This window comes from Lepeophtheirus salmonis, chromosome 9, assembly GCF_016086655.4.
Source record: "Lepeophtheirus salmonis chromosome 9, UVic_Lsal_1.4, whole genome shotgun sequence".
Classification (NCBI taxonomy): domain Eukaryota; kingdom Metazoa; phylum Arthropoda; class Copepoda; order Siphonostomatoida; family Caligidae; genus Lepeophtheirus; species Lepeophtheirus salmonis.
Genome location: NC_052139.2, coordinates 24,136,391 through 24,208,479, shown reverse-complemented (window position 1 = coordinate 24,208,479; position 72,089 = coordinate 24,136,391). Strand labels below are relative to the sequence as shown.

The 72,089-nt window shown below is 32.7% G+C and overlaps 6 protein-coding genes and 3 long non-coding RNA genes across 11 annotated transcripts in view; 4 read left to right on the top strand and 5 right to left on the bottom strand.

Moving 5' to 3' along the window:
• Window positions 1–13,388: 13,388 nt before the first annotated feature.
• LOC121123987 (uncharacterized) lies at window positions 13,389–19,579 on the bottom strand. Of its 2 annotated transcripts, XM_040719075.2 has the most exons (4): window positions 19,332–19,577; window positions 16,672–17,026; window positions 13,853–16,620; window positions 13,389–13,792 (listed from the first exon to the last, which is right to left on the bottom strand). In XM_040719075.2, the coding sequence occupies exons 1-4, from the start codon at window positions 19,446–19,448 to the stop codon at window positions 13,709–13,711; spliced, it is 3,324 nt and encodes a 1,107-aa protein (XP_040575009.1). In that variant the 5' UTR covers window positions 19,449–19,577; the 3' UTR covers window positions 13,389–13,708. The 2 variants fall into 2 exon arrangements, with proteins under 2 accessions (XP_040575009.1, XP_040575008.1); XM_040719074.2 differs by having other exon boundaries at window positions 13,853–17,026; window positions 19,332–19,579.
• An 89-nt stretch (window positions 19,580–19,668) lies between these two features.
• On the bottom strand, window positions 19,669–21,122 carry Orc4 (origin recognition complex subunit 4). The gene is made up of 4 exons (XM_040719077.2): window positions 20,982–21,122; window positions 20,588–20,922; window positions 20,159–20,525; window positions 19,669–20,103 (listed from the first exon to the last, which is right to left on the bottom strand). The coding sequence occupies exons 1-4, from the start codon at window positions 21,058–21,060 to the stop codon at window positions 19,703–19,705; spliced, it is 1,182 nt and encodes a 393-aa protein (XP_040575011.1). The 5' UTR covers window positions 21,061–21,122; the 3' UTR covers window positions 19,669–19,702.
• Window positions 21,123–21,205: 83 nt separating this feature from the next.
• Window positions 21,206–28,695, top strand: pns (DENN domain containing pinstripe). The gene is given in 10 exon segments (XM_040719073.2): window positions 21,206–21,355; window positions 21,669–24,335; window positions 24,404–25,701; window positions 25,821–25,865; window positions 25,867–26,058; window positions 26,191–26,619; window positions 26,689–26,822; window positions 26,879–27,130; window positions 27,179–27,347; window positions 27,408–28,695. Coding segments are annotated over 9 exon segments (3,894 nt in total). The 5' UTR covers window positions 21,206–21,355; window positions 21,669–23,101; the 3' UTR covers window positions 27,549–28,695.
• A 1,201-nt stretch (window positions 28,696–29,896) lies between these two features.
• LOC121124748 (adhesion G protein-coupled receptor L2) lies at window positions 29,897–31,786 on the top strand. Its single transcript, XM_040719930.2, has 4 exons — window positions 29,897–30,191; window positions 30,284–30,537; window positions 30,624–30,996; window positions 31,050–31,786. The coding sequence occupies exons 1-4, from the start codon at window positions 29,997–29,999 to the stop codon at window positions 31,641–31,643; spliced, it is 1,416 nt and encodes a 471-aa protein (XP_040575864.1). The 5' UTR covers window positions 29,897–29,996; the 3' UTR covers window positions 31,644–31,786.
• Window positions 31,787–36,087: 4,301 nt separating this feature from the next.
• On the bottom strand, window positions 36,088–36,915 carry LOC121124858 (uncharacterized). Its single transcript, XM_040720059.1, has 3 exons — window positions 36,903–36,915; window positions 36,760–36,811; window positions 36,088–36,685 (listed from the first exon to the last, which is right to left on the bottom strand). The coding sequence occupies exons 1-3, from the start codon at window positions 36,913–36,915 to the stop codon at window positions 36,088–36,090; spliced, it is 663 nt and encodes a 220-aa protein (XP_040575993.1).
• A 2,951-nt stretch (window positions 36,916–39,866) lies between these two features.
• On the top strand, window positions 39,867–44,574 carry LOC121124121 (uncharacterized). Its single transcript, XM_040719235.2, has 6 exons — window positions 39,867–40,088; window positions 40,192–40,542; window positions 40,605–40,778; window positions 40,868–41,067; window positions 41,129–41,261; window positions 43,966–44,574. Exons 1-6 carry the CDS (start codon window positions 39,960–39,962, stop codon window positions 44,362–44,364), a joined length of 1,386 nt encoding a protein of 461 aa, XP_040575169.1. The 5' UTR covers window positions 39,867–39,959; the 3' UTR covers window positions 44,365–44,574.
• On the bottom strand, window positions 44,060–45,755 carry LOC139906290 (uncharacterized). Its single transcript, XR_011781697.1, has 3 exons — window positions 45,293–45,755; window positions 45,186–45,215; window positions 44,060–45,103 (listed from the first exon to the last, which is right to left on the bottom strand). It is a non-coding gene; the product is annotated as an uncharacterized lncRNA (long non-coding RNA).
• An 11,989-nt stretch (window positions 45,756–57,744) lies between these two features.
• Window positions 57,745–59,547, top strand: LOC139906325 (uncharacterized). Its single transcript, XR_011781773.1, has 2 exons — window positions 57,745–58,583; window positions 58,635–59,547. It is a non-coding gene; the product is annotated as an uncharacterized lncRNA (long non-coding RNA).
• A 2,174-nt stretch (window positions 59,548–61,721) lies between these two features.
• Window positions 61,722–72,089, bottom strand: part of LOC121124529 (uncharacterized) — a 14,367-nt gene continuing 3,999 nt past the window's right edge. Inside the window, exons 2-3 of one of the 2 annotated variants that reach the window (XR_011781775.1) lie at window positions 61,906–61,976; window positions 61,722–61,818 (exon numbers count right to left, since the gene is read on the bottom strand). This is a non-coding gene — a long non-coding RNA (uncharacterized lncRNA). Of the gene's footprint in view, window positions 61,819–61,905; window positions 61,977–66,622; window positions 67,305–67,391; window positions 67,463–72,089 lie in introns of those variants that run through there. The other variant, XR_011781774.1, reaches the window with a different exon arrangement.

Sequence of the window (72,089 nt, the reverse complement as noted above, 5' to 3'; positions counted from 1 at the left end):
TTTATTCTTCATTTTGATAATAATATATCAAATTACAATTTGTGCATTGATTCTTCCTAAAGTGAGATTCTCATATTCTGTTAAATGTGTGTAAAGGCCTGGTAGTGGTTCCTACTTTCTATGAACGAGCCTACCTATTTTTACTTTTTTTTTATCTAATTTTATACCTAAGTATTCATTTTCAAAATTTTGGATTTATAGTATTGCATTTTCTTTCTGTAGAAACAATGTGTAATTAGTTGTATTAGGTGTCACTTTTTATTTGGATACAAAAACGTTCATTGGATGTAAAAACCAGGTTCTTGGTCTTTAAATTAATGAATGATAAGTCATCAATCAACCCATGGTGAATAAATCAAACCCACGCGCCATCTTTGAAATTTATTATCATTTGTTGTAAAAATATTTAAGAGATTTTTATTTTTTTCCAAGAAAGAGAATTTTATATGTTATATATAGGTATATTTCATGTATAAAACTGCATTTAACTACAGTCAGCTTCTCTGAAAATGTAAAGAGTTTATATTTTTCCTCATGTGATCTTTATTGTAGATGATTTTCAACTTTTTCCTTAAAAAAAGTAAGAAAATAATCCCAAGTTGACAAATTAAAATTCATAACAATATCAAAGATTCCAAAATACACCCTAAATAACGCATCTTGTATCCATAGTTGTTGATATATATATACATCACTAACATAAGTTCTACACTGTATTTTATTGTCAGCTGTCGATTCCCTCGTCTAACTTTTTTACACGTTGTCAACTTCTACATATGTTGACTCACACCATTTCCAACAAAAAAAAAAGCAACAGATAAAAGACCCAAAATAAATTCTTCCCGACTATCAATCAATAATCGTTGATAATATTTCACATATAGCAAGAGATCATTCTAATTAACAGCTGACAACAAAATAGTGAGGTAACGGCTTGAGCTGTCGCTCAACTTTTTCCATCAATCAAACTAAGAAAAAAGGCCCAAAGTTATCTGGGCTAATTACCTCACTCTCTACGACTATTGGACTCTACTTCAATTTTTTTATTATTTATGATATTCTATTAAAAAAAAAAATATTTACTACTTCACAAAATTTAATTTGACTTTAACAAATCAAATTCTATAACAATATCAAAGCCTTCACACTGACATCACAGATTGTAGAGTAAACCAAAAGTAACACCATGTTGGATAGACAGTTGTTGATATACATTATACGTCACGACGTTACGTACCACACTAACATTAACCTATTTTCCCTTTGTTAATGTTCTGAACGTTGAATTGGTTGAGTTCGAATTAACACCTCTTAAGTTGTGAACAATTCTCCACAGTTGGTGAATAATAATTCTATGGCTGGGTAGGGTTGGCTAACTACGTTACGAAGTTTTTGTCAATTTTCGAGTTCTTTTTTGTGAAAAGGTTACGATATAAAGGGTGGGATATTTTAAGTCTGAAACAAGTTTAGACTTGTTTATCTTAGTAATCTTGAGATTTATGTGTATGAAATCGTGCTCACCAGATTCAACTGACAAAACTGTAATAGAAAAAATACATAATCCTGGAGATGTCCCCCGAATATGAATTCCGTGGTCCCATTATTGTGTGATTCCGTGCCAAACGCACGGCCGGGGAGATTGTTGAGTTTACGAAGCTGCCAAAATAAACTGTTTACAATATTGCCAAGGCTTTCAAGGAATCAAGGGAATAGATACAAGGAAGACTCATGATCGTTTGGAGAGCACAAAAAAAGCTCTCCAGACTTCCTAAAGCAAAAGGACAAAAGAAATGCAGACTCCTCGCTCAGGGGATCTGAACCCCTTCGCTACAATGTCTTGTAGAGAGAGTTCAATAAACGTGCACATAATGCTGTTGACTCCTTGTGAGCTACCATTCTCGAGGCAGTGGGCAATATGGACAAATGCCTGTATCAGGTTCGAGGCCGTGTTGGAGGCTATGAATCAAGCTGGAGATGTTTGATTTGATTGATTGTCTTCACTACGGGCACCTACATGAAAGAGAAAAAGATTTTTGAATTGCTGAGATAATTTTGGGAAATAAATTGTAATATAAATTGTTCTTAAATTCAAATCCGAGCCTAGGAACAGATAACTCATTCTACAGATTAAAAAAATGGGCGACCTAAAAAAAATTACTGGATAGCATAACTGTTAATAAATCCTCAGGGCTACTCTATGTCATTCATAAGTACACACGCTCGGGAGTATACTTTATACTTTGGTGTTTTCTCTCAATAATGAAAAAATAATTATATTAGCTCTAAAAAAAACTAACAAGAACAAACTCGGTGTCCATAAGAATGACTCTCATCCCTACTAAAACGAAATAAATTTGACCTTTTCTCTTCAATCATTTATTTATGAATGGTTGAGTGACGGACGAGGATGTGTATGTGTTATGAGACACGGACTAAAGTTATAGTGGCATCTGCAGGATTTTGTTTGTTTTGTGTTTTTAGGGGGGTTTTTTGGAATTTTTGAGAAAAAAAAACTCAAAATCCAATTTTTTTGAAAATAATTTCCACAAAATGTTTCAAAATTTAATTTTCAATTTTGAAATTTTTTGGAAAAAATTTCAAATATTACATTTTTTGGAAAAAAATTAAAAAAATTTAATTTAATTTCAAGAAAATAATAATAATTTTAAGTATTAAATTTCTTGGAAAAATAAATTTTACCCCGAATTTCCGTTAAATGTTTTCATTCTGAGCAAAAAAGACTCCAAGTAAAAATAAAAAAATCCTTAATTTGGGAGGTTAGAGCCTCTTCAGCATACACGGTGCGGACGCCCTGAAATACCATGCCAATGTTTATTTCAGCGGGATGAGACCCTATTGGATCCCTCACTTCTGGTGGACTAAACAACAACTACCCATACTACTACTACAAACCGTTCAATTTAAAGATCCTACCTACGAAGTATACAAGATCTTATTTATGTACTTCCACTCTAAAGGGCAAATAAAAGATATTGATTTAAATTGTTGGTGAGGGTTAAAGTTCAAATGCAGAGTTTTATTTATTATTTTTTTCATTAAAAATAGAAGAAGAAAAAGCATTGAACAGTTTAGCTATGCATATTTCCATTTTGGGTCCATTTTTAAATGTCTTGTACATATATACATTATATAGATTTGTAGGGGGTATGTATTAAAGTAACTCTTAAATACGTACTTGACATTCCTTCTTAAAAATATTGATGATACTAATAATAAGAAAAACAAGAAATAAAGCTAAATAATGAGACCGTCTTGGCTTTTTTGTATTATTTCTTTTGATTCATATCTAAATATACAATTAATGACTTTTATAAATTGTTATCTTAATTATATAAAAGGATCAATATCAGAATACAAAAGAATTCAAAGGAATCTTAATTAATCTACCATAAATATGTACAATATACATTGAAGCCAGCCAATATATGTATACAAATGTACCACCAAGGTCCGTGCCATAAAAAGAAAAGGATAATAAAGAAGCTCAGATTATTATAAAAGAACCACACAGGTAATGGATATGCAGCATTGCGTAAGCAAGGTGTACTTATATACATACTGAAAGAGACAAACTTGCCATCCTAACTTTGCCCAAACACCACTCACCCACATATTTACAGAGTATTTTATTGTCAGCGTTGGGTTTTATGAGTGTTCTGAGTGTTGATTGGTTCAATTCCAATTAGTTTTTATTGGATTGCTGTGAACAAATTATTATTCTCAAATATGAGGCTTGCATGTTGTTCACCGAGAAGAGTGTATTAATAGTTTTTACAAGTTTCTATAGTTATCGGTTTATTACGGCAACTTACTACACTTTCGCCCCCTTTTGGATATAATAAAACAAAGGAAAGGTTGAGTGATGCAATGAGGATTTGTATGAGATATGAGACACACACTAAATATGTAGGGGAATCTGCAGATTTATTTATAAGGGGTGGGAGCCTTTGTTTTTGTAGATTTTTCGAAAAATAATTTCAAAAATGAAAAAAAATCAAAATTCCAAAGCTGTTCACAAAAAAATTATTTTTTTGGAAAAAAAAATTCAATATTTTTTTTTTAGTTTTCTCATGCCCAGTTGTGTATAAATTATGTACTAAATAGTAGGAGGGGCTTAATCTACTTGGCAATTTGAAGAGGTTTTTTTTTTTTTTAATTTTCATAGCTGTTATGATTATTATATAATGATATTGAAGACAGAACATCTATGTATAAAGTAATAACAGGTGCTCATGCTAATGAAAGACGAAGAGTTTTCTCGGGAGCTATAAGTGTAAGTCCTTGTTGGACTTGGAGTAGAATTGAAGATCGACATCGGACTCATTCCAGACTATACCCATGTCCTTTCTATACAAGGAGTGTGATTTGTTTCTTATTCCTTACTTTTAGAACTGCTTGCAGCTGATCTAATTAAAAACCATGACGGCTAATACTGTAAAAGCCAATCATGCACCATTTTGGTTATTTTGATTCCGTTACGGTTATTTTGATGTCAAAGATGCACGACGCTCTGGAAGACCTATTATCGAAAACATTGATAAAATTATGGAAATTGTCCAAGCCGACTCTTATTTAAGCATTATTTCAATTGCCTAAGAGCTAAGCTTTGCACAAAAAAACCGTTTGGAACCACTTATATAAGGCTGGATTCTAAATGAATCTCGATGTATTGGTCCCATATGAGTTAACTCAAAAAAACATCATAGACCGAATTTCCATCTGCGAATCCCTGTTTAATCGCAACAAAGTCGATCCCTTTCCGAAGCAGATGGTTACCGGTGATGTAAAATGAAAAGTGGGTCACTTACGATTACATCAAGCGAAAACGGTCGTGGTATAATCTCGGTAAGTCGACGCAAATCATCGACTGTGAGCTGTTCCCCTTTGGCCAATAGAAGAGAAGTTGTGACCCATCAGGACAACACCAGGCCATACACATCGACATTGATTCACCCAAAGCTCTGAGAGCTTGGTTAGGAGGTTCTTATGCATCCATTTTATAGTCCGGACCTGGCACCAAGTGATTATTATCTGTTCCTCTCTATCGTAAATGATTTTGTTTTTTTTAAATTCCCCTCAAAAGAAGCTTGTGAAAATCGACTTTCCCCGTTTTTTGCCAATAGGGATTGCCAATAGTTTCTATGACCGAGCCAATATGAAATTACCTTCAAAATGGAAAACAAGTTATAGAACAAAACGGCGCATATTTTACCTATGTCGGAAAATTCTTACTATGCTAAATAATACACTGAAATTAAAGAAAAAATAATGGATTTATTATTACTAGACCTAATATTTTCGGAAGAAAGTAAGATTTAATGAGAGTAACAACGTATTTCATAAATCTTATTTATTTTTTGTCATCATATGATTTACTAGCTAAAGATTACCCGGCGTTGCTCGGGCTAAGGAGGGAGGGGGAAATCACATTGAAAATGGTCAAATTAAAAAAATATACAGAATATACTTCTATATACAAATAATTTGTTGTTGAAAAAAATCCTGATAACTCTAATTCTATTTCTCTTGGCTTCTTCAGACAATATTAATCCGGTTAAGTCAGGTAATTTACAACGTCTCATCATAGAAAAAAATAAAAATTACTCTTATTATCGCCTCTTATAACCTTAGTATTATTAATATGAATATAAAAAAAATAATGTGTTATAAACTTCAAATAACATACCAACATATATTGGAATTGTAAAAGAAATACAAACCTACCAATATTTTTTCGTACTTGTAAAAACCAAAAAGTTACGAGGAATAATGTTTTCGAAAAAATAACCCTCGATAACTGGTTCATTTTTGCAAATATTGCAGAAAATATGTAACAAAATGTTCCGGAAGTTGAAAATATTTCTTTGAGCAGTTAGACTCAAATTTTAGTTCCAAAATGTATCGTTTCGTGGCATTTCTTTTAAAAATATAGAAAATTGAGGTTTGATGAAAAAATGGGGGAAAAAAGAGATAAAAATTGTTATTGGGCAAATTGATATACAAACCAATCTCCAGACAAATTTCTACAAGCTTTATTCTATTTACTAATCCCATATTCCATTGGAAGTTCATTTATTGCACCTGAAATAAACGAAATTGCAATTTTCACCGATTTCTTTTTTTTTCCCATAACTTTTTTGATTTTGATTACATTTAAAAAAGGTAGTTATTCATATAGTTGTTGTTTGAAACGCAAATCTCTTTTTGATAAATAACTCAAACCCCTATCTAGTCTCCATGAGCTGCAAAAAACGGTTTTTGTGTTTTGGGCATAACATATACCACCGTTATATGATCCCTCACAAAATCAATAACCCCCTTTTTGCACGTCCGAGCTCAAAAGAAGGGCCATGGAAAATTTCAGCCCCCTAAATTCAACGGTGTGGGAACGTATAAAGGACATCTACACACACACACACAATCTCTCTTTTATATATAGATTAACGAATTCCTATTATAAGCGTTCGGAACGTTGATATATTGAACACAAATTAAGTCTGTCTACTATTAAATATGAAATAGTTTTGGGAAGAGTAACATAATTGGCTAGCTCGAGAGTTCCCAACTCGTGGGATGCGTGAGTATACACTTTCAGGATTAACGTTGTGGGCTGCAAAAGATTAGGAAACACTGGACTAACAACTACAAAAACGTTTTTGAGGGATTTATTCTTTTCGAAGGAAAGGTTTAGCGATGTCATGTTGGTTGGTTTGTTGTGTTATAAACAATTTGTGTTTATCAACCTTTGCATCAATAAAAGTATGGAAAATGACTTCAAAATCAGTCTGTAATTATCAACTGATTAACTAACTACATCATTTTCTTTAACTAACAAGGGTGTTTACAGAATAATATATATATATATATATAGTATGTCCAAAAATTGATGGTGGTATCAGAAAAATTCAATATTGCCTAATGATTGATCAGGCAAATTTAATTTTATACCAACCAAAAGTTTTTTTTACTATAAAACGGATATTTTTAATACCACCATCAATATTTGGAAATACTATATTTTTTTTTTTTTTGGGGGAATTTATTGAAGAAAAAAAAGAAAAATTAAATTTTTCTAGAACAAAATTTCAAATAATAAATGTTTGGGGAAAAAAAATTCTGAAATCGACAGTTATTTATAAAAAGTTATACTTTTTGGGAAAAAAAAAATCAAATTTTAAAATTTTTTGGAATAAATTTTCTAAAACTTTCAGATATTTATAAAATATTAAACATTTCGGGAAAAAATTTCAAAATTTACATCTATTTCTATAAAATAAACTTTTTTTCAAAAATCCATACCTATTCTCAAAAAATTAATTTTTTGGAAAATACAGTAGAAACAGAACGATAAACTTTCCTTTATTAATATAGATAAAAACATTCTATCAAATTCTCAAAGAATTGAGGATCGACATCCAAGTAATTTATGTCAAAGACCTTGGCAAGATACGAGACTCTAGTTATAAGTATAACACTTCGAGTTGTGACGATATATAAATACATAAATAGAGTTTATAGTGAATTTGAAAATCAAGGTTGCGTGAATAATCACTTTAATGTATGTTTTCCTTAACTTCCGATTATATATAAACCTCAAATTGCCTTCTATATGTTATGTATACCAACATGTACCTATTTAGTGATGTTATTGTAAATTTCTTAATGGATGTATACTATAAATGGAATAATAACTAGTATCTCTCTCGTACGTGTGAATGATCGACCCATAAAACTTTTATCTAGTAGGTAGGTATTTATTTTGTTCCATACGTCGCGTAGGATATGCATCTTCAAGGTCAGTTATTTGATTATTCTAAATCTTTCTTTCTTTTCAATAAATCCAATTAGTACTCTACATATATGTAATGAGATATAAGGAAATAATAATATAGGCATAATGTTCTTGTTAAATTTGAATGTAGTCATTTAAAATGAAAATAAAGGGAGGGCATCACGCAACCTTTTCTCCAAAAAGAAAAAGAAAAGACCGAAATCATCTGGTAGTTAGCTCAATAAGTCAATCATACCAACTGATATTTATTTTTAAGTAAGCCCACCAGACTATCATTGTCAAATTATTTATCAACAATTTTAAAATGAACTATACATAGATATACATATAACTCACTAAATTAAATCCCACATCTTCCCATTATCCTATACTCATAAGTAATATTACTCAGTAAATTTTTTAAAGCGTAGTTGCATATTTTTCTATTCATAGAAATAATAAAATAATCCTACTCTTTATACAGAGAACGCCTGGAATCACTACAATGTCGTTCCTCAATTTTACTTCGAGTCCAGCTATGAATTTGAGTAATTGATACTCATTTATTTTGATAAAGTTATCTATTCAATGTGTAAAATAATTAAATAACTATTATTTACATAATAATAAAAATTGGTTTCAAGCTAAATACAGAAATCAAGTTAGCATATGCTTTTGTTTTGCTTTTTTTTTCAAAAAAAAAAAATCTTTTGACAGTTGAGGTTGCAAATGTGGATAAAAAAGCTAATTATGATCAGTGACATCAGACTCGGGTAAGGACTCAATGCGGAAAGCAGAGACATCCGTAGGGGTTTGGATGTAAAGGTTGTAGCCCCCTCCCCAAATTAAGGATTTTTTTCTTTTTACAAGAAAATTTAATGTAGCTTTTCAAATTTTTTCACGAAAAATTTAATTTTCTAGATTTTTTTACAAAAAAATCCAAAAAACCAATTTTTCTCCTAAAGAAATAAGATATATATTTATAATCCTGCAGACACCCCTAGAATAACTATCGAATTTAATTGTACTTGACTTGAACTCGTAAAAATTGCACGCAAATGGCTCTGGCTGTGGCAAAACAGAAGGCTCATTAAAGAGGTCAAAGGAATATGGATTAGGAAGTAATTGCTCTTGTTTCATTAAAGTTCTTAATCAAACTCTTTTACAACTTGAATCAATCACAAAAAAAAATTAAATACATGCCACAAACTTTTATAAGGGTATGAATACTATGTATGCAAAAAATTAATAGGATAATTAACATATCCATAGTTGAAAGCAGGGAAAGTTTAATTAAAACTATTGATTAAATTTTCGTTCATAGGGATGTTAAAAACGTAGAGGGTGCCACCTATATATTGTTCATATGCGGATTAAGTAGTTTGAACATATGATTCATTTTCAAACTAGTTCTTCCATGAATGTTTCTATTATTGAATAAATGATTACTTATTATCATATTTGATACTTTAAAAATCATTAAATTGAATACTCTATTTTCTTAAAGTCAGAGGAAAGTTGCTTTAGTTTAACGTAGACTTTAAGTTCTTAGCTACGTCTTTGCACAAAAAAGTAAACAAATGCAACTAAAACTACTTATTTGGTCATTAATATTATGTTTTCAAATTATTGTCCCGATTACTTTGATACTTTTCGACTTCCAGGTCTCTATCCTTAATCTGAAGAATATTTGATTACATATAAAGTAAATTTCAGTCTTTTATTAATTAACTGATATAATTTATCATCCAAACCAGAAAACTCAAGTGCAAAATTTATTAGTATATTTAGTATTAAAAAATATGGGTTGTAATATTGATTATGACGATATTTTCAAATTTGCTGCGTCATATAGTGTTCAAATGGACTAAACAATCTGATAATCATAGAAAGTGTGACAATTTCATGTGATAAAAACAGAGTGATGATGTGAAAAAGAAGTTGACGAAATTTTAGTAGTGATAAATAGGTATGTCAATAGCATAGAGGGCGCTTCAAATATTCTGATGTTCGATCCTCACTGTATTTTACATTTGATTATATTTTTCTTTATAGAGTTTTTCAGGTTTGATAGAAGCATATAGGATGATTCCATAAAATTTATATAATTATGTTTTTTAAATCTTTTATTAACATACCTAGACTACATACTATTTGCATGAAAGATGCAACAAAAAGGGAGGCTCTGATCCCAGAGACTCAATTCCTTACATTATACGAAGTCTAATGTATCCGACGCATTTACGAGATTATCTCCTCAAATTACATAGCACCATCGTTATAAAAAAATATGAAAATTTAGTTTACTAATTACTCTATCTAATGATTAAGATAATTAGAATATCCATATTTATTTAGATAAAGTCGTTATGGTTTATACTATGTACTATAACTAGCTTTAATATAAAGTTCCTTTATATTTTCTCAAATTACATAGATTAAAATTATGATGAAATCACGTCGTTACCTCACTAACATTAAAAATGTAAGCCGCACTTTTTCATCACCTGTATAATTTTCTGCTAGAATTTTCCATATAAGTGTTCTGAAAGTTGATTGGTTGAACTCGAATAAGTTTTTGTTAATATGTGAACAATTCCCAATACTTATTGAACATTAATTACAATGTTAGTAAGAATTGGCTCAGAATTGAAAAACTACAAACTAATTTCGGTCCTTTATTCTTTTTTGTTTTGGAGGAAAGGTTGCGAGATACAATGAGGCATGAGTATTGTTTACTTATATTATTTTATTAACAAAGCAAAAGAGAGTTTCACCGTCTGGTGGTAAAATAATACAACTCCCTGAAAGATAATACTAATGGGGTGTGAGATCGTGATTCAAAATAATTCAAGAGATGGCGCGTCATACTAAGGCCTAGAAAACTGAATCCATACATCATAAATATAATATATTTATCAAGAAAATACTATTATATTATTGATTGCTTTACAGTAGAATTGTAATTAATTTTATTATACATTTAATCTTTTAATAGTTTTTACTTTTTAAAAGTTGTTTCTAGGTATAAAAAAACATGCTCTGCAATGTTTCAGTACCATTAAAAAAATATTTGCACAGTTTCAGAAGCATAAACACTCATATGATATTCTTCTTGATAATATGATTTGTAGCGTAAGAATTCAAATGCTGTTTTTGAATACCTTGTCTACTAAACAGAGTTTTTTGAAATGTGGAACCTCTAAAAATAAATATTTAGTCAAGAAAAATAATTTGAATAATTTTATGATCTAGTAAATCGGTAAAACATTAAATTCTTTAACCATAAAATGCACTGCATCATTGCTAATTTCGATGCAAATGACAATTTAAAGTAAAAATTAATTGTTTTTGAGAATAATTAAACCTTTTAATACATAAAATTTGCTATAAGTCCTGTTAATAATCACATATGAAGTGTTATGTATCACTCTAGTTTTTATTTTGAATCATTAATGTACCTTTTACCTTTTAGTCCCGTAGAAATATATTTAGATAGTGTATGTCAATATTTTCATTTTCAACTCTTTCGAAAAACGCTGCCATAAATGAGCATTTCTACTTTTCAACCCACTTCAGAAGTAAATAGTAACCACTTAAATAAGTATTACTATTAGAAATAAAACAAATGTTATCCATAATTTGCTATATTATAGATAAAAATCATTCTGGTTGGACAATAATGGAACTCAAACAAGAACTTGTAAAACGAGGCGCTAGGACTCATGGGTGAAAATTACTTCTGATTGAGCGTTTCCAATCATATGATAGAAATGGTGATTTTGGAGACTCAGTAGTCCATATTCCTGATCTGATTCTGATGCCAAATAGGGATAATTCTTCCCAATTGAAGACAATTGTTGAATCTGACAAATTGTGTATGTCCCCTGTGATTAAGTCCCAAATTTAATTAATTTTGCTCGCACCCCATTAATATATAATATATGTTACACACATAGAGGGTGCTGCAAAAATATTCTCAGCATGCGCCATTTCTTTTAAACCTTACCACCTTACTGTTAATATATTCTTTTTAGTTTGTCTTATTAGGGGTTATCTTCCTTATCTTTAATTCTGTTGAATTCACAATCAATAGTATTTGCAAATCAGAAATAGAAATCACAATTTTTGATAGTTTTTTATGAAGAATATTTGGGGAAAAAAAATAAGGATTCTCATTATTTTTAATCAAAAAAAAAATATATATATATATATCCACATAGTTATTTATTTTTGACTTGTATTAAATTTTATAACTTTTTAAAGAATTCAACATATCGACTAAACTTTGCAATAAATATTGAATCGTTTTCTATCAATTGGAAGGATTTTATGGGATAAATATATTCGTAAATATAACTAATAGTGAATGAGAGATCAATTCCTATTAATTATATGTGTAAAAAGTAGAAATCACTACAAGAATTAACCATATCATAATTAATAGTCATACTAGACTACATATAGTACGACCACTTTCTCCGCTGTTTGTGGCTGGAACAGGTTAATTTTACATTCAAAGAACATTTTTAAATTTAAAATTAATGTTCAATAGTCCAATATGAAAATGGATTACAATTTAACTTAAACAATTTCTAGACAAGACTTTGAATTACCTACCACTGGCTATAACTTATAGTCGAAGTAGGTTAAGTATACATGGCCAATGACCATAGTCATTGAAAATATAGAGACGTAGTATTCTAGTCCAGAGTTAAGTAATTTTTTCATGAACTCGGCAACATGACTTATCTGGAACTCAGAACCAAAAAACAATAAGAATTATAGGCATTTAGTCTTTGGGTTCACGCTTGCTTTTGATTAACTCTCATCTTAATAATAAATTTTTTGAACAAAAAAATCGAATATTTAATTTATTGAAAAAAAATTCAAATATTAAACTTTATGGTAAAAATGAAAAGTTCCTTAATTACAGCCACTCCATACAGATGCCCTGTATATGAACAAAAAAATGCATAATATAACCCCAAGAATAACATCCCCCCCCATGAAGCATTGGACTGGTGCAAATATTATACTACTGTTGAAGGTGTTTCTCTGCTAAGGTAAAATGATGACTCCACTCCATCAAAAGGAGGATATATTTGGCCATGTCAACCAGAAAATCTTGGGCGAGAGCTTCCTATTCTCAGAACTGAAAATGGGTGGTGAATGGATCTTCCTGCTCGACAATGATTCCAAAGCAACAAAGGAGTTGTTCAAGAAGAAGTACATTAAGATCATGGAGCTGTCTAGTCAGTTTCGGACCTCAATCTCGTAGAAAATTTTTATCAGTGGGCAAACATGCAAATCATCGAGGGATCAAATACTTATTTCAGCCACTAGACATAGATAATACAAAATACATATGTCACAATATCCAACTTAGCTATTCAACGGAAATAATTATACATGTCCTCTTGGTACTTCTTGTCCGAGTTGACTAATTAAAGGAATATCTGTGTTGTTGTTTTTTTGTTTTTTAATACTATTGAATTAAAATTTTTTAAAAATATATAGGAGCTGTAGAATTTGATTCTGAACTTGGAACCAGATGCACTTGGACTCGCTACCTAAGGATTCGAAAACAGCTCTGTTTGAAATATATAAAGTGTAATGACACTTATGTACTTATTTATTATAACATTTTTTGAGGATAGAAGTAAAAAGTAGAAAAGTAGTTCTTATTATTTAGAGAATAAAGAGTGTACAATATATACATATATCAAGATATTTCCAAATGTTAGTTGATTAGCATGGAAGGTTTAGTATTGTAGGAAAATGAAATTCGAGTTACTACTTTAAAAAGAAGTAAAGTAAAAATGTACAGATTTGTTTCATGCATAAATAAATGAATCAGCATTTTTATCATCACGAAAATAGTTGAGCATATATTTTTATACAAGACTTTTGTGGTTATATCTTTCCATTTTCAGTTTGTTCTTCACTGGAGTGAGATTCGCTAGAATAATATCCTCGGAAAAGCTCCCGATTCGTTTCCTTTTTATGGGGGGGGAAAATGAAATGTAATTAAATTTTTGTATTTTAAGAGTATTTTACCTTTATTTTTGAATCCTTGTTGTAGTTGATGTAGGGATTATTGGAGGATGAGGAAGTAGGGGAGGAGGAATGGGAGGAGGAATATTGGTATCTATATCCATATGTTCCCTGGTTATGAGGACCTAGAATCGTTGTCCCATCATCAATTGAATTTGAAGATGAGGAATTACTGGACCATATTGAACCGTTCAAAATCCCATTTACATCGTCTATTCCATGTATACCAAGTTGACGAGGATCGATCATCATATAAGATGATCCATTTGAAAAGACACCTTGTTGCATTCCTGGTAATCGGGGACCAAATACATTTTGCTTTTGAGTGTTTGCAGAATACATATTAAACGTCTTTTTCCAAACAGTACCATTTGGAAAACGACCTATAAATCCTTTATTGTCTGGGCCAAGTTGACGAGGATCAATAACAAGATAAGTTGATCCATTTACAGTAAAAACACCTTGATTGCCTTGTCCAAGTTGACGAGGATCAACTACCATATAAGTTGATCCATTTGAAAAAACACCTTGTTGCATTCCTGATAATCCGGGAAAATAAGTATTTTGATTTTGAGCGTTAGCTGAATTCATGTAAGACTTTGACCAAGCAGTACCATTTGGAAAACGACCTTGAACTCCTTTGTTGTCTTGACCGAATCTGGAATTTTTATCTACTGAGTTAGAGGAGTAGGAATAAGTATTTGTCCATATTTTTCCATTACTTCCTAGACCAGAAGTCGCTGTCCATGTAACACCTTGTTGTCCACCTCCTTGACCACCTCCATATCCTCCTCCTTGTTGTCCAACACCAAATCCTCCTGCTTGGCCACCTCCATAACCTCCTGCTTGGCCACCTCCATAACCTCCTGCTTGGCCACCTCCATATTCTCCTGCTTGGCCCCCACCTTGACCACCTCCATATCCCGCTCCTTGTTGTCCACCAGAAAATCTTCCTGCTTGACCCCCTCCATATCCTCCTCGTTGTTTCCCACGTCCATAACCAGGATTTTGTCCTCTGCTTCCAGAATACTGACCTTCTTGTACTGCACCATCTTCTGAAGAACTTGGTGACCATTCATAACTTTTTGGAATAACTCCATCTCCATCATCAGAGTCGGTGATACCAAATCCTTTATTCCTATTAAATGAACTAGAGGATGAACCTTGATCTTGACCTCCTTCTTGTTGACGACTGGATCCATCTTGTGATCCAGAAACGTGAGAATTGGATGTCCAGGATGAACCTTGATAATGACTTCCCTGTTGGTGACCGCCATGGTCCGTAACACCATTACCTTGAGAACTTGATGTTTGTGAAGAATCCACTGTATTACTCTTGTCATCACTAGATTCTATAACCCCAAATCTTCGCCTAGAATCAGATGAAGAATACGAAGAAGATCCCCATGAGGACCCTTCACGATTAACATCTTGGGTGTGATCTTCATTTCCTCTCCCTCTACTGTTTGACTGAGAAGATGATTGTTCTCTTCCATCTTGTGTTCTACCATATCCTCTATTAGAACCTTGTGATTGAGAGGAAGAAGAGGATGACGACTCTCTTCCATCTTGTGTTCTATCATATCCTCTATTGGTATCTTGTGACTGAGATGAAGAGGATGGCGACTCTCTTCCATCTTGTGTTCTACCAGATCCTCTATTAGAACCTTGTGATTGAGAGGAAGAAGAGGATGACGACTCTCTTCCATCTTGTGTTCTATCATATCCTCTATTGGTATCTTGTGACTGAGATGAAGAAGATGGCGACTCTGTTCCATCTTGTGTTCTACCATATCCTCTATTAGCATCTTGTGAATCATAATTGTAGGAAGTAGAAGTCCATGTGTACTGATTGTGCTGACCTCTCTGCTGCTCTGATCCATTCTCTCTATCATTACCAAGAGAATTGGAAGAATATCCTCTAGAAGTGTCGGTTCCATGACCACTTTGATCTCTTCCTCTTTCTCTATCAAGTCTATTCTCATTGTCTTGAGAAGAGGAAGAACTAGATGACCACGAAGAGCTTTGTCTATTACCTCCTATGACTACATGATCTGGGTATCCAATATCATTGGAGTCATCATCAGAACCTGAGGAGGGGACAGATCCCCATGAAAATCCATACTTACGATCCCCATGTACACCTTGTCTACGAGAACCATCTTGAGATCCATACCCAGACGAAGATGACCCTCTTTGTTGATTATGCCTATTAGCTCCGCTTGCTGATAAACTATCTTGCCTGTTTACATCACTTGAACCAGAGGAAGAAGACGAAGACCAGCTTGTTTGACGGTTTGCTTGATTTCTATGTTCAGATGATTCACCCTGTCTACCGCCATCCCTTGAATCAGAAGAAGAAGACCATCCTCCTTGATGATCTTGATGGGTTCCATATCCTGTAGAACCACTTTGTCTGCCACCATCAGTTGAGCCAGAAACAGACGAAGATCCAATTTGTTCATGGCGATCTTGATTTCTACGTTCAGAAGAGCCCCTTTGTCTATTACCACTCATTGAACCAGATGAAGAAGACCAACCTTCTTGATGTTCTCGACGGTTTTCATATTCAGAAGAGCTACCTTGGTTATTGCTACCTGATGACGAAGAAGACCAGTCTTGATGATGCTCTCGGTGTGTTCCGTGTTCAGACGAACTACCTTGTCTACTACCATCCCTTGATCCAGATGAAGATGGCCATCCCTGCTGATGGTGTCCTTGCTGTGTTCCATGTTCAGAAGAACCACCTTGTCTACTACCACCCCTTGATCCTGATGAAGATGTAAACCCCTGCTGATTGTGCCCATACTGAGAATAACTACCTTGTGAACCTTCTGAAGACCATCCATGTCGATGGCGACCTCCACCTTGTTGCATATAATTTTCAACCTGATTCTTATAATGTAGTTCCTTTCTACTATTAAGTTCATATCTCAATTGCTTCTGATATTCTTCTAAGCTGAGAAGTTGTCTATTCAATGAAGCAATGAGAGCACCCATGCCATGCTGGTCCAAGCTATTTAAATTGTCACCAGAAAACAGATCCTGCTCTTCAATAAAATTATCTCCCAAACAAGATTCGAGTTCAAAGCATTCTTTCATTATTCCAAGAATGGCAAGGTTCTCCTTCCGTATTTCATTAATATTGAATAAACTTTCACGCACAAGGTAATGCAACTATAAGTGAATAATTTAAATCTCATTAATTACAATTTAACAAAGATTGGGCACATAGAATATATATAGGGAGTCCTATTTTAAAAGATTCTTTGAATGATTCTGTTTTTTGTAATTAAAATACTGAAAGTAAACAACCCTTTTTTTTATGAAGATACAAAGAAACATTGCTCCAATCGATATATCCCTCAGATGTTATAATTAATCATTTAATTTTCAATTTTTTTAAATAACTCTAATCATCATTAATACTACTACGTATTTTCCAAGTTACATAAATTTTAGCACATTATCTGTCTATAAAATCTATGTATACATAATTTCATACTTAGATATACATATGTATATATAGTAGTTGTAGATATTAACATACATATACACATGAAGAGGTAATAAATTATAAGCTTCTTAAGTATATTATGTATGCAACAAGATATGGATACATAGGTACATATATACACATAAATGTGCGGACCTATGTACCTATATGTGTACATAGATAACCGGAGGTGAGATTTGATCAAAAAACCCTAATTCTAATTTACTGCTTTACTTTTCTCTAACTCATTCTTTCTATCGATATGTGCATGCATTTTGGTCAATATAAAACAGGATTTCCCGAACTTCCATTCAAGTTCATGTCATGCAGAATCCTACATAATAATGGGAGCTTTGAAATATCCCTACCGATGACTACATGATAATTGGGGTCATCCTCAGAACCTAAAGAGGAGACGGAATCCCATAAAATCCATACCCTTGATCCAAATGTACTTACTAAGTATTAATCGAATTGACTAGGATATAATATGTATAAATGAATAAGTTATAATTGAAATTCTAGGAAATTGACTCAAGAAAATAAGGATGAAAAGTAATAAAGTAAGGTTGTGTGATATTGACTTGATTCCGTATTCTAATAATTTGGGATTAGAATTTTGTAGGTACAAAGTAATAAGTATCTAGCTCTACAAATTATGTATTTATACTATTTAGATCGGTCATACCGACCCTCCCCCAGAAATCCTTGGTATTTATGTGTCTTTATACCAAAAAAAAAAAAAAAAAAAACATGAAAGTAATCAAGCTGTATTATCTACTTACATATTTAAGTATAGATATTATGTTAATACATGTGGATCATAATCCTCATCACTTCCGTGTGAGTTCTCTTAATCGCTACTTTTTCCATAGAACCCTATATAAACTATGCATAAATTTGAGCAAACTTGTTCTTTTAGTTGTGATAGAAACCATGTCATGTTTTAAATCCAAAATCTTTTAATTTCAATGGTAATAATTGGCATGGATAATCTTTTTCTAAATTAGCGATAAGTGGTCAATCTTATCGATCGTTATTCAATTTTATTAGGTACAAATAATTCCTTTCAGAGCATGCTAAAAATATTTATTGATGCAGAAATCAACACGTTATTCAAACAATCAACTTGAATAATATATGCATTGGGCATGTACAAATCAATTTGTATGATTATATTTATCCTATCAAGTAATCAATGTTAGTTTTAAATAAATATTATATGGATAAATGTATGTCCAAAGGAACGATCTAAAATGCATATGGATTGTAAGCATACCCGCCCTGTGTGAAAAACTACACACAAGATGCGGCTATTGCACAATGTTGCAACACGAAATGAGCATGTCATTTAATTGAGACTCAAGTACTCATGCATTTGTTGAGTACGGGAGAAATGTAGGTTAATCTATATACTAGTAAATAGATTAGCCTTGGATAATTAATTTATATCCCGTAAAGATATTTAGAATTTTCATGTTCATACTAAACTATAGGTAATAGTACATAATATTATATACCAACCGTAGGTTCTAAAATAATTTCTAGAGTTTGAGCATATTTTAAGTGGATGTTGTTGAACTGTTCCTCTTTTATCAAATTAATAACTGTTGGACAAGATTTTAGAAAGTATATTATATAATTCTATTGACACTTCAATGTGAATAACTCAAGGAAATAGTGTATATATTTGTATAACTAATTCATTGAATTGAAATTTCGAATACAACTTTAATAACTACTAAGACACATATGGCCTAATTATCACATTTAAGAATGTCGTATAGTTCATTAGAACACACGTCAATAAGTGAACAATGAGATCCTCGTCACTCAATCCCCAATTAAATTAACAGTCCTCTTAATTTACACAGCATGAGGATACATATTAAGTATTTAATTAGGAACTCTGGATTTTGTGTTAATTATAATCGGTAATTGTGTATGGCGGATAAATCAAGGTAGAGTATGAAACACTTAAATCACCTGATTCCATGTCAAGGTAAAGAGATTCAATTCTTCATCTGGGACGACGGGTGTATCTCCACGGACAGCATCGAATATAAAGAGTAAAATAACTATCCTAAGTATATTCTTAGACATTTCAGAAAATTTTCCAATTCATGAGCACAGATGTTTTTTCTAAAATCAAGATAACTGGTATGACCAAATAATAATAATAACAATACTAACTTGACAACCTGAACCTGCACGTCCTGCCTATTTTTATACATTCTATGACATAAAAGGTAGAAACCCACCTCCATAAAAAAGGCAAAATAAAAGAGAACAATTATTTGTGGTTAAAATGATGCGTCATAAACAATGGGTAAAAAAGTAGTTTAATAATAATCATATCAGTGAAGTTCAGATACAGCCCATTCTTTAATATCGACAGGCATGGTTCTATCATTTTTAATAACACTGACAATTTGCTCTGGAGTAACTTGAAGAGAGTAGAGCCTGTACTCTTTTTGGGTTTTAGACATCTTATCAGACGGAATGATCAATTCCATAGCTATGAGGGTTTCGAAGGCTTTGGAAACAGTGGGTTTTTCATATTTGAGAACGTTGGAGGTACGCCGATTTACAAATTTACAGAATTCATGGTATACCATTTCAAAATTAAAAGATTGACCATCATAGATAAATTGTATGTGTTTAGATGCTATGAGTAAGGTTATTTCCAGAAGAGTCAAGTCTGATATAATAGAGGCCTCATATTCTACGTTCATATGATTTAAACTCTTTAAAAGTCCTGCAAAAAAACAATGATTAATATAGCGCATATGTCTTATATTTTTGTTTAATACCCTTAGATATGTCATTCTTATCAAATCCGTGCCCAAACACCAAAACTTGTTCCAAATATCCAATATCCCTTCGCAATGAAAAGATGGACTCTAGCAATTTTTTAAAGTCTTCATCAGTGGAAACAGGTATGTTACGTGCCTTTAAAATACTTTGAGCAATGTTCATATAATCATTAAATGAATCTAGGTTGTGCATATAGAGTTGACGATGACTAAAGCGAGATCTGACACGTTTTTCGAGACGCTCTATCACATCAAGTTGACAACTGAGTCCAATGACACAAATTGGTGCTGCCTTGGATTGAGCCACATCGAAGAGGTTGTAAAGTAAAGTTTGATTGTGATGGCTCGCAAATAAATCAAATTCCTAGGGATTAATTCATGGTTATATCTGTTAATAATGAGTAAAGAAAATAGCGTGGATATTACTTCTAGAAGGAAAATAATGGGTTTGGACTTGGTTCTTCCTCCAGATTGAAGGGATTTGAGTAGAAATTCAAGATGCTCCGCGAAAGAGCCAAATACTTTATCCCCCACCACGTTTTCCAGCATGAGTTGCTTTGTGATCTCTTTAAGTGCCATTCGATCGTCGGTTTGAAGAAGTCCGTGAAGGAAGACTTCAAGTCCTTCGCCCAGAATTTCTCCATTCTCTCTGTGAAAACTTTGAAGAGCTCGATGAGCAAGACGTGTCTTTCCCACACCACGAGGCCCAAGTAATAAAGCGGAATTGGATTCTCCACGAAGAAGCGTCGTTTCCATTAAATCTAAGAAATGCACAGAAATGAAAAACAAGGGGATAGGGGAGGAAAACCATGTGGCTTACTTCGAAGGTCATTGTAGATACAATCGTATGGGTCCTTATCAGTGGAAATAGTATCAGACTTCCTTGTCTTTTTCTTCATTTCTAGGGATGCACACAATAGGAATATAATATTATTATATTATTAAATCATTAGGAGAATTCGCGGGGTTTTGAACACTAATGTCAAATCCCAAATCATGACGTCACACTTCACAAAATCTCTTGTTTCTTTCTTTCTTTTCTTTTCACACTACCTACAAATCTGCCTCTGCCCAATTATGAACCTTTCCATTGGACAACAGCTTGTACTTTTCACTAAACCTCTTCTTCACATTCAAGTCAAATCAAAACAAAAATACTTGATGAACAAATCATGGATATAAATTCCGATTTGGGTAATAATAATATATTTTTAGGGGCGTCACGGCACTCCCACCCTTAATTTGAAAATTTATCGATCATTACAATAGATTTGTTTACAATTATCGAAAAGAGAACTTATCTAGATCATTCAAATCACTGTAAATACTAGTTCTTATCAAAATATTTTCTACTCTTTTTTATTATTAATATATAAGTATTACATTATTAGGTCATCTCCTCAAAAAATCTCAATTATATAATTAGGTCTTGTAATGACTAATAAGACAACAAGATTGCTTCTAATAAATAAAAGTAATTAATATCTCTTTTTTTACATATTTTTAGATATGTTCAAATATTGGAAATGTATGATCCCAAAAATGCATCAAAATTTGAAAACTAATTATGAACATAAATGGGTCAAGGTTGGTGTATATTCTCAGAAAAGAAGACTGTCCAGCCTTGGGTTTTTTTGCTTCGAGAGGAGTATCCAGGGAACACATAAATTAATATGGAACGTGCTCTTTTTTGTGCTTGACGGGAGTACAAAATAATTGTCTCATATTAATAAAATAAATAGCGTACATTGAAAAATTAAAACTTTATTTCCTATCCATTAAATATGATAATTAATTTTATTTTAACAGAAACTGTAAGTATTTTACAAATTATCATTTCAATAACATGGAAATAATGTTATATATTTTTAATTTAACCCAATTTTTATAATGAAACCCATAGAGCACTATTACACAGTATGTAGTCAAACCAATTTCCCCTAATGAGCAAAAGAAAATCTATTGCCCATCTTACTATCATGGTTTCAAAAATTGTCATACAATAATAACAACCACCTACTTAACATTATTTTTAATCAAATTGTATCAAATTCTTCAATATCTAAGCTATTAATTTCCTCATTTTTTTTCACCAAGAGTTTGATTGCATTGTGAATTAGCAACATTTTATTTCCATTCTTAACTCTTAAAGTATACTTTGTTGTGTACAAATTGTCATTTCTTCGTTTTAAAATGCATTATTTTAATTACAACTTTGATTATTGAAATGACTAACTATTAATTAATACTATCATTTCATTTTGACCTATTACAATTACATGGTTATTATGTATTTATGAGTAACATAACCCTGGATATTTGAACTCAATAATGTCCCACAGAATACTTATATTTTAGTAATATTGTATTATTCTCATCTCAAGTGCTGTTAATCCTTCATTTGAAATGATTTATTCATTCATTTTTAGGTAGCAACTTGTACAATTCACTTCTACAAGTTACAGCTTGTATTCAACATATTGTACATAATATTCATCATGTTTCATTATAAAAATGGGGTTGAAATACAATTATATGATACATACTAGATGTCATTGAAATGATAATTGTTTAAGGGTTAAATATTTTTTTAAATGGGTAAGATATGAGCTGTTAAAGTTTCAATTTACTACATTTATTTTATTGATATGAGAAAATTATATTCTACTTGAGTCAAAATAAGCGCAACACCAATAAAAGATATCCCTTCAAATTTTAATTCAGTGTTCCCCGATTAGTTGAAAAATGATGTCAAAAGAATATTGACGTCATCAACGAAGACCTAATTTATTGATCTCTTATTTTTTTATTTTTTTTTTTTGAGGCTCATCTTCATTGAGTCTTGTCTCCTGAATGAATAGACATTGAGTAATTGCCTGGGACTGATGAATTGAGGGGACATGTAAAGAGATAGAGAGAGAGAAGAATCAAGAATGAGCCATGGAGACCCTCGTTCGCTACTTTTTAGTTTCTGGACTCGAAAATAACGCGGATTTGGAATGGATGGAGTCGAGTTATAGTCAGAGGCTTTTGAACCCTCTGGAGCGTTCCTACAAGCCTCGGATCCTTCGTCACTACCCCAGTGAAATAGAATCCTGGTCTGGCCTGAATTTGGGGGCCCTTTCGAACCTGACCCTTCCTCAGGGACTCAAGTTTTGCACGGAGCGGGAGTTGTTGTCGTACAAGCCCTCGTTTCACCCCTTTGTCCTCACGAGGGAAGATGGGTCCAAGCTCCAAGGCTTCTCACTCGCCTACTACGAGTGCGTCACGGACACGAGTATATGCCAGGCCTTGCAAACGCTGCAACACATGCATTCCACGGAAATGGCGGGAGAAAGCTCTTGCAGCAACTCCCGCAGAACTGCAGAGCGACCCAAATCCGCAAGAGTCACGTCTGAAAGAAGTAGAAGTCTTCCTCGCCATTACAATCAACGCTTTCGCTCCAGCTCCACTGTGGATCTAAGTGGGGCCTTCTATGACTCCTCCAAGGATAACCTCTATGTTACAAAAAGCTTAGCCTTCATCTCCTCCCAGCCTCTCGTCTCCATAGCCCAACAAGTCCTATACTCCATCTATAAATACATTAACACCGTAGACTACGACATATCTGTACTCGAGGGATTTCTCTATAATCTTCTTTTTGATATACCACTTCCCTCGCCCGGCCATGCAGTTCGCTTCTGGAGTTTGGGAGAAGTCATCACTATGAGTCTACCCAGAGAGCCAGATGAACTACCCTTATTTGACTACAATTTATTTGATTTCTTTGACATATTGGGTATTGAAAATGCCATCAAATTGTGGATATGTGTACTACTGGAACATCAAACTGTTGTGTTTTCATCTGACTTTGATAAGCTCATGCTAGTTTGTGAGAGCATCACTTCCTTATGCTATCCCTTTAAGTGGCCCCATGTCTATGTACCTATACTTCCTCCATCCTTGGAAAATTTCTTAGATGCACCCGTACCCTATATTATGGGATTACTTCGTCGAACTCATGACTATGAATTGTATAAGCGAAGTGGAACTGTAGCAATTCTTGATATTGATAGTGGGGAGTTAGAACTACCTGAAGAACTCCCACAATTTCCCTGCGAATCAGAGCTCCTTCATGAAATTAAGGAAATCATCGTGGAGTATGGAGGATCGGAAGGAATAGATCTATTAAAAGGTTGTATACTTTTCACTCTTCATATTTTAAGGATGATCCACATTACCGTTCCATTCTTATAATTTCAGAACATGCCAAAGAATTAGCAGAAACAGTACCAAACATGGAGTCCTTTAACAAAAAAAGGGACAATGAAAACGAAATGGATGAGTCATTAGGACAGCTTGAAAAAATGATAAATAAATTTGAAAACATGTCATCACACTGTGGCAGCTCTCGCTCGATTAAAAAATCCAACAAATCAATTTCCAATGCTCACACTGATAAATTAAAGTTAAATAATGCTTTAAGGGAAGTTTTTGTCAATCGTTTCGTTCAAATATTTATCTCATACGAGAATTTTGTCATAACCCAAAGCGAAATGGAACTAGCTCAGAATCAATACTCATCACAAAACTTTGATAAAATTTCCTTTTTATCAGATCAAGTCGCTTCTCATTTTCCATTTTTGTCTTCTTTCATGGAAACTCAAATTTTCTATAATTTTATTGAGGAAATGTCTAATAATTCGAAGAAATCCTCATTTTCGAGTAGAATGAAAAAAATGAAAACAAAGTTCACGGAATGTATCGTTAGAACTCTTAGCTATGAAAAGTGCGAATGTATAAATGAATCTCAAAAAAAGTTAATGTCTCGTTTACGCAAAGTTGAATTGTCAGTTTCTCCGCCCAAGACTTTTAAACCCAATGTTTTAAATTATCGAAACTTTGAAAATAGTAACAAAAATTTCAATAATAATTACAACAATAATTCTCGCTTGAATAACGTTGTTGGAGTATTTCCACTCTTTGAAAGTGATCATTTTGCAAGGAATAACGGAAAATCTAATCATTCAGCGGTTATATTTCGAGGAATATCCTCACAGATATCTACAGAGATATCTGCAACAGGCGTACAAAACGTCCCTGAAATCCTTAATTCAAGCCCTGCTGCCATTGCGGAAATGAATTGGAGTTTTGTTCAACAACTTTTAGAGGAATGTAAACAAAAAACACGTCGGATACTCCTTGAAAAACTAGGCTCTGAGGCTGTGGAGTGGGGGCATGCTGGAACTCTTGATAATTTTCATACCGAAGAAAATATGTTGGTGGCAGGTCTTTGTGATTTACTTGAGAGGATCTGGTCGCATGGTTTAACTCATAGGCAGAAGAAATCCTCCTTGTGGCATTTTTTATGTAAGCGGAATGATAGTAATTTATCAAAAAGAAACCAATTAGGTAGTCAAGCATATTGTGTTAGCCTCATGAAAAGTAAGCCGTATGTTTTACCTGATCATGCTCGTCCCGTCCAAGTCATCTCTATCACATCCATGGATAATAATATACTTGCCATGATGCACAATGTATCAACGATACATGAAATTAAGGTAAGCATCCCTATTTTTTGATTGTATAAGGATACAAATTCATACATAATAAATTTCATTATATTTGCTTAAATTGCTTAATTCATATTATTATACCATTGGATCAAAAAAAAAATCAGACTGAAATAGGTTACGCTCGAGCATGGATTCGTTTAACACTTGAACAAAAAAAAATTATCACAATTTCTTCAAATACTACTCAGTGATCACTCTTTACTACAAAAGCTATATAAAAGATATGCGTTTCTTCGAAATGAGGATGAGAGAGAGCAAGCCATTCATTATACGCAAACTCTTAACACTGTAGACTTTTCATGCTTTACAAATGCTTATTTAAAGTCAAGTTTACTATACCAAGTAAGTTTAAGAATATACCTATATTAAAAGTACGACGTAGGATAAATGAGGAATGGACTCTTCTCAATTTTTACTTTTAAATTAAATACTATTTTGATATATTAGTGAATTTACATATGTATTTTCTTTTAGGTTTTAATATTTCCTTCTCAAAAAACACAAGCACTCTCTACTGCTAATTTGTGGATTCACATAGTTGGCTCCCTTGGGGAAACCAGCAAAATCGTTGTACCTCGAGGTAATATTCATTTTGCATTCTGGGCTACAAATGTTGGAGTTATTACGAGCTTGCGCCTTGGACATGACAATGTGGGATCTAGTTGGCTTGTTGAGCATGTGCTTGTAAAAAATGAATTTACAGGTCAATTGTATAAATTTTCATGTGGCCGCTGGCTTGGAAATAGTATAGACGATGGCTCCATTGAACGTTACATGGTCGGATATTCAGTTAATCAAGATATGAACAGACTTATTCAAACCTGTGCTCATCCACCAAAGTTCTCTTGTCCAATTTCGAACTATAAATCGAATGATTCAGATACTGAAATTGTAGAGATCCAGGTGATTCGAAATTTATTTATTTTATATCCTATAACTATTCTTCATTTAATTGTTATGTCATTATTTCAGACAATGCTTGGGGATTCAATAAATAGAATCATTAAATTTTATCACAAGAGTTTGAATGAAAAAATAAGTTATGCTCATTTGATGTGTGGTCAATCAGGTTTAGTTCAGGCTCTCATTTGTGTATTCTCCTTTGGGTAAGCTCATGCTAAAATTATGATAACCTTTTATTATTATTTTTTATCACTTTAAGGTATAAATCAGCTAGGCTTTTTGGAAAAAACCTATCAGTTTGGGATTTTTTTCTTAAAGTAACGATGGACTTTAATCAAAGCCTCGCTCATCTTCAATCCTCTCCGTATAATTCACCTAAAAGAAATGTTCCTGGGTCATCTGCAACTTTAGAATCACCTAGAAGGCTACGAAACAATATACTGGACTCTCCTAAAGTCGGAGGGGGAGGTACGCCCACAGGTACTCTATCCAGAGTAAATCAATTTAGAAGGTAAAGATTTTAGATAATATATATACTTATTTGAGAGTTTTACTAAAGAGATAATTATGGCCAAAGGATGTACACAAAGTTAATCACTCGAATCGAAACAACTTGCACCAGATTAGGCAAAGATGACAAATTTCAATTATTTGTATGTCTTGCCGTCCACGATCGTCTTTTAGGAAAAATAATTACTGACCTCACTAAAGCCATTGCTGCTCAACAGGTAAGATTTCAATCAAAAATGACTCTTACTCAGAATTCATAGGTACATATTATCTTTAAGCTGTATGATGAAGTATCCTTTCTTCGGGATACAAGTCTAACATCCTTTCTCTCGCATATTCTTGAAACCTTGGAAGAAATTAGTATCCCAGTGGATCCAGCTCTCACTAAAACCTTGGAACAACACAATTCCTTCATATGATCAACTAAGAATCTCATTCAACCCATTTTCCAATGCATTTTTAATACTCATTTTCTAGTCCGTTTTCTTATTATCATTTTCCTCCTTTTATTCATTATAGTTAATGTTTGAATCTCAATGAAGCTTTAAGAAAATAATATATTCTTTATTTTTTAAAAGTTGGAATTCTATGATAATAATTAGCGATACAAATTCGTCATCAAATACCACATCAAACATAATTATAGCAGTTAAATGAGCTTTATTCAATATAGATATAGACATATTTATTTATTTGTTTCTGAAGTCAATAATATCCAAAGGTTTATTGTTACCCTATTGATTTTAATAAAATTAACTTAGTCTTTTTTTTCCCCGTGTCAATTATTTTTCAATTCATTGGCACTCTCTGTAACATCTAATTATTAAATTGTCAAAGTTCTTTTTATGTAAGCAATTCTTTTTGCAACTATTTATGTTCTTTTTAGATGTTTTAGAGATTTAATCTATCTTGCATATGAACATTGAAATTGGAAACATGTGCCATGTTCCTAGATGAAGGGAAATTACTATTCATGAAAATGAGCCAACTATCGTCATACTCAATATATTTAGATTTTATTTTTTAAGGACCTCTCGGTCCTTTATAGTAATCAAACCTATAAATTACCATTTTTTGTTAACCGTTTAAAAGAGTTAAGTCTAGTTTAATTATAATTACATTATGTATATAATCATTTATTTAAGCATAAGTCAAACACAAACAAACTTAGAGACAACAAATTGCTTTCCCCCTCTTCTTTTCTTTCTTTCAAATTTAATGCAATAATTAATTATATACAATTTATTAAAAATTAATTTTCAGGAGTCGGCTAAATCGTATTTGATGTAAATTGTTTGTGAAGTATTGACTTTATTCATTGATATTCAATGTTACAAATATTATAAAATATATAATCACTCTTCATGTTACCTCTCTATCCATTGGTATATTAATTAATTATAGCTGTAGATTATATTTTTGTTTTCATTTATGTAACTATATTTTAAGTTACCTACATCTTTTTTGTCTTATTATACATATAATTCCTAATTGTGTTTAATATTTTGTAAAATATCATTTAAATAAAATTTCTAGTCTTCAAATAAAGGTATAATTATTTGAAAATTGTATTTCACTAATTTTATTTAGTAATATATTTGTAATTGGTTTTTTTAATTTTGTATGAGTATTAATATTCTCCGAGATTAACCTATTCAATAGCTTTTAAGCATTTTATGATTTAAAACCAAGTTTTCAATCCATCTTCTTAATTATATATATAATGTTTTTTGTTTTTTTTGCAATTCGTTTGATGTTAAAGTAATCTTTTCCCATATTTTCTCGAGGGCCTAATGATTATTCATTATTTAATGAGTAAATATGATTAAGTTACAATTATTTCGTAGAATCATGAAATCCTGTAATTAAAAGAGCCTTAATGGCTACGTGTGGCATATAGGGATCCGTCACATTCCATGAGTAGATATGCTGGGTACTCTGAAATCTTAACACTTACTAATTCAATAATTATTTATAAAGGTTGCGTGATTCAAATTAATATATATTTTGATATATTAAAGCAAAAAAAACCCTGAGTACTCTAGCTTACGTACAAGTCGAGAAATTGACAATTGAATATGATCGACGAATTTCTATTTGCGCTCTCCAAGTAGTTGGCCGTCTCCAGGACCACTTTCTACGGCGTCAGCAAGTCCAAAACGTTGGAGAGAAAGAAGGGCTCTGTCAAACAGGCCAAACTGGACTCGGAATAGTTGAAGAAAACAACCCAAGCCAATCCCCTCAAGTCCATAAGTGGCCATGCAAGAGATCTTAGGCTTTCACACCAGACTATCCAGAGAGCTATCAAAAAAGTGAAGTTTAAAATTCAAAGTATTCCGATTTTAATGGACCACTCGATATTATATTTGTGTGATTAAGAACTCAAAAGATGATTTTAGACGATTGGTAGTGTATTTTGGGCATAGGAAATTGGACCACAGGTAAAAATTAATCTGTTAATAAATGTAAAAAAAAATTAAACTGATTTTCAACATCGACGCTTCAATTGGTATTAAAGTTTCCGATACACCTTACATTAAGTATGATACGCATATACCAGTAATGTGAACATGAACCGAGTCTCTATTTTGAAAACTTGACTTTAAGGGGGGAGGATCAAAGGCTTGGGCTTGATTTAGATACCAAACTGACTTGGTACTTAACTGGACTTGAATTTATTTTTTGACCAATTTTAATACAATAATAAGAGTTATTGTATTTTTAAAATATATTTATTTTTATTCATCAGTGGCCTTGATTTTAACAAAGTATCCATGACAAATCGTTGCTTCCCAACCAAATCCACTAAACATAAACATACAATAGAGAAAATTTGAAATTGAACTCATACCTAAATTTATTTTTAAATGAGGAAGATACATTTCCTTAAGATTGCAATTTTTGCTTTAGCAAATCCCATCGCTGGGTTTATAAATATAGATGGAAATTGGTCTCCTTGGTCTGTGATATCAACAGAGTGTGTTGATGAGAATGGAGATAAAGTGACCTGCGGCGGTGGTGAATTTAAAAAAATTCGTTCATGTACAAATCCAGTTGCTCAAGTGAGTACCATATGATTGACAGTTTTTGTATTAAATAATCCGTAATATTATGTACGGATCTCAGAATAACCTTTTAAATAAATAATGTATAGGGAAGTGGAGAGGATTGCAAAGGTATAACAACTCAATCCTTTCCGTGCAACAATCAACCATGTAAAATGGAATGGTCTGAATGGTCATCATGTAGTACACCTTGTGGCCGCGGCGTTACAGAACGATTTACTCTTTGTTCTTACAAACAGAATGTGCAAAAACCCTTGAAATCATGCAAAGAACTCAATCTAAACGACTACCATTTTACACATATAAAATCCTGTAACACTTGGAATAAAACCACATGTCCAAGGTAGGATAGCACCATACCTTCATTCATAGAAATCCAGTTTTTTTTTTTCTGTCTACGAGTAATTAATCATGGAGTTTTATTTTTAGTCCTTGTACTGGATATCAATGCATGGAGTTTGGAGCATGTGAAGACATGAGTACTGATGAAGATCCATTAGCGGACTGTGTTTGCCAATTAGGACGAATTATGAACGAAGCTAAAAGCAAATGCATCATTCCTCCTCCCCCAGTTCCAACTCCACGGCCTATTCCCACATTGGCCCCTGCTGTTAAATCTGCTACTACAGTTGTCACCAAAACAGCATCAACAGTTCTTATTATGTTTGTTGGAATCACTTTGATCCTCTTCGCCTCATTTAGAATATTTGATCATGGAAGAGTAATTCAAATGAACATGGAAATAGCTTTGATCTGTGCCCACATTTGTCTTCTTTTACCCGTCATTCCGGAATATGAAAATGTAAATAAATTAATACAACTCAAGTCATATTTCAAATCATTTGTAATTAATAGGTTTGCAAAGTTATTTCCATCCTTATTCACTTTTTCCATACTGCTTGTTTTATGTTCATATTTTTGGAGAGTCTACACATGTACTCCTTGGTTGCATCAGTCGTAAAGCAGAATGGTATGTTGTCCAAATGTCAAAATATTAGTTTGGGTTGGATGATTTCAATCGGGATAACATTGATAACTATTAGTCTAGAGTTTGATAACTATGGAGGGGAATACCATTGCTGGCTCAGAATGGATACTAAGCTTCTATTTGCACAGATAGCGCCTATTGTTGTACTAATGGTAATAACTTTTACTATGATTGAAGCTGCTGGAGTTGCCGACTATGGTATTTTGAAAGGAAGTGATTATAGTCAAATAACATCTGCAAGGATTAGCCAAAGAGCGAATCTCATCGTTATGCCTCTTGTATTTGCTTCATTTATGCTAGGCACGTTATCAGAATATGAACAAAATGTGCCACTATATGGTACATTTACGATTGTAAATGGTATTTTAGGTGCCGTGATCTTTTTTTTCCATTCAACTGGGAATGAAAAAATTCGTCGAAAACTCTCAAATATGTATAGAATGATCTTTAAAAAGGGGTAAATAAGTTGATCAATTATCTCATCAGTTCACTTCAAACTGTTGTCATGCTTTATAGACGCTTATTTAATTATTTTAAATGTACACACAAATTATGAATAAAAAGCACACACAAATTATGAATAAAAAGCACGTATGTAAAGAAATAGTACGGGCATTTAAGTTCAAAAGTGTATCATTATGCGGAAAAGATTGACGTACACAATTTTTTCATTGTTAGTTAGTATTTTATTTCAGGCCTTCAACAAACGCATGCAAACTGCAAATCTCCGAATTGATATGAAAAGCTAAGAACAAGTTAACGATCTATACTAATAAAGCAAAGTTTATCTGTATGTATAAAAAAAAAAAGGCACAGGGTGCACTGTATAAAGTGTTCTCTGATTTAGTTTATCATATTTATATAGCAATATAGGATAAAGAAAGAAAAAAAGAGTATAATATACAGGGAGCACTATATAAAATAAATGAAATCTCGCAGACATTTAGTTCTATCAATGAATTCTTAGAATTTCTAGGCATTGGATATATACATAGTTTCTCTCTGTGTAGTTGGACTTCACACTGGGCAAGACCACTTCCTTGAGAACGTTCTGGTACTCCTTGGCCCAGATTTTCAGACCTCTCGAGAACCAATACGAAAGCATTCTCTTTCCATCTTATGCCACGAATCATTGAGGAGGCTGGGAACTTAGTCTGGTTGACTGGTGGAACCTCATTGTGATGTAAAGTAGTGGTCTTTCCAGGAGTTTCTCGACTAGTCCACGGTCCAGTATTTCTTGTATTGTTGGACTGCTGGGTGAAAATCAAATCAGCTATACTTCGCCTTTTGGCCTCCATCTTGACAATGAATGAAGCGATTTTAGTCAGTTGTAGCTCATTTGAACGCTAATATTCCTGAATTGTTGTGTTAAAAAATCTTGAAGCCTAGTTTTCAAATGAGGACTCCCTGACACTATCAAAGTAGAAGTCGCAATTTGCTGTCGTACAGTATATATGGTACTACCTTAAGATTAGAACACGGAACCGAACGGAAATAATGGCTGAACGGAACGCCAAAATAGCGGAACGCTTACAAGCCTGAAATAATTTATTATTATAAGTAACCAAACCCGTCGTATTAATAGGTAGGGGCAGTTGGAATAAATGCCCTTTCCCGTAAGACTAAGGTCTGGCGACAGGTGTAAGCATCCGTATAATTTTTCTAAATTCATTTTATAAAAAAAAATGTAATAACAGAACTTTTTTTAAATAAATCTTGATGCCATCTACTTGCGTACTTCCATTTTGTAAAATAAAATTTTTCTTTTTGTCGATTTCCTAGCAAAAATGGCGAGCTTCTAGAAATATGAATATTCTTCCTATCTCAATATTAGATGCTTATGTTTTATACATATTTTAATTGTGTAATATAATTAAACACCAATATAGAATCGAATTGGATTTGAAATAATTACATTAAAAAATTAGCAGGCGTAAAAATGTAATCAATTTTATATAATTCTATAAATAAACTTTTAATTTGAAAACAAAAAACATAATTTATGAAAGCATGAAAAATTATATTTAACTAATATATTTTTTAAATAAATCAATTTATTGTTATCTATATATAAAATGCGAATGTCGGTGTGTGTGTGTCCGGGAATCACGGGAAAACCAATGAATTTATTTTTCTGAAATCTTTCCAGTAGGTTTTTGAGCCTTAAGAAATGGTTCAAGTAACCTTTTTTTGGCCTTCACGGCCAAGGCGGCTTTTAAATAGCATTTTTTAAAAACTAATATTTTGACTAACAAACAACTACTTCATATAAAAGCGAAAAAATAAAGATCGTAAAATTCTACAAATTATTCTCGATGCCATGTATGCTTGCACACATTTTATAGATAGGTTTAGGGAAGAGAAAAAAAAGAAGGAGAGAATCAAACAATTTTTTGTACTGAAATGAAAAAACTATAAATTTCGCATAAAAGTGCCTTGAATTTCTTGCAGCTTACCAATATACTTCATCCATAATAATAGTTACAATTCTTTGTCTACCGTTGAGATTCTTTATTCTAAATATTTTATGGTTTGATGACTAAGTCCTGTATCGACTGTTAAGCAGCTTGGGAGCCTTGTTAACGACTGAATAGATAGTAATTTCAGTATTCTTTCGCTCGATTCCCCAACTCTATGGAGACAGTTTTATAGCTATATTTTTAATGTCTCCATATAGTCCGAAAACGGACTATATGGAGACATATATGACGGACGTCTCTACTCAATGGACAACTGACTGTACTCGCGCTCCAGAAAGTGGCTGACAGTCTTAAAAAGGAATATGATGTTCTTATTACTAATATGATTAGGACGGGTAATTGTTTTTATTAGGCAATAAAAAAGAATTCAAGTAATAATACATTAACATGTACATAATTAAGTGGAACTGATTGAAGCTTAGAAATCTTTCTTGAAGAGGAGTTGACCTTCTTAGTTGTATTCTGACTTGAAGTCCTTTTTCTGCTCTCTTGACGGACCCCGTCATTTAGTTGACTGACCAAATTCTTGCCCATCACATTGAAGAGAGTTAGCGAAATCTTGCCGTACAAACTACTACATTTGTGATCTTGTCCGCAGGCAATGGCATTCATAGCTTCAATAGCTGAATCAGAACTATCCAGCATTCCCCCCAGAAACGTAATTACAAAAGAAGCTCTTGGATTCGAGGTGTTAAGAAGTGAATCCTTTCTTTCCTGTACGTTGGTGATGAAGCTAAATAAAGAATGAGCGTAAAGACAAGTAAGAAACAGGATATTGGTTGAAGTTGAGAGCCCTCCTCTCCTCATAATTTTTATCAACTTAGCCAAGTTAACTTGTTCTTCTTCGGATTCAGCTATCAATCTTATGCCAGTGTTAAATGAAGAGTCATTGCCAACAAAAAAGATCTGCATGATGAGCATTTTGTTTTCTTATTGAGAGAGAATGCGATGTATCCAGCAACAAAATACAATACATTACTTTCTCCAATGCTGCTCATTTTCTCTAGGTCTGAAGGCTCCCAATCAATGGGAAGTATTTCAACTTTATTCTCGTCTATATCAGACATCACGTCTTTAATCTCAAAGATAGTCATACAATTGAATTTTACGGGACACTTGACCCCGATTTTCATTTCTGCCTCCAATATCTGTCTAACACTAATATAATAATTAGCTCCGCTTAGTTGTCTATACCAGCTAAATCTTCCTCTATACTGACAGACTGGAACATGGCAAGCAATTAAATAGCCCAAGCCCTTATTCTCACTATCCAGCAAGATCTGCTGCAGCCAAACAAGTATGCTTAGTTGCCAAAAAAGTTTCTTTCGTGAGTCCTCTTTCATCACTATCTTCCCAAACAGTGAGTAAGTCGGCAAACTCTTTGAGGAAGGACAAACCAGCACGATTTTCTTTTGGGATGGGTTTTCTAATATTGTCATTTTTCCTCAGCCCAACTGTTGGTGTCTTTACATTTAAGATGTTCCACATAGTCCGTACAAATTCAAGAAACTCAAATGTGTCCATGAACTCAGGTCTTTCATTTGAGTAAAACTTAAGGGCTCCAATGGTTGATTCATGAAAAATAGAATCAGCTAACTGCACGTACGTCTTTTCCATTGCTGTTGGATGAAGAGACTTGAGAGTAAGTTTATGAGCTTGTCGTACTTTATACGTGGATTCCTTGTGATAGATCTCTTTAATGTGAGCAAAATTGAGACGTAAAAACGTTTAGGCACCCAGAGAGTTCAGGGGGATATTGAAGTATTCTTGCCGCTGAAAACAGTCATAAATATTTTTGAAATTGTGTACAGAATCGAAGAGGAGATGCATCTTGGGATAATTATTGTGAGGATGAATTATGGATGTTTGCAGATTACCAGCACAAAGAAGCTGCGAGTAAAAGTTCCTGTTGGCTGGGTGGTTATCGACAGATAAGGCTACAACAATAAATCCAATTTGATATAGTGCTTGCATGATGACTATATACTGACTAAAGATGAATTCGGCATTCAAATTTGCCACGGGGATAAGAGATAAAACATCCATGTATTTTCCCCCAGCAGACTTTATGATAAAAGTGAGGACAGTTTTAGGGGTTTGATTGATCAGTTCCTAGAAACTTGGCTCTCACAAATTCCCCTCTTTGAGCAGAGTAGACCTCATCAATTATGAGAGTCACATTTCGTTCCCTTCTGTTCAGGTCCTTTATTCTGGTACTTAAATATTGTAAGGTTGAAACTGGCAAACCTGCCTCCACAGTTACAGCACTTGAAAGGGCACTAAGATGCTGGGGACATGGAATTGTGAGAGTATTTGATCTATAAGTTTGGTCGTAGAGGGCAGTACTCATATTTTGCCACAAAAGACAAACAGAAAGAATCCCTGCACTGTACCTCCTCGCTTTTGGGTTCTGGAAGAATAGTGTCTACTGCTCTATTAAAAATTCCAACTTTGATGTTTGGGGTATCTCCAAGTCTTGGGATTCTTTCAATCTATACAACAAGCTCATAATGACTTCACACGTGTCATATTGAGTCAATTGCTCCTTTGATCCAAGATATCCTGAAATATTGATAGCTTCAGTCACGGAATTGATCTTATTCGATTTTAATCCAAGACAGTGAGAGAATGAAGTATTGCAGATCCTCTGATGTTGCAGGAAAACTTTGAGGGTGAGGTTGTCCTCGATTTCCAAACTTGCTTTGATTTCTAGGCCCTTATCCTCAGTAGCTTCAAGTTTTACGAGCGACAATTTGGGTGCTTTTATAATAAGAAATCCTGATGGCAATGTCTCCTGTGATAACTTATCAAACATATCAGTTGACGTGTGCACTTCTTCCTCATTGAACATTTCAGACTCCAAGGTATCTTGTGGTTGGTGTTCAAGTTGGAGTCTTTGACTACTAGTGAAAGCTCGAGTTGGCCTTATTGGTGATACTGAGAAGGAAAAGTTGTCCGGAGGCTTAAGGATGACATTGCTTTGCTTTGGCCAAACTGAGGTGTCAGTATCATTTTTCAAGTGTCTGTAAGTAATAAATAATACATCAATTACGAGAAATTTGAGCTGGTTTACCTACTTCAAAGGTGCCTTCTATACTCCCGGCCTTTCCCATGTCGCTTGTCAACGGAATTAGTAATGAAGTCTTCCTCTTTAAAATATAGGCAACATATTATTGAATGTTCTGTTATTGTCTAAATGGTTGTTTTGGTTTTAAGATCCGGGATTGATCTTGGTATTACCCTTTCCCAGCATGACTGAAGATGAGGATTAGGGGGTACATTGAAACCAGAAAATTTGTGATAACTAATGTCAAGGTTCTTGGGGGTACCTTCATACCTCTGTTTACATCATGGGGCACAGCATTCCAATTTTTTCTAAGAAGAAACAGTTAAATGATGTTCGACTATGTGATTACATTGGAGGAGAACCTTTTGCATGGGTGCAGACAAACTATCCTGCTGGCAATATAATTTTCCAGCAGAATCGTGTGCCTGTACACATCTAAAAAAAGATACAGGAATGTCTGGCCAATAACATTCTCTTTGGGATCACGTGAGCTCCCTGCTGTAGAATCTTCGGCGAAGCTAGCCCCGCTGTAGTTGGGTAGCCCTTTTTCGTCGACAGGGAGAGCGCTCGTTCGTCTACGGAAGGCGGAGTAATACGGGTTGTGCTTCAGTTTGGACCTCGTGGTGGAAGGAATAGAACCATGGTCACTTACAAAAAGTGAAGTGTGTGTCCGTGTCAGAGACCACATCATTCAAAGGGGAAATTCTGATTCTCAGATGTTCCTACTGTCCTGTTCAACTCATTGGTTAATGAACGTGTAATGGTTTATCCACAGGATCATCCAGAGTTGGATGAGGGTACATCGAGGATAAATGATGTTTCTCACAGGGACAAGCAGGGTGCTCGTATCCCTAAAACCTCTTTGAGGGGGAATTATGTTTCTCCCAGGAACAGGCAGGGTGCTGAGAGCACGGCACGTCTATGGAGATAAGCTTTGTAATACAAGATTAAATGGTTTGCCCGCGGCTGGTTATGGATGGAGTGGATCAATAGAATTCTATTCATGGAGTACTACCTGGTTAAGCACCGGCATGGATTTGTTGCATGGGGGGTGGTGTAATGTATTCGTGTCTCCTTCCGTCTGATTCTCTTTTATTGTATTTTCTTGTATGTAATGTCACTAATAATGGGTGAATCAAAACGAGGGGTTTTTTCCAGTAGGGATTTTTTGACAGGCGCGCGCGAGTACTGTCAAATTCTTACGTCATTTTTACTCAGTATTGTTTTACAATTCTTCATGGAAAGATATAAGCCACAACAACCTGTACAAACTGTTCAAATGTACTATGAATATCAGCGTTCTGTGAAAGTAGTTCTTCGCAAATTACGCCCAACTTATGGTCCACATAATCGACCTTCAGAATCCACAATTTGCAGAATAATCGAAAAATTTGAAGCAGCTACTTGCTGGGATGCCCCGTCGTCTAGTAGGCCATGTACAGGTCGCAGCGTAGAAAATATTGCGGCTGTGGCTAAGAGTGTAGCCAACAAATTACTGTCAACGGCGAATGTTATCGCACCATAGGAACATACTTTTTGGTACCTCCAATGGAAGCACATGGTCTCCACGATTTTTGGTTCCAACAAGACGGTGCCACTTGCGGCACAGCGCGCGTAACAATCGACTTATTGGACATAATTTTGGTGAGCATTTAATTTGCCCGGTGAATCACACATTTGGACTTTTTTCTTTGGGGCTACGTAAAAGCAAAAGTCTTTGTGGATAAACCAGCGACGATTGAAGCATTGGAAGCAAATATTGAGCGATTTATTCGTGAGATTCCTGTCACAATGCTTGAACGCGTCATCGAAAATTGTCGCGAAAGAATGGACCATTTAAAGGCCAGTTGCGGCCAACATATGAAGGGGATTATTTTCTAGAAATAATTGTAAAGGATTGTTTTTTTGGTTTATGATAAAGTTTTAACCATAATATAATATTTTATATGTTTTATTTCTACAATCCAAAAACCGCTCTTTTTGAATCACCCTTTATGTATATATATATTTGTAAAGTATTGTTTTTACCTTTTTGTAAGTATAAATACTTCTGTATTCTATGTATATACCAGAGTAGGTTTTTGTATTAATAAGAATATAGATGTTCCTATAAACAAGCCTTGTCTTATTCCTCCACGCCTTTCCTTCTCCTCATTTCTCTCGTTCGTAATGGATCTCTCCTTCTAATAAATAATTGGTACCTCTGCAACCTTCGTCAAGACGCAATACCATTGGAGAAGACTACATCCGCAGTGGGTGCCAGGCCTTCCGTCGTTGCCCGGAAGCCATAATTGCCGCTAAGGGGGCTACAAGAATAATGAAGATAGCTCACACACACATATATTTATAGTATTAATTTTGTTGAAATTCTATTGCTAATTAATAAATTATTTGTTGTTGAATTTAAAATTGTAGTGTTAAGATTTTAACGGATTGCCCGGTATCTGAAGTCCAAAGTATGACTTCAGTAATTAATTAACAATAAACTTTAATTGATTAACTCAATGAAAATGGTGAGCTTCAGAGGTTTCGTCGATAGTGATCATGTATTTACTCACGGAGTCGGGTTGGAACCTTAGAGTGAATAAATTTATAACTCTGTGTTTGGAACGCAGAGAATATGTATATTGATATATATCAATATAGTATATATACATATACTATATAGTATAGTAATTCATGTTTTAACTAATACATTGACATATTCAAACTTTAGCTCAATCAGATTGTATAATAGGTATAATCTCATACGTATAATATATTCGCGAATTAAGTAATCAAATAGCCATTTTAGTGTTCATTAAATTGTTTTTTAATACCTAAACAACAAGATATAGAGACATTTTTAAGTTTAGTATGTATGAAAAAAAACATAAATGAACAATACCAATATTTGGGAGATATGGCTGTTTTTCTGTTAAAGCAAGCAATATGTGTCAGGACACAAGAAGATGAGTATATCACTCAATACATGAATGAAGGACACAAATGTGAATTAGCGTCCGGCATGAGTCATAACTCATAAGCCTACTATTAATGAATGCCTCCTTTGATCGATCTTCTAGCTAGATTGAAATCCATCCAAAAAAAATGCCGTGATTGGGGGAAGATTATGATGTCATGAATGACGTCACTGTTCTTCTGAAGTAAGATTCTATCGCACGTAGGTACGTATATAAGTAGTTAGATTACTACTAAGTAGGACATTCTGCTGATATTTTAAGTCTAAAATGGGCGAGACTCGAGACTGGCTTAAATTCTTCGAACAGGCTGGAATTCCCAGGTCAGCATCGGCTCAATATGCAGTGACGTTTATCGAAAATAGAATTTCCATGGACATGCTCATGGATCTGAATAAGGTACACTCATTCATTTGTATTGAGCATTATATTCTTTCACAATTTTTAATCCTATTTATTATAATTATTATTAATTTCATAATTGATGATAATTGGAATTTAGGAGTATTTACGAGATATGGGAATATGCAAATTGGGAGACATAATCTCCATTTTGAAGCAAGCTAAAGTTATGAGCGAGAAGCGATGTGCAGACAGGGCACTGAGCACCAAGCTGGATGAGGAATTGGAGCCCAAAGTGAGCAAAGTCAAGAAACCTGTTGTTGAAGTGCCCCCGAGTAACACAGTTTCCAAATCAAAGCCCAAGCCTTCTCCATCATCCAATTCAGAAGATAAAAGGATTGTTCGAAACAAATCTCCTGTCTTAATGAGACTTGGACCCCCTTTGGAACACAAATTTTCGGATTCCGTTAAGAAAAGTTGTAATGTTTTCAAGCGCCTTGGAGACACGGAGGTACTATCAATAAGTCCACATCTCCATACCATCACATTTTACATACTTTTTTTAACTTCCAGAAACAGATTAGAAATGATGAAGAAGTCCATAAAAATTCTTATGGACAGAATGAGAGGATCTTTCCGACAAAGGACTCTCAATATTCATCTAAACAGTCTCCTGAAGCTAAATACCCCTTTGAAAGACATGGATCTAGTAGAAAAGATTCAGTCTCACATTCAGACAATAATGAGGTATTTGTAATTTTTTTTTCGTTATTTATTTATCGTAAATTTTTTTGAATGCTCATTTTAAAATTGTGACAACATCATTTTATGTTCAGATAGAGAATAGTAGCGTCGTTCGCAAAAGAATTATTGCCCAGACGAGAGTGACTGAATCCCCAAAAATATATGAAAAATCCAGATTCGTTTCTTTAAAGCGTTCTAACAATCGAGATGATGATGACGATGAAGTCTTATCTTACAAGAAAAAAGTACCCTACAAGTCTTCCAAAACAACATCCCACGGAGTATTAAACAGGTATGTATTGTGGAATAGTTTGTCCCTGATTTTATTTAATATGTATTATGAATTTGAGTAGCTCCCCGGATTCCAATTGGGAAAAGGTACCTGTACAAAAACGTTTGGGGCAAATTAGACCTGTACCAGCTGCGGCATCGGGAAGTGACGAATACAAAGAGAAGTCTAAGAAGGTGAAATATGTCATGGTTCAGGTATGAGATATATGGATATTTGAGACTCTTGTCTACATTATGTGATTAAAAGGGATTTATTTTTGAAGATTGTCCTCACTTAATACTTTTTTTTTACAAAAAAAAAAAAAAAAAAAAACCTGATTAGGGGCTTTATACGAAGTACAGGAGTAGGTAAGAGGTGTTTACGATAAAGTATGTACATTATGTGTACCAAATCCGAACATGGGTGGGAAAAGGGAGCAAAAAATGCCAAAAACTTTGTACATGTCCCTTCGCAAAAATTAAATTTCATAAATTGAAGTTACTTAATGTTTTCTTATTAAATATATATTTTGTATTTCACCTTAGTCGATTATAAAATTGATTTGTACAATAATTTTATCTGTTGACCCAGTGCAAAAACTTTTACTGAGATATTTAGCTTTCTATATTTGGGTGACTATATCTTCGCCAATATTGAAGCTAGATTGTTATTTTGCCATCATCATTAGCGTCAGCTAGTCATTTAATTTATAGTTAAAAAAAAAAAAATTATGTATGCCTGTTAAAAATACCAAATTTATAAAATGGATTCACAAGGGGGTGTACCGATGGTATCTGAATCGGTAAGAATCTGCCTTTTTTGAAGTATTGGAGTCAGCTCAATGATTCCACCGATACCTATCCATAATTATTTATATGGATAATAGGACTTACAAGAACTCTTTTTTTGAAACAAAATGACGGTTACAAATCCATAAAATAGCTAGATTAGAGGTACGTAGACAAGTGTCGAATGGACAAAGGTTGGACAAGACCAATCCTCTTATACAACCCAAATTTTGGGGATGTTTTTGGGTACCGCAGTGTCTCAAAATTGGATGAAACCCAACACCACTATTTAAGCAACCAATAAGATACACCCCAAAACGGGATGAGAGCCAAAAACGACTACATACATTTACCCATTTACATCCGGAAAGACCCCGAAAATTAGAGGCTGTTTCGGATTTCATATCGTTTAGGGAACCGGTGGTACCTGAAAGGAGCCTGGATATCCTGGCTCCTTTCAGGTTGAGATTTTGAGAGTAGCCTTCCAAGGTAACTTATCTTTCTGTGGTGGGTTTCATTTCTTTTTGGACCCTGTGATACATGAAAACATCACAACTTTCGGAGTTAAATAGGGGGGAGGGGATTGAGGGGCCATTACTGTTGTTTATGTAGGGGGGGATTTCTACTTAATATGTATGAGAAAATAATATAATAATTAAGAATATTTAATATGTATTAACGTTATTACTTTAATTTTCGGGAATAAATTGGGGCTTTGAGAGGGACCCTTAAAAGTAATTTAATTAACAGCGGTGGGTTTCAATTCATTTTTGGATAGGCAGTCGACGTTTTGTCCATTCGACATTTTGTCGTTCGACGTTTTGATCTACTGCGAGAAATCGAAAAAAGAAATAAAGTACATAGAAAGATTATACAAATTTGCAGGTTTGTACAGGAAGTGTACTTGAAAGTAGCAATTTAGAAATAACCACATTTTTTGTGTTCCATACATTTGAATTGTATCATGAAAAAATTCCATAAAGGTAGAAGTTGGGTTGAGCAGTTTACTCTGAAACCATTAGGTAACTTTTTCTCTAAATATTTCTTTTTTGTATGTTTGTTATATATTATTGTTTATAACGGAACTGAAGTCTAGTCCATATTTTCTGTGTCAAGTTCGAATAATCAGTATGGTATCGGAACTAGTATTGACTGAAAATTTGGTATTCGTACATCCCTATGACAATGTTTACGAGTACCTAGTACATGTAGCTATTGAAATTTATTATAATAATTATATTTGATAAAAGCTTATAATATGAATTGCGTACTACTGCGGCTAATAGTCTGTGTAAAGTAGTAAAAAAAAAATTAATTAATAAACTTGAAAATTAGAGCTTTCATGTAGTGCCTGTCATCTCTACTCCTGTAACACAGCTGACTTTTTAAGTCTTTAGTTTTTTGGGCGGGGAGGGTTCAACATGCTGTATGTTAAAGACACATAGAGCATAGCATGAATAAATTCATAGCACATTGCTGTTAGCTTATTTTCGCTTCTGAAATATACAAAAATGTAGACTGGGAAACTTTTTTTTGCAGAATTAGAATCTCCATCTATGGTTATCCGCATACATTTATAAAACTATTTTTTTATGTTTAGCTAGTTTGTATGTTTTCGCGCTGGGTATGCTATTTATTCTGAGCAAATGTGTAACAAGTCAATTTTGTCATGTGAGATTTTTGCCCCACAATGATATGCTACTATAATTTTCCATATTTGGCAGATACCCCAAGCAAAAACTCAATACAATCATATCTTGATTTGACAGATGAGGGTTACAAAAATATAAAATAACTAAGTATGAATATCTCTTAATTTTAAAAACTTTAGTCGTCAAAGTCTCCCAACAAGGATACTGCACTTGTTACACACATGATATTTAATTTTATAATGAATTATTATAAAAAAATAATTGTGATTATAAATAATGAAACATTGTTATTGAGGTATGAATATGGATTGCCATTTTTGTATTACTATGTCTCATTTGATATAAAAAAAACTTAAGGGACATTTTCCTTGATTGTCTAAACGATATTTATGGGAAGAAAAATATTTTAATTAGCCATTACAAAATTTTCAAAAATGTGTCTTTATTTTTTAATACTTGTTTTTTGTTTTGTTTCGCAGACATTAAAAGATGGATCGCAAGTTCGTAAAACACTCCGACCTGATGATCCTATCTTAAAAACAGTACCTGTAACTAGATCCAAAGTGAATTCACTTGATAAATTTAGAAGAAGTTTGCCAATTTCTCCACCTAAGCCATCTTCGAAGATAATTTCTACAAAGAAACCATACGAAGGATTCTCTTTGAATAGATCTTTGCCAGGAAGGTCGTCGTCCGATAGAAATTCAAAACATCATTATGAAAGAAATGAATCCGCTTCTAACGCTCGGAGTCAATCACCAGTTTCTACGTATCGAAACAAACGCATTAGTCCTCCTCGGGAATCAAACTACGACAACCATAATTCATACTTTAAAAATAATACAAAAAAACCTTTTTACAATAAGAGAAAATATTAACGTTACTTCTTCATTCAGCTTATATCTCAAATGGTTTGGATTTTGTGGATATCGTGTTTATCTCCTATGTTATAAATAAAAGCACTATAATTAACATTTTATAGTATGTATTTGCTATGTTTAATGGACAATTGTTAGTATATGTACATATAATGATGTTCTCATATTCCCAAGTATTTTGGATTAATATATTAACAAAATAAAAAATGATTTGCTTTGCTTTGATTAATTTTTTTGTGGTATGTAGAAATTACCACGCAGTCATCATTTAAGTGTAGGGTTGTTTTAAAATCTTTACAAATAAACCAAAGTTTGTCGTGAGGATTTCTGGTACCTCATTTTTGACTGTTACTACTCGATCAAAGATATAATAATGTAGCAACGAGCGTAGTATGTAGATATTTATTGATGAGAATTGGGTTGATAAAAATAAGAAACTGAAAATCAACATTGTAACTCTGACAATTTGAAGGAGAGAAAGAATAATGCTCATGACGTTTATTTAGATCAGCTACTACAATCTACTATGACAAGGGAGAAAGGAGAAAAGGATATAAACAAGGACATTTGCTTGAATTACTCGGATGTTTATCCCCAATTCTACTTGGATTACAACAAGGACTTACAATTATAACACCGCAACAAATCCTCAGGGTTAGGCTCTGTCTTATGAGAACACACGAACGTTCAGTGAGGTTTTAAATATAATTGAATATATTAAGGAAAGGCTTGACAGCTCCTACGGGGAAAAAAAAATTCTTCAGACTACCAATTCCAAAAAAATGGACCAACTAAAAAATATACTCGATTTTCATCACTACCTGTCATGACTTTCATTAGGTCAGCTGTGACTAAAAAGAAGATGAGAATGAAATAAACAAAAAAATTTACAAGAATTACTTTACTGTCGTTTCCAACAAGGACTTACAATTATAAGTCCGCAACAAATCCTCATGTCCTCATGGTTACTCCTTGTCTTTTATGAGCACACAAAAATGTTCAATAAGATTGAGAAATTAATTGAATATAGTAGAAAAAAAGTTCACTTCGCCAACCATAAAAAAAAGGCTGGCTAAAGAATACACAGGCATCATTATAGAGATTACTCAGTGTGTCACATTAAAAATATAAGAAAATTGAAGTATATAAATTTAGGGTTGTTAATAAAAAAATAAAAATAGCTTATAGTTGGTCAAAAAAGGAACAGGAAAAAGAGAGTACGCGTTCCTTGATTTTTATTAGGGAAAAAGTATTCTATAGAGCTTTTTCACGGACTTCATAAATGACATCATCATTGAAGGAAACCCCAGTTTCTGGGGCTCAAAGTCGATATTTGACTAGATAAAATGAACAAATTTCCAATGAACCTCAATTCAACTCCATTAGATGGTTTTAAGAATAAAAACCTGGGGGTGAATACTACTTCTAGGTAAGATTAATAGAAATATAATGTTATACCATAATGCGTGTACTACTAATGTTTGACTTCCACCACGCTTTTTAGTAGTGACGTCATATTGTAGAGTGATTACGTGTTTTGTCAAAATCTGTCTTTCTTGTCCAGCAGTCGTTACGATATATTAAATTGATAATTCGGGCAATAGTGACGCCATAGAATATGATTGGTTGTGTGTTTTGTCAAAATCTCTCTGTGTTGCCCAGCCGTCGGTACGGTACATCAAATTGATAATTCTAGCATGCCCGATTAAATGATGGTCTAACCTTTCATTTATATTTACCTTGCTTTTGGGTAGTTACAAAATGTGGATTTATGGAGAGACAAAACTTGCTGAAGGTGTGTGCAGAAGTTTAGAAGTGTTTTAGGGATCACCATAGAAATGCTGGATTTTCATTAGTTAAATGGGGGAAATCAATTTAACGTTATTTATATTTAATATAGATAAATTCTTAATCTTTCACCCAGCTTTAAAAAAAATTCCAATCCGTTGCTTTGTTTAATTGTATCATTTACTGGAAAATAAGTCATCTCAAAATAGTTTTCAAAATACGGTGTAATAGATCAAATACATAATAGGTAAAATGGACGTTAATACATTTATTTATCTAAAACCTTGCAAAGTTTAAAACCAATCGGTCTATGAAACGTAATAAATTTCAATCTGACATTAGTACCATCAATATTTATTACTGAACAATATGAAAGTACTTTTTCTTAATTTTTAACCTTTTTTTTTCTTTTTTCAATAATTATCATTTATTGTCTGGAGAGAGTGAGAAAATATTCATATACTCGAATTTCATATTATACAATTCTTAATCTCTGTAATTCCTGAAAAGTTCATTCAATTCTTTTAATGTTTAAGAAAGTTGTGTTGTTTTATTGAAATATCATGATTCCAAACCTATTATTTTTTTTTCTCAAACTCTTATTATTATCATTTCATTCTTAAGGAGAGAACACGTCATATGAATTGAAATAAGTATTATTGTCAACAATATAAATTCAGTGTTTTTTAGCAGGCCCGTTAATTTGTAATTGGTAGTTTAAAGAAGGAACTTTGTTTTTCTTAGCAGTTGTCATTATTATTTAATTCCTGTGTAGTGAACTTCCTTTCCTCAATATATTCAAAAACCGGATCGAACATTCGTCTGTGCTCATAAAAGACAGAGCCTAACCCTGAGGATTTCTTGCAGAGTTATATTTCTAAGTCCTTGTTGTTCTCAGAGTAGAATTGGGGATCGATATCGGAGTAATTCTAGCAAATGTTCTTGTATATATCCTTTTCTCCTTCCCCTTTTATCACAGGTGATTGTAGCTGATCTAATGAAACGTCATGACCATTATTCTTTCTCTGCTTCAAGACATTCTTCAAATTCTCAAGGCTACCATGTTGATTTTTGGTTTCTTTTTATTTACACTGGATTTTCACCTTTAATTATTGTATTGAGTAGATAGAACTTACGTGTGAGTGTGTTTATAAAAAACAAAGAGTAGGACTGAGGATCTCTTGGGAAATTATCTTCTATATTATTAAAAAAAAATTGACTTTTAGCTGACGCATAGTTACTCCGGTTATATGTAGTACTAGTGTCAGTATATAATAAAAGAAGGTAATTAAGTGATTAAATTTATAGATACAGTAAGGTTTAAGTCCTTCGATTTATAAGTCCCATTTTGATCGTTAGCGGACTACTCGGGATTATTTTTTTCCGAATGACATTTCACCGAAAAATGATATTTAATAGGTTTAAATATACGATTGTATAGTTTAATTCAATTTAAAATGATATAGTGAAAGATTTAGTATGATAAATATGTCGTCAAAGTAAATTATTTAGGATAATTTTTCATAAAAATATTTAGTTATTATTTGTATTAATTATTGAAGATTATATAAACACAACACAGTAGTACGTGGTTCGAACGTAGTCCGAATCTTTACCCTTGTATAACTTAAAATAAATTAAATAATAAACAAACACGATAAAGATTCGAATGATTCGTTATCAATTTATTATCATTCGACATCATGGATTATTCATATAGGAAAATGCTCATGGATTAATATTAAATTAGGCCATTAATATATTAATTATATATTTTTTGTTAAATTTCGAAATGGTGCTTGTGCCCAATATCCTTTCGGCAAATTGTCCCTACAGCGAAATGTCATTTGAAAAAAATGTTTTAGGCTAATGGTCCTAAAACCTATTAATAAACACTTTTGTTGTTAGGGATTTTAAAAGTTGTCAAAATCACTGCGATAAAAAAAAAACAGGCAATAGAATGTCATAAAAAATATTCCTATATTTGGCCGTCAACCCGAAATGAACAATCTCAAAATTTAGTGTGTATTATATTTGTATTCTTCGACGAATTATCCTCAATTTGTTTAAACAAATTATTTTTATTAACCCTTGGTAGGCACTTAGCCAAAATGGATATTCAAAATAAAAGAATGACAAATTGACGGATTTTATCTAAAAGACGATATGGGGCAAATAAGCATAATTTGTTCATAGATGAACTGGTAATCATTCGACAAAGAAAACAAATGTATTCCACTCTCAATTTTGAGAAAAATCTTTCTACCTTACTTTTGTGCTGAAGGCCCACATTTGATGCAGGGTTATGTCAGGTCTACATTTGTTTAGTGACAATTCATTTGGTAATTGATTTGAATTATCTATGTATGCATAATTAGCCCATTTTAGATGCTTTTATAAATAATAATTAAGCATGTCCTATAAAAGTTTTCAAATGTAATCGTAGATGTGTGTAAGTGCAAATATAAGTATGTTTGTCATTTAATGCATTTTACTGTGAATTACTATTACTTTATCAATCATGAACAATTAATGATAATGATCAATTCATTTATTTTATTTTATGGAAGCCTAATAAATAGAGAATATTTTTTTATTCACAAATTGGTTTGTGAATAAAGAATATTGTGTTTGAAAATAAATAAATAATTAATTATCTAGCAATTTATGTACAAAGCATTAAAATAGTGATTGGACTATTGACCGAAAACATTTTTAACGGGACAATTTGACATTTTACAAAAGAACAATTTGCCGAATGTACATTTTACTCAAGGGTCATTTGGGCGAAAAATGATATTTAATATATTGATGCGTACGATTGTATATTTTAATTCATTTTAAAATGAGTCAATGATAAATTAGTATTTTTTGTATGCTATATATGTCGTAAAGGTAAATTAATTAGCATTATTTTGCATAAATTTTTTATTATATTAATCATATTAACTAAGGATCATTGTATAAATACAACACAGTAGAATGTGGTTTGATTGTAGTTGGAATCTATACCGTTGCTGTACTTTAAATAAATTAAATAATAAATAAACACGACATAAATTTGAATGGAAGAAGTTCTTATCACTTCTCTGTTATCAATTAATAATAATTCGACATGATGAATTAATTATTCATATTGAAAAATACTCAGCAAAATATCAGTTCGACAAATTGTCCTTTAGCACAATGTATATTTGGGAAATTATTCTTTTGCGAAATGTCTTGTGGAAAATTGTCCTTCGTCAAAAATGTTTTCGGCCAATCATCATCATCATCAATTTAGGCTATCATTAGGGAATTTTTTTTTTTCGCCCAATTGTCCTAGAACCCATTTTGACATACAATAATTCCCTATTTTCCTTAATATTAAAGATAAAACTTGGTTGTTTAGACACTAAAATGGACGACATAACAATTTGTTTGTTAACTTTTCTCAAAATTCGGTGACAGTCAGTTCGGAAATTTTTTCAATGGGTCAGAAAATAAGCTATGCAACATTTGATTGCATGAAATATTAATTTAGGTAGTTCAAAGTTTGATAGGAGACAAAAGTTTTTTATTTCGTCAATCAAGTCAGAGCTTGTCAATATAATTCTATTAGAGGGAGTACCCAGCATTGATCAGAGTAAATAAGCGTCGATGAACTATGCTTTAAAAATGTTGATATGCACTCCTTTTAAAAAAAAATATAATATACTGGGCATTAGCTCATCGCCAAACCTCATTTGAAGTCAACTTCATTATTTTTTAAATTCTATATTTGTGGCCCGTCAAAACAATAGCACGATAGAATGAATTTTCTCAAAATTGAGTGTGGATTACATATATATATATTCATCAACAAATTATCATCAATTTCTACCAACAAATTATTTTTAATAACTCTTTAGTTGTGCCGCGCAAATTGTACTTAAAGTAGTCTAAATTGATTGTCGTAACAAAGGAATGATATTTGACAAATCATATCGGGGCAAATATAAGTCTTTTAAATCAAATAAAGATTCTAAACTATAGTTCAAATTCTTTGGTAAATTTAACTCCTCTCCCAAATTTGAACACACGGCCTATAATTGAGTTATATATGTCTATTAAATATTGATAATTTTCCTAAACAAGATTCTTGTTTAATTGTTTTTATGTTGACGCACCAAATATGTACTTTCCTGTTCTATTTTAAGGCATTGAGCTTTAGCAAAACATGTTCATCAAAATGTGTTCTCTACAATCAGAGAGACAGACAAGCATTGCTTAATTTTAATATGCGAGTAGATAGTATATATGCATATATTTTTGGATTCTGGGGCCTCTGAAGGTGAGGGTCCTATTCATAATGACTCAGACTTGATAATTTAAATTTATATGATATGTTTACTGAAATTATAGTAATCCCCTAAAAATAAGCCTTTCTGTAAATATTAATGATTATAATTACTAAAGAGGAGACTTTGTTGGAACCTCAAGTTTTTAAATAATTGGGCTCCCCTGTTTTTTAAAATAAATTACCCTTTATTAGGAATTACTAATTTTAAATCATATTCAATTAATAAAAAAATAATAAAATTCTTTTTTATCTATTTTCACTATTAGGAAAAACCTGAATTATATCAGCCAACCCATGTATAAAGGTTCTCTTAATACTAAGGTTTTTCTTAAGAAATAGGGTTCTTTGAAGATATGGTTCTCTTAATACTAAGGGTTTTCTTAAGAAATAGGGTTCTTTGAAGATATTTGACAACAGCTCAAGATAAGAAAATTTACTTTTCATTTGCAAACTAAAAAAACCAGGCTAGCTAAACCCGATTTTCATTACCTAGAAATGAAGCTCTAGGACAGTTAAGTTGCTCTTCCCCCAAAAATTCTTAACAATTGTCAGGCTTATCACTTTAATTTTCGATTTCCTTTTTTAATATACCGGCAAGTCATATATATGACAACTTTAAAGCAGTTGCCATATCTTAAAATATCCTATTTACGACTTTGGGTTATATACTGCACCCCACCACAATCTCCCTGTTAAATAGTAGAAAAAATCGGGTTTCCCTGACAAAATCTGTAAGACTTAACTTACATTCAGGGATTTGACATTTTAAGATGAGGATTTCGCTTTTATGTGCTGATGCATCGAACAATATATGTAAAAAGTCCGTTAGAAAATTGAAACTGCCTGAGTCTTGAGACAACACGATAGGGAATTCTTTTTCTTTGTGTAGAAATGTCGAAGCAAAGGAAATTAGGTCATAATTCCAGATTTCGACAGAATGTATTGTTTTCTACGAAGAGATTGTGGAAAGTTTTGTTAACAATATTTTGCATACCTTTATCGGATTTCCTTTTTATTTGGAGGAATTTGTTTCTCTTATTATGGAGGTGGAAAATGTTAACCTCTTAAGGGCAACGATTTTGTTCGTCTTGCCGACAGAGAAAAGACGAAAAATCTCTGAAAATCGGGAAATATATTTCGCTTTTTTGAGCGGTCAGGCTCTTGTTGCTAATAAATTGGAAATAGAACCATTTTATAGAGAAACCATTAGAGCAGTAGTTTTGTACTCACCAGCTAAATATGGTGCCTTTTCTTTAAAAATAACGAGGACAGTTAATGATTCAAGGGATAATACTATTGGCATTATCAAATACAAATTGTCTGATACATGACTAGTTTACAAACAATTGTTAGTAGCTATGGACGCTTTCATCAAGGGAGACCAATGGATTGATTACAATATTTTGAAATGCTCAGTATGTGATTGTTTTTTATATAATTTTGTATTCGTTGTAATGTTTGGTTGTTTTTAGGTGTAGGGTTTGCCTAAGAGGTCTAATTTTAAGATAAATTGCTTATTCATGTTAATGTAACGAAATTCCTCCTAGCAATTCAAATTATATTATATTGTATATATGTCTGCATGTTATACAATATTTTGTCCGTTAAAGATAAAAATTAACTATTGCAATTGAAAGATGTTTATCTCTAATTATTTTAATTTCTAGTTCCTAATAGATCAAAAAAATACAAACCTAGCAGTACACATTATATTGATCTAATAATCAATTATCAATGTTTATCATTGGCATCAAGTAGTATTCAATAAAAGTGTTATGTCTTTTTTTTTATTCATAAAGCCATTTGATTGAGTTTTATCAAGCGTTTTTAAAATTTCTTCATTTTATGTAGTAAAAATATTAACAATTTATGACGTTAGTGAAAACGCTCTATACACATATAAAGATTTATATGCTTTTTGTGATTATTTATTTGGTCGAATGCACTTTGCAATGACTAAGACAGACAAAGTCAGAATCAAGGTGCTGTATTATAAAGGTATGTCACTCATAATTTTTATGATTTGACAGAAGTTAGTAAGCCCATTTTAATGATGTCACATATGTGTGGAAAACACTAGCCCGTACTTGTATTTTGCTCTTAGATTACAAGGAATCTAACTCAAAATGTAAGATTTGCTACTTGTAAAATGAGCATAAACAATTTGTATGAAGACAACTCACTAATTTAAAATGTCCAGATCTATAATAACATATCTAGGGCACCATTTTATACAGAGGTCAAGTTCGTTTGGAGCATGACTTTCAAGTCAAAATCATATGTATAAGCTAATTCAAATAAATAATGGTACAACTGGTCTGTGTGAGCAATTTTTTATTAATTTGTTAATTGTCCAATTTGAAGATCTCCTGATTCTAGGAGGTGTAGGTTGATTCAATTGTTGCTTAGCATTTGATTGATGTCGTGGAGGAGCAAACTCTATGATAATTTCTGAGGACGCATAGCCTTGAATCAATCGATCATGATGTTGACCAAGGAGTAGAGTTCGAAAGTGATACAATGCCTCTACAGGAACCGGAAGGCCAGTATCTCCTGAATATTAAAAAAAAGTTAAATTGAGTTCAAATCGAAGAATACCTCCAGTATTTCAAAAAATTATGAGAAAATCATAATACCAACTAACCTGAAATTCCCCTCAATCTTGAAAAAAAATTATCGAGGCAATCTTGATTCAACCTTGCTGTCAAAATTAACTTCATATTGCTATTGTTTTTAAGGTAATTGTAAAGGCGCTTCATCGATTGGATTAAAGCAATTATTCCAAGTTGCCAAGGCAGTTTAGCCTTTTTCTTTTTTATTTCCTCCGCATGTTCATTAGAGTTTCGATCATCCACGATACTTGTAGGCAGAGGTGGATCATCAAGCTGCACGGAGTTCATGAGCTCCAACATCTCATCCAGGATTGCCAGTTGCTCTTCAATGTGTAGAACAAATCCTTCCTTAAGAGGATTTTAAGAAATCACAGGGATTCGTGAATTCATGACATCAAACCACCAATTAAACAATAGTTGAAAATTCTTTTCAACCGTTTTGGCCTCTTCTTTTTCCTCCCGAAAATGAGAGTGAAAGCTTTTGCAGTTCTCTTGGATAATATTTGACAAGCTAGCCTAACTCTTTGGCAAGCAACCCCTTTGCACTCAATATGATCTTCACTCAATTTACAAGCAACTTTAAATTCACCCCAATCAATATGTATGAGTTCTTCAAAATGGTATTTTCCGAACCTCCTTGATTTCTCGTTTTCTCGTATTCTGCTCAGCAAAATCTCGAATGGGACTTTAAATAATATTTGTCCAGTAAGGAAAGAAAATGTCACAACACATTTTTCTCCAATTCTCGCGAATGGATTACTTGATTAGGAAAAATGATTTTACTTAAATATCCAATAAATGAATTTAATTACTTTTTTATAGATTATATAATTGGAGATTGGATAATAAATTATTTTTTGCACTTTTTCTGACTTATTAATCAAGCTATTGTATTACCATGCAATATAATTGAAGTCAAAGTATTTGAATTAGAAAAGATAAACAAAAAAGACTTGTATACATATTTTTTTAATTTAAAGATATGTATTTGTCGAAGAATTTAATTAATCTCTCGTCTTCGCGGAAAAAAAATCCAATAAAGTATAGAATCTTACCTTTTGAGTCTAAGTCTAGTTTCGAGTCTTAGCTTTTGAGTTCAAATCCACAAAAGTTACAACCAAAAAATGAGATGAATAATTTACGCTACTTCTGGTAATATTCATTGGATGACCCATTTATTATTAATGCTCTAATTATTGAGTATCTTGAAAACATAACTATTTTGTGAACCATTATAAAGTTCGCAGCCATCGGGCTTATAAAACTTTCTACTTACTTGTTAATGTCGGCCATCATTTTTTTCGTGACTATATTGAGAGAAATATTGAAGAATTGGATGTCAAAATATGGGATCAACAAATAAAAGACCTTACACCTTACATTTTGTCACAAATCTATAGCTTTATCACCTACTTTTATTAAATATCTTACTCTAAAATGTATTAAAACCTATTTCACATCATTATACAGGTTTGATCTTATTTAGTGGTAGACATTTTATCATTTTGAATCTGAAATGACATTGGCACAAAATCAGGGAGGAGGACAACAAAACATCTTATCTCTGATCAGAGCAAGCTGAGACGGTTAGAAAAAGCAAAGAAGATTCTAAATTTTCGCAAGGACAACAAAAATTCGGGCAAAGTTTTGCTCTTTTCTGATGAAATTTTGTTCGCCATTGATGCCGCTGTGAATAAGTAGAACAGCCGGCTTCAGTCAGACACATGTCTTCAGAAACAAATTCCAGTGGCCAGCACAGGTGAAGTCTACTCTCCCATTTGTGTGGTGAGGAAGGAGTGGCTCAATGCAGATGCTTACATTTAAAACTTCTGGATAAGAAAGTGCTATCTTGGGCCAGAGAAAAGTTCAGCACCAACTTTGTTTTCACTCAAGACGAAGCTTTTTATTCAGAAGGATCCAGGCCTTCCTGAGAAACAACTTTCCCGACTTTTTGGGACCTCTACATGTGACACCCCTCCCCTCCAGATGCGAACTCTTTGGGCTAATCTATCCAGGAGGAGAGGGCTCAGATACAGAATAAAAGTTGTGCTGAGCAATATTTTTAAATGATTTTGTTAAATAAAAGTCCTCACAAAACCTCTTGTTCAAAGTTTACTCTTGAAAAAAAAAAAAAAAAAAAAAAAAAAAATGTACCAGATAAGATCAACCCTGTACAATCTTATTTCCATTTTGTATATAAAAATTAACTACCAGACTAGAAATAATAAGATATTTACACATATTATTCTACTTTTCTCGTCCTTAACCGATCTAAATAAAAATTATACAAATTTAGTTATTTCATTAGGACTTTTAGTATATATTACTTTGATTTAATACAAATATCACTATTTATGATTGACATCAAGTAGCTTTCAATTCAAGTGTTAAGTCTTTTCCCCCCTTAAAGCCATTAGATGGAGTTGAATCAAGACTTATTGAAAATGTAGTAAAAATCTACTTGGGATCTCAAGGTGGAGATTTATTATTTTGATTTAATTCAAATATCACTGTTTATTATTGCCATCATCTGTTGTTCAAAGCAAGAGTTATGTCTATTTTTATTTCAATAGTAAATACTCCAGGGAAAGTACTAACCAATTACGTAAAAAACATAAAGAAGGCATGTCATACGGCAAAATCTTCAATATGTGAAAATACTAAAAGTAAATAGATATGCGGCATAATTACCACGAACCCGCTTTTCCTCTCCTGAGGAAAATATTTGCATTCTTTTGAAAAATAATGTAAACAGATTGTAATGACCAATTCGATTTGAGGTAAACTAAACTGCTCAAATGAAGCAACATCAGCATTGATCACTTGATTCAACAACTATCCTGTGGCAGTGGTTCCCTTTGAATTTGACCCTTTAAATATGTGGCTAGACAATGTGCGACCCCTACATATCTCACTGAAATATGAATATAATTTTTGAGTAGAATAATCTTTTTTAATATAAAAGAAATCCTTAAAAATAATCTAAAACCTTATTTTGCTATAAAACTTTTTTATTCTAAAAAAATAAATAAATAGAGTCAGATGTAAAAATACCTTGATTTTTGATGACAGCATTTCAATTGTATTCTTGTTTTGGAAATCATGTTACAATCCAGGATCCACTGTCCTAGGGGATATCGAAGAAAATGCAATATCTTTTAAAGTTTTCGACCTAATTACTGAAATGAATGATTTTAGAGAAATATTGGTGGATCATACTTTTATCGACAACAAATGGCCTCCTACACTTTAAAATACACTCAGACGAATTTTGTGTGTATTGTGCAAGAAAAGGTAAACAATATAGAACTTGTGTTGTATGTATAGCTTGTGATATATCTCTATGTTTACTGAAAGATACAAATTCTTAGAAAACATCAGCTGTATAATTTTTTAATAATTTATTAGATAAAAGGGGAAAATATTTGGTTGTTTATACCAAGTTACTACTAAATTGTATGCAACAGTATCATCTATAGTTATTTTGTCAAGTTGAATAAAATATAAACTCAAAGTACTCAAAGATAATGAAAAGTTGAATAACTAAGCTTATATTTTGTAACGATAAAAAACTCCCTTTACACCAATGTCCAATAATATTTTCGGCAAACAGGAAGCGTACCAATTCTGTATTATTGTATTTGTATGATCCTAAAAGATGCAAAAAAGTCAACATCCATAACAAATTCCGTTAAATACCTCATAGGTAGAACTGAAATCTTTATAATGAAAAAAGCAACCTTTAACAATTAGAAAAACGGTTTTTGTGCATGCTCTTTTTTCTTTGTTGTTCATAATTTAATAGATTCTCGTGGTTATTCTTGTGTCCAGTCCCATCTTAGGACAGATCCGATTGGTCCTTCACTCTTGCTTCTTAATAGTGATGCGACCATTAATCGGAGAATCAGGTGTTTTTTCTGGGAACTGGAATCGGCATCGGGAAGATAATATTTAATTTGCGATTCGGATTCTTATCTATTATTATTTATTACTGGTATTTAGCTATTTATTACTTTTCTTAGTTATTAAAAAAATATTAAATATATCCGTCAAGATATAAAAAACGACCATGTAAATGTGACCTTTTAAAAAAATGCCAATATAAAGTCTATTCTATAGCTTCACCTAGGATATAAAGAAAAAAATTAAAACGATAGTAGCTTCTGAGTAAGATACTTAATTTTACTCATATTTTTTTTGTTGGTTATATAGATTTTTTATTAATTTTAATCAAGATAAATTAATGAATAATTCACTTTTTAAATGCTGAAATGTGTGTATATACTTTTATTTTTATCTATATAGTCCTTCCATGTCAAAATATGGTACTGAATTGTAGTTAAACTCTAAAAACTTGATTTTTTAATAAGACTTTAAAGGTCAAATCGATATCCGTTGAATGTTTTAAGGGCCATATTCGTGTTCTACGACTTAAATAACAATATTAGTTGTGAGTTTTTAGCCTGCGGTAGCTCCAAGACCTTCATTTTGTTGCAGAGTGTAATCATATGCAAACATACTAATAAGCATCAGTAGTTGTTACACTTTGATTAATATCAATACATACACTTCAAACACTTAGAACAGACGGACTCTTTATTTCATGTATTAATAATTATTTACAAATACTTCCTATTTACACGTTGATACTTATATCATATCATCTCCCTCCCAAGTTCGATCTTACTCAAATTCTTTTCGACCTTCTGACTCCGAGTTCATGTGTATTCCCATTGTCTTCCACACATTCCATTTCTTTCTCTTTCTTACGCCTCAAGAAACGTCTATTTCCCCGTATAATTCTTTCTATATTTAATCGAACTTGGTATTTTGTATTTTTTTCCTTTTCAATAATCTGTCCGTCAACCGACCATCGATTATCCTTGTAATTTTGCACTATCATCTCCATTCCTATTTTCAACTCCGGTAAATCCCTCCTATTATTATTATAACGGATTTTCTCCTTCTTCCTTTCCTCCTCCATTCTCCTCAAAGAGTCTTTTTGTTCTTTTTCGGATCTTGAACGATAGCTCTTTTAATGAATAGGTAAACACGATATTACTTGATGACCAAATAAGATCTCACTTGGTGATCTTCCATCTGCCTTTGGAGTGTTTTAAAAATCCAGAATGCCATGTAAGAATTCATTGGAACTACATTTTCCTCCTGTTTTCACTTATAGATTCTTCATACATTTCAACAAACTCTCAGCATGTCCATTACTGTGCGGAAAATGGAGGGAAGAAGGTCCCCATGTTACTCCCCACATCTTCAAGAATGTCTGAAATTCCTTGCAACCAAACTGAGGGCTTTGATCTGCTCTTAATGTCACTATTACTCCTCCCGAAGATGGAACTCTTTTAAATTCCTCTACAAATGAATATCCTGAAAGACGATCTCCATATACCAAGTAATAGTTTCCTCCATACTCAAACAAATCCGCAGACGTGTTCTCAAATGCCTCATTGGTATCGGGTCCCTCATCACAGTTACTTCTGGTAAACTAGACAATCTTTCTATACATTTTCTAATCATTTCTTTAATATCAGAGTTCATTCCAGGCCAATAAATCGTCTGCCTAGCTCTTCTTTTCGTCTTCTCGATACCTTGATGTGAACTGTGCAATCCTTGAAGAACTTGAACTTGCCTCTCTTTTGGAATTACTAGTCTATTACCATGTAAAACAAGACCATTTTCAGTTCTTAAATCATTTAATATCTTGGAAAATGGTTGTACTGAATCGTTTATACAATTTTCTTCAACTGTATTGACTAAATTTTTATATGTTCGATCTTTCATTCCCTCTTTTCTAATATCTTCTATTAATGGATCAACGAATCTTTCTTCATCTTCTAAATGAGTAGCTCTAATAACAGTAACTCTAATAACTTGTCCTCTGTGATATTTAACATCTCTATTCAACTCTTCATCTTCCTCGGGATGAGACACCGGTGATCTCGATAATGCATCTGGTACTTCATGATATTTCGCCTTTATTCATTTCGTTTTAAATTGATACATTGATATTTTCAATTTAAATCTAATTAGTCTACCACTATCTAGCTTATCTATGGTGTAATAATTAAGAATAGGAGCAAGTGGCTTATGATCAGTAATTACACTAAATATATATGACATTTTTTTTTATAGCTTGTGTGCCAAAAATTATCTAAATCTCAGGGGGTCGTGTGACATTTTTTATTTATTTTCATTGATTTGACATGGAATGACCCGTGGTGAAGTCAAACATCAGTCAGAAAAGCGTCATAGTATAACCTTGCATTTCTTTAATCTTGTTCGAAACTTGACCAACTGCTTGGAGTGTACGAATGGAAATTCGTCGATCACCTTCAAGTGTCATTTTCCCGACTTGATGCGTTCAATATGTCGATGTTCATGTGTCCTGCAGTTCACATTCCGACTCGCAGCTAGCTGCGATCTTCATCGACCCCCGAGCCAAGTGATCCACTGCATAGACAACTCTTCCCAGAGTTCTAAGGGGCGTCTCCTAGTCGTTTCGTGTTGCCACGACGGATGAGGATCCGAAACGGTTCTGCTATCAGGTTCTGGAATATGGACCAGATTCCCTTTCGGCTAAATACTCTTCCGCCTATGGACTCCGGGATCCCTTGTGTACTATTGATTTGCTCATTTACAGCTGACCTTGGGCACTGATATTGTATTCAAAGCTTTCTATAGATGTGGATAGCAGAACCGTTTCGGATCCTCATCCGTCGTGGCAACACGAAACGACTAGGAGACGACGCCCTTAGAGCTCTGGGAAGAGTTGTCTTTTCTGCATGAGCCACCGAGGCCCGAACCTGCTGTTCCTCTCGTACTGAGCAGGATTACTATCGCAACGACGAGTCATCAGTAGGGTAAAACTAACCTGTCTCACGACGGTCTAAACCCAGCTCACGTTCCCTATTAGCGGGTTAACAGTCCGACGCTTGGCGAATTCTGCTTCGCAATGATAGGAAGAGCCGACATCGAAGGATCAAAAAGCGACGTCGCTATGAATGCTTGGCCGCCACAAGCCAGTTATCCCTGTGGTAATTTTTCTGACAGGTTAGTTTTACCCTACTGATGACTCGTCGTTGCGATAGTAATCCTGCTCAGTACGAGAGGAACAGCAGGTTCGGACATTTGGTACAGCTTAGAAAACGTTTAATTATATAGGTAAAAGTTATAGTCCCTCTGCTAATGTGTAAGAGCATCAAGGAATTGACAAAGCTTTCTTTTTAGAAGAAGTACTAAAACACAAAGCCCGATTATCCCAGTCCTCACAGCCAATCCTTATCCCGAAGTTACGGATCCAATTTGCCGACTTCCCTTACCTACATTATTCTATCGACCAGAGGCTGTTCACCTCGGAGACCTGCTGCGGATATGAGTACGAGCTGATGCAACTCCGCCGTAACCCTCCCTAGGATTTTCAAGGTCCCCTTAGACACTCATGGATGCCGCGGAAACTGCAGCACTCTTCGCCAATTTTTAAAAACCAAAGAAGATGTCTTTGAAACCGACCCTGAGCCAGGTATAGATTGTATCAGAGTCACAATCTGCAATATGCGTTCAATATGTCGATGTTCATGTATGGAAGCTAGAGAGCTCAAATTTGATGTGTTTTGTAACTAATTGTTGTTGTTTTAATATATTAAAATGAAATTAATTTCAATCACTCAACCTTAATTAATTATTGAATTAGTTAGTGTGGAGATTTCAATTTTTAATTATGAAATATTATAAAATAAATAAACTTTTCCTCATCAATATTGAAAAAACCTTCAGTTCATTTATTCGTTAATGAATAAAGTTGAGTTGAATTAATTGTTAATTCATTTTGAAACTTTATACATGGAAATAATTAATGTTGTGAACTGAACTATTAGCATTCGATACGAGAGATAAATAATTACTATACGTATATGAACAAATATTCCAAAACAACCAAATCTTGAGATTTTGTAGGCGTTTTTTCATGTGGTATCAAACGTGCATACAGGGTGCACTGTATAAAATGTTCCCTGATGTATCTCGCAGGTGTTTAGTTCAACTCCTATTTAAAAAAGAAAAAAAAGTGAATGCCACTCTAAATAAGATTTAGCAAGGAGCTTAAGTACTCCTTGGCCCATCAAAGCAAATTAAGAATAAGTTCTGAATCTGCTAATATTTTTTTTATTATTGATGAAAGAAAGTATAAGTATTGAGTAACTAGGTGTGAGTGTAATCATGAAAAATCAGAAAAACAGCGAGGATTTGATGCTCCTTTTTAAAAAAAATATTATTACAGCAAAATTTGCTTGTTTGTCGACACCTAAATATTTAGTCATCAACTCCCCTATAACTCAGAAGTTCAAAAATAAAATTTCAGATCTGTAACTCAATCTGGCTTTGAGTTATGAGATCCTTTTTATGGTGAATTTGATCCTAAATCATCATCAGGCTTTTACGTTTGGGATTGATGGTAGTTTACATAACTGATGGATATGTACTATGGACTATGTACATATGGTCTATGGACAATATGATAGGTTTAATTTGTGATATAAATAAAAATCCATATTTAATTGTTTTTAGAGGTAAAATGTTTATAACGTTAGGTAACTCTTATAGATAAAGTTAGATAAACATAATTTAGATACATATTTTCTGTGACATAATCATTTTCTCTGTATTGTTCCCTCTTTCCTTATAGTAACGTTTTTCAGTCTTTTGTTGTAGGTAAGATGTCTAATATAATGTACACCCAAATACAATTTTAGAGAAAATAAAACGAACTTAGGCTCTCATAAGATAAATTTACTCTACAAATATTACCTGAGCAGCCTGTCTTGATATAAAACAACAACATTGTTCTCGATCAGTCTTTAGTTATCTATGGTCAGGACCTATACAATGTACAATTATAACTTTTTATTATTTAGGGCTTGACAAGAAAAGACAAAATATATCAATCATAATTATCATTATAATTAGTTGTAAAAAACATGAAATTAAAATTAATTTAAAAATTGGTTTCTCTACGAGCTCATGAGTCAATATATTCTTGGCTGCGATGTGAAACCCTGAAATCTCTTGCATGGACCCTCATGGATTTGAGTAAATTGCCCTCGGTTGTTTTCTTTAACTCCTCCGGATCCAGTTCGGCCTTTTTGAAAGAGACCTCCTTTATCTCCATCGTTACAGACTTGCCGAGAGCGTGGACAGTAGTAATCGAGACCAAAGTTAATAGAAATACAAGGTTAAGCTATCATGCAATCCGGCTAGCAAGAATTTTCAAATTGATGTATCGTACCGACTACTAGGCAAGGCAGACCGATTTTGACGACATTGATAATAACAGTGGTATTTTGACAGTAACAGTCAAGGAGAGCAATATATGGGTACACTTCATTCTCATAAATGGTTATTTTTCATCAAAGACCCGTGATTCAAGTAGACTTTTGATTGTGTTAATAAAATAAAAGCAAAATAATGCCATTTCTTAATAACTAATCAATTTATCTTACAGAATAAGAAGATTTTCTTAACTTTATAAGCATTAAACCTTTAGAAAAAACTAAATGTGAAATTTTATTAATATGAATAAATTGAGTCCATTATATCACCCAAGCAATTAAACCTTTCACTATAAAAAAACTCTAATTTGAAGTCTTATTTTATTCTGATACATTTCTTTTTTTTTTTTGAGTTGGTACTCTGAAGAATGAATTTCCTTGTCATTATTAATTAATTCCTGAGTAGTGAAATTCCTTTTTTAAATAGAGTCAATTATATTCAAAACCTCATTGAACATTCATGTGTGCTCATAAAAGATGTAGTGAACCCTGAGGATTTGTTGCGGAGTTATCATTGTAAGGCTTTGTTGGACTCAAAGTAAAATTGGGGATCGACGTCGAAGTCATTCTAGCAAATGCCGTTTGTTATTTCTTCTTCTCCAACCTCCCTTGTCACAGCTGATTATAGCTGATCTAATGAAATGTCATGAGAATTATTCTTTATCTCCTCCAAGACATTCTTCAAATTGTAAGGTTTATCATGTTTAATTTCGGTTTCCTTTTTTAATATGCCCATTGTTCACAAGATTTTCGTCACTATTCATAGACATATTACACTCAGTTAAAGTCATTGTATTAAAATTTGATTCGAGATACTTAAGAATGTTAGCTATAGATCGAAAATGATCGATTCATGGATCAAACGGTGCTAATGTTGGTGGTGAAGTTAAAAATTCTTTAATTTCCTTTATTGATAAGGAATGATTTTTTGTCCACACATACTGTTGACGATAAAAGCTCTCCCAGTGGACCTACAACTTCTCTAATTCTGGGCGAGAACAGTCCCAATTGATTCACTAATCCCAAAAAACTTCTCAATTTCTTTGTAGATGATGGCTCTACAAAATCTTTAATAGCATTCAATTTACTTGGATCCGCTTCAATACTCATCTTGGATAAAATATAACCACAATATTTTAATTTAGGTGCTACAAATACGAATTTAGATGGATTTAATGTTATTTTGTTTTCTTTACATCTTTGTAGGATTCTACAGACATTCTTAATATGGCCTTCGAAATTGTGTGATAGAGTAAGAATGTCATTTACGACTTTGTAAGGGTTTGATAAATCTTCCAATGCCTCATCTCCATGAAGGCAATATGCCTCCCCCGTTGCTATGAATCCCATCGGAGCTCTATTAAAAAAATATCTACCCCAAGGAGTCATAAAACACGTAATTTATCGAGATTTTTCTTCCAGTTCCATCTGCCAGTATCGCTGTTTTGCATCCAATGTTGTAAAAAACTCAATATTTGTTGGAATACTTGATATTATGTCCCAAGGTGTTCTCATGGGATGGATTGGCCTCTTAGCTTGATCATTCAATTTCTTAAAATCCACATATATTCTCACTTTTCCACTAGGTTTGGGTACAACTACTAATGGATGACACCAATCTACTGCCTTATCTATATAAGACGTATATATTCTTCTTAAGTGATTGAAAGGTATAAAAATTTCCGAGTCCAGTTGAGTGACATCATAATAATGATAACGTCACGTACAAATATCAACCTAAATTAATTTGGAAACATGAATGGTATGAAACTTTTACATACCTTTCCTTTGCTTATTCGCCTGATTAACTATCGACCGTAACTCTAAACAAATTAAATATTTTTTATGAGTTCCGATAAAACCAACTACGTAGGTATATCCTAAAAACAATATCATTAATTACAAATCCTATATTCTTCTATGATTAACCACATTTTTGTAAAGAGTGATTTCTATGGAACAATTGTTTCATCTTTTTTTTTACTGCTATTTTTCCTTACTAATGAAATGTCATTAACTAAATTCATTTCAGGTATACCTATACAGTATACTTAATTACAATATTGTGAATCTTAACTGTTGCAAACGGAATCTTGGTGATGTTTGACTACAAAAATTATGTATCTCAAAAGGATACTAAAATGGAGACACGGTAGAGTGCAAAATTCTCCGGCTAAAAATCAAATTGAGTTATGTATCTCAATGTGTTTCAAAGTTATGATCGATTATGTCTGTTTTCACGTTTTGTGTTAAATCGAACTCTCAAAATTTAACGGTAAGCACACCCTCAGGACAAAGTCCCGGGATATGATCTCCCAACCCAGGTCCACAGCAGTCTTCATGTTATATATGGATGGGTAGGGGACTTGTACATCCTTCCTTTCAGTGGTGTCCCAGATTTCATAGTCAAAAGGGGTGAGATGGGGGACGATAGATACCACATTTTGCTCTTCTAGAATTCGGCCAGATTTTCAGTGAGCCACTTTTATTATCCATCCTGTTTCCAGACATAGTTTCCCGATGAGTAGTTGACCTTCGGGCAGTGATCTAATTGATCACGTGGGGTCTGTCTCAGTGAGGATCTACATCCTATCCTGTCCTTGAAGTCTGAGATCCTCTTCTTATTTGTGAGAGGACCCCTAGGAAGTCGTCCAACATTTCCTCTAGCTTCATACCAGATCACAGTCCAGGCTACAGTCCTTGCATGGACTCCCACAATCTTAGCAATAGTTAAGAATTGCACTTGGAGACAGGAGAGATCGATGATAATCTGCTTATGGGCATCTTCCATCTTTCGTATTGATAAAAGAGGAAAAGTCAAATAATAAAAAAAAAATCTCTCTTTGACTACTTGATTCTAAACATATCAATGGATAGTAACCTAAAGTTGCCATTTTACAGCTATTCAAAATAAAATGAAAGTTAGGTTTTACAACAATAAATAAAAATTAAATACTTTTTAATGTTATATGCAGTTTAGTAGATAGAGATGGTAATAGTTTCTGCAGCCTTTTCGGCACTGACACAGCCCAGATAAGATCCCGCATGCGTTGCTTTTTTTTTTATTGCTCCGACGTTTTTACACTTAGAGACACGGGATAAAATAAAAGCTTGTTTATTTTTGTGGGTCAGCTGTCCTTTGATTGCGTACTGACACCCAGTTATTAAAAATAACTGGAATAGAATCGTAATTAAATGCCACTGCAAGTTTTGGGTCCTCTCTCGGTGTGTATTATGACAAAATACCTTGATTGTATAGGAAATTATTATTCTCAAATGTATCGATTCATTTACTTTTTAGATAAACAAAATATTTAACAGAATATTTTCTCCTTGAAAACCTATTAATGTATATTATATGATATATAAAATACATTAAAGCACTTTATGCAACTAATCCTACAAAATATTGTAGATTTCAATATATTAATATGATATATATCTTCGTATATGGCTAATATTTATATTTTGCAAAGTATCCATCAACATACATTTACAATAACTGATACAATAATACTCATCATCATAAAATGCTATTTATATTTGTATGTATATTTTTGTGCAATGGCCGGCTGGGATACTATTCACTTACAATTTGGCTATGGATTTCAAAAAAACCGTTTGACTTATCGACTTTGATGGAAATTGTTACATACATTTGTGCATCAATGTGACTTCTAAAATAAATCATTCAGACATATGTATGTATTTGAATCTTTCTTTTCAAAGCAATCTTATAAATTTTATCTATAGGATCCATTTATCATCACTTACGCAATATATGTATTCATATTTATGGAAAGATACTCTCAGGAAAGAGGAGAAATTTTTTTAAAGGAAAATAGTTTTCCTTCGATTCCCTCTATTTGTCTTTCGTCCTATATCTTGGAGAACAAAGAAGTCCGTTTCTTCTGTTCTTCATGAATGAAGAATGATCTTAGGCCTTAACAATTCTAAAAAAAATATAAACAAATTTCAAATTATTATATATTTCAGCTTTATGTTTAAAACTTCATATTGTTGTAATACTTAATGATAATGTTTTAATATATATTTTATATCCAGAGCATTTTATCTTAATCTGAAAGTCAATTGATCCCGTCATAAAAACCATTTTATATTTATTCATCGTACTTCAATGTGGTGGTGATTGTCTTAATCAAGAAAAAGCGAAGAAATTACTATAATCTCAAATATTTCTGAAATTTGATAACCCAGATAAAAACTGAGATTAGCTTTGGATTCTGGGCTCAAAGATATATTATACTCTTGGCTTCATTTCATTGGTAGAAATATTGTGTTCCCCCTTAAATATTCTGTCACCCCTATAATATATCTGAATACTAGTGCTGTGAGATGAACACAGAGCTTGATAAATATAAATTTTGAATAAAATTTGCCGAATGTTTACTCATAATATGAAAATACGATACAATTGAATTCGTTAACAGTGTAAAAATAGTTATTACAATAAAATCAAACAAATTATAACATCAGTTAATTACACATTAATAATAATTTGTCATAAAAATATTTTTATAGACTATAACTCCCTTTGGAATACTATTAACATCAATAGTGATATATATATTTTTTTTTGTAGGGCAGCTAAAAAAATTAATGTAAAGCCATGAAATTGAATTATGATAGGTTTGGAAATTATCTAAAGGGCATCTTTTGGATTGCACCATTGATTTATGTAGATACTCATATTATTCTCATCGCGCTCTACAAAATCCATAGTTTTTTATGATTGAGGTTGCGTGAAGGTGTAAACATAATTTAGATACATATTTTCTGTGACATAATCATTTTCTCTGTATTGTTCCCTCTTTCCATATAGTAACGTTTTTCAGTCTTTTGTTGTAGGTAAGATGTCTAATATAATGTACACCCAAATACAATTTTAGAGAAAATAAAACGAACTTAGGCTCTCATAAGATAAATTTACTCTACAAATATTACCTGAGCAGCCTGTCTTGATATAAAACAACAACATTGTTCTATATCAGTCTTTAGTTATCTATGGTCAGGACCTATACAATGTACAATTATAACTTTTTATTATTTAGGGCTTGACAAGAAAAGACAAAATATATCAATCATAATTATCATTATAATTAGTTGTAAAAAACATGAAATTAAAATTAATTTAAAAATTGGTTTCTCTACGAGCTCATGAGTCAATTTATTCTTGGTTGGCTCATATATTTGGCTGCGATGTGAAACCCTGAAATCTCTTGCATGGACCCTCATGGATTTGAGTAAATTGCCCTCGGTTGTTTTCTTTAACTCCTCCGGGTCCAGTTTGGCCTTTTGAAAGAGACCTCCTTTATCTCCATCGTTACAGACTTGCCGACAGCGTAGACAGTAGTAATCGAGACCAAAGTTAATAGAAATACAAGGTTAAGCTATCATGCAATCCGGCTAGCAAGAATTTTCAAATTGATGTATCGTACCGACTACTAGGCAAGGCAGACCGATTTTGACGACATTGATAATAACAGTGGTATTTTGACAGTAACAGTCAAGGAGAGCAATATATGGGTACACTTCATTCTCATAAATGGTTATTTTTCATCAAAGACCCGTGATTCAAGTAGACTTTTGATTGTGTTAATAAAATAAAAGCAAAATAATGCCATTTCTTAATAACTAATCAATTTATCTTACAGAATAAGAAGATTTTCTTAACTTTATAAGCATTACACCTTTAGAAAAAACTAAATGTGAAATGTTATTTATATGAATAAATTGAGTCCATTATATCACCCAAGCAATTAAACCTTTCACTATAAAAAAACTCTAATTTGAAGTCTTATTTTATTCTGATACATTTCTTTTTTTTTGAGTTGGTACTCTGAAGAATGAATTTCCTTGTCATTATTAATTAATTCCTGAGTAGTGAAATTCCTTTTTTAAATAGAGTCAATTATATTCAAAACCTCATTGAACATTCATGTGTGCTCATAAAAGATGTAGTGAACCCTGAAGATTTGTTGCGGAGTTTTTGTTGGACTCAAAGTAAAATTGGGGATCGACGTCGAAGTCATTCTAGCAAATGCCGTTTGTTATTTCTTCTTCTCCAACCTCCCTTGTCACAGCTGATTATAGCTGATCTAATGAAATGTCATGAGAATTATTCTTTATCTCCTCCAAGACATTCTTCAAATTGTAAGGTTTATCATGTTTAATTTCGGTTTCCTTTTTTAACATGCCCATTGTTCACAAGATTTTCATCACTATTCATAGACATATTACACTCAGTTGAAGTCATTGTATTAAAATTTGATTCGAGATACTTAAGAATGTTAGCTATAGTTTAAAGCCTTCATTTGATTTCGGCAGCCTAGTTTGGTCCTATTTAAATAAAATATATCAATTTCTAATTCTTACATTGTGGCAATGAGCGTTTTAGTACTTTTATTAACAATTTACAGCTCTCTTAATGATACATTAGGTTAATTTGACGAGCAAATGTAATCCAGTCCCAAATTTGGGAATATCTTTTTGGCTTGTTTTTGTGTTGACAGGGAACGTATCAGCTACAATCCCACAATGTGATACAATGGAGGAGGGAAATAAGGAAATAAACGAGGATATTGTCAAGATTTACTCTGATGTTGATCCCTATTTCTACTTTGAGTCCAACAAGGATTTACAATTATAACAAAAATATAATTACTTATTTCGATTTTACATTGATTCTTCATAAGAAAAAATACTGTTTAAGCTAAGCAATGCCTTGAAAAGTGTTATTGAGACTCTGCTCTATCGAGAACAACAATTAAACGTTGATTTGCTGACTTCAAAAGTGGTCGTAGAGCCACCAATATTTTGTAGAATTGAGGTGGTAACAACACAAAACATTACAAATTCCATAAATTCGTTTTGTATGATTGGAAAAAGAAGTGTGATGAGTTAGCTAGGCATCCTAAAGGTATCAAAATAAAATTGGCCTTTTATGTTTAATACACATTTGTCCATGAGGAAACACTGCTTATTGTGAGTCCCATGTTTGCTCACATTTGATCAAAAACAAAAACGGGATGATGAGTATGAGCAGTGTATAGCCTTGTTATAATATAACAAACCGAATTTTTTTATTTTCATTATGTGACAAAACGTATCAAGGGGATTCGCATGAAACATTTTTGCCTTGTACATATTCGCCGTGAGACACTTTCACCTTGATACGTTTTCGCTTTGTGACGCTTTCTCCTTGAGACATGTTTGCCTTGCAACATTTTCGCCTTGCGACTCTCTTGTCTTGGATAATAATAGAGGGAATACTACTTTTTTTTAGTTACATATTTGTAAAAAAAAATTCCCCTTGTATTCCATCTTTGAATACTAGAAACAAAAAGGTAAAAAAGGTAGATAATAAAAATTCTTCAAAACCTTCATTACATATGATACGTAGGTTTTCAAGCATTGCGAAGGAATCACGGAGTGCTACTTCTACGTTCCATTGCAAAGAATCATTAGAATTCCTATGCAGTCCCTATTTCAATATCTACTTATATCAAGGAGTGTACTAGAGTTATAGATCAAGATGAGGACCTCGTCCATGAAAGTCTACATGTAGGTATTTGTGAATATGATATATCAACATACTTCGTTAACTTATGTAACTTATGCTTAAAGTTGGAATATAATTTATTAATATAATACTAACTATAATTATTATTTTATAATCAATTTCATACTCATAAAAACTCAGAAAATTATAAGCTTTTGTTGGAAAAAATAATGAATAAACTAAAGACCAAAACCGGTGATCTGTAGTTAGATAATTATTATTATATTTATTACCAAATTGCATAAGATTTAGTCGCATTTGACTTTAGTTTTTGATATTTTTAGATGGATTGCAGCAGACACATCACGGAAAACCTTTTTGATTATTGATGCATTAAGTTTGATATTTTGTTGATTTTTAAGTACTCGAATCCAGTATCTATATTTATAATTGTTTCAAATAATTTTTTTTCATGAACTCAATTTTATGTATCGTTAGTGAGTGATTGGATTATATTTCCCTTCTGTATTTGTTATTTCATTTATTACAGTTATTAAAACGTTAACAAACATACAATTTTTTAAAAAATATCTTGGTTTTTTTTTTAGGTATAGAAGTCTATTTTTGTGGGTTCTACTAAATTATATTCATGATCATCTTTAAAATATTAACATAAGTTTTCTTAGGTGTTTTATATCACCTTATTCATACCAATCAGGTGTTTGATGAACTTTTTCATTTTGGTACATGTTCTTTTAGGTTATTATAGGGTAACGAAGATTGTGGGGGACAATGGCTGAAATAGAAGTATTTATTGGAGTAAATAAACAAATATAATCTCTGTTAAGTTTTTTTTAAAAAGATTCATTCAATTTATTTAATATAAATTACATCTTTAATATTTTAACTTAGGATTGTTATAGTCGATATAGTATATACTTGAAAAAACAATTACTACTCTTTCGTACGGGATGCAAGGATCAGTCTTCAAATAGGATAATAACTTATCAGTCATCATAATAAATAATTGTCAAGGAGGATCCTCTATTGCACAATAAATCCTAGAGATCTTCTAGATACTTCCTAGTCAACCTTCCAATTAATTTATAAAGAATTTTAAAAGTTCTTGCTCCAGCTATTATCTAACTAACAGAAGGATTTTTTTCGACACACGGTGAACAGTTAATTATATCTATCCAAAATAAGTTCATAAACGTATTAAATGATTCCTTAGACAAATCATCATGAAATACAATTTCAAAGGACCTTAATGGTAATGTCAATGAAACTCTAATTGACAATTGCTTTTTATACAATCTTTTTCCTAAATATGGAAAGTTGAATAAAAATAAACTGGAACCAATAAATTATTCTGAATCACGCCCCAACTTATATATTTAATGAAATTGTTAATATTGATTGATTTACTTATTGTATTATATAATGAAAAGGGGCTTCTAACTCCCTATCTATATTTCTTGTATACCATCACAATTACTCATTTGATACGATTTGGAGGTGAGTAGAGTGACAACTGATAAGTTAACGAAGTATGTTGATATAAACATATTCACAAATACCTGTAGACTTTCATGGACGAGGTCCCCATCTTGATCTATAACTCTAGTACAATCCTTGATGTTAGCAGATAATTCAATATCCCTTTATGGCATTTTGATGAAGAAATGGACTGCATATGAATGTTAACGATTTTTTGCAACGGAACGTAGCAGAAGCATTCCTTGATTCCTTTCCAATGCTTTAAAACCTATATATTATATATAATTTAGGTTTGAAGAATTGTTATTGTCTTGCTTGTTTACCTTTTTATTTCTAATTTCTCAAAGCTGGAATACAACGGTAAAATTCAAAACAAATATATAACTAGGAAGAAATAGTATTCACTCAATTATTATCCGAAGGAAAAAAGTAACAAGGCGAAAATGCCTCAAGACGAAAGCTTCACCAGGAAAAAACGTCACAATGCGAATACGTAGAAGGCAAAAACATAAAATGCAAACATGCGAATCCTCCTTGAACCGTGACAATAAGTGGAACATGTATCCATCGCTTCACTCCAAATCAAAATGATCATCAGCTGGGTGGATAGCAACTGGTGAAACTCTTCCAAAGCGCCCAAA

Excerpts from the sequence above, each read along its gene's own strand:
- LOC121123987 (XM_040719074.2), bottom strand. The coding sequence starts at position 19,448 with ATGTCTAAGAATATACTTAGGATAGTTATTTTACTCTTTATATTCGAT. Across the intron at positions 17,027-19,331 it reads TTACCTTGACATGGAATCAG|TTGCATTACCTTGTGCGTGA; the intron begins GTGATTTAAGTG and ends ATTCACTTATAG. Across the intron at positions 13,793-13,852 it reads ACAAGGATTCAAAAATAAAG|GAAACGAATCGGGAGCTTTT; the intron begins GTAAAATACTCT and ends CCCCATAAAAAG.
- LOC121124748 (XM_040719930.2), top strand. The coding sequence starts at position 29,997 with ATGAGGAAGATACATTTCCTTAAGATTGCAATTTTTGCTTTAGCAAAT. Across the intron at positions 30,538-30,623 it reads AATAAAACCACATGTCCAAG|TCCTTGTACTGGATATCAAT; the intron begins GTAGGATAGCAC and ends TTTTATTTTTAG. Across the intron at positions 30,997-31,049 it reads TCATTCCGGAATATGAAAAT|GTTTGCAAAGTTATTTCCAT; the intron begins GTAAATAAATTA and ends TGTAATTAATAG.
- LOC121124858 (XM_040720059.1), bottom strand. Across the intron at positions 36,686-36,759 it reads CGACATGGGAAAGGCCGGGA|ACACTTGAAAAATGATACTG; the intron begins GTATAGAAGGCA and ends TATTACTTACAG.
- Orc4 (XM_040719077.2), bottom strand. The coding sequence starts at position 21,060 with ATGAAGAAAAAGACAAGGAAGTCTGATACTATTTCCACTGATAAGGAC. Across the intron at positions 20,526-20,587 it reads CCATTATTTTCCTTCTAGAA|GAATTTGATTTATTTGCGAG; the intron begins GTAATATCCACG and ends ATTAATCCCTAG. Across the intron at positions 20,104-20,158 it reads TAAGAATGACATATCTAAGG|GACTTTTAAAGAGTTTAAAT; the intron begins GTATTAAACAAA and ends GTTTTTTTGCAG.
- LOC121124121 (XM_040719235.2), top strand. The coding sequence starts at position 39,960 with ATGGGCGAGACTCGAGACTGGCTTAAATTCTTCGAACAGGCTGGAATT. Across the intron at positions 40,089-40,191 it reads TGCTCATGGATCTGAATAAG|GAGTATTTACGAGATATGGG; the intron begins GTACACTCATTC and ends ATTGGAATTTAG. Across the intron at positions 41,262-43,965 it reads TGAAATATGTCATGGTTCAG|ACATTAAAAGATGGATCGCA; the intron begins GTATGAGATATA and ends TTTGTTTCGCAG.